Source organism: Dermacentor albipictus, chromosome 1 (genome assembly GCF_038994185.2).
Source record: "Dermacentor albipictus isolate Rhodes 1998 colony chromosome 1, USDA_Dalb.pri_finalv2, whole genome shotgun sequence".
NCBI lineage: Eukaryota > Metazoa > Arthropoda > Arachnida > Ixodida > Ixodidae > Dermacentor > Dermacentor albipictus.
This window is the reverse complement of record NC_091821.1, coordinates 457,457,390-457,529,478: the sequence shown is the minus strand read 5'-3', so window position 1 is coordinate 457,529,478 and position 72,089 is coordinate 457,457,390. Positions and strand designations below refer to the sequence as shown.

At 43.6% G+C, this 72,089-nt stretch overlaps 2 protein-coding genes and 1 long non-coding RNA gene across 4 annotated transcripts; 2 read left to right on the top strand and 1 right to left on the bottom strand.

Annotated features, from left to right (window-relative positions):
* Positions 1–51,630: 51,630 nt before the first annotated feature.
* Positions 51,631–60,879, top strand: LOC139054797 (uncharacterized). 2 transcript variants are annotated; one of them, XM_070532417.1, is made up of 5 exons: positions 51,631–52,026; positions 52,284–52,485; positions 53,568–53,701; positions 55,298–55,362; positions 59,677–60,879. In XM_070532417.1, exons 1-3 carry the CDS (start codon positions 51,814–51,816, stop codon positions 53,588–53,590), a joined length of 438 nt encoding a protein of 145 aa, XP_070388518.1. In that variant the 5' UTR covers positions 51,631–51,813; the 3' UTR covers positions 53,591–53,701; positions 55,298–55,362; positions 59,677–60,879. The 2 variants fall into 2 exon arrangements, with proteins under 2 accessions (XP_070388518.1, XP_070388519.1); XM_070532418.1 differs by lacking the exon at positions 55,298–55,362.
* A 16-nt stretch (positions 60,880–60,895) lies between these two features.
* Positions 60,896–64,512, bottom strand: LOC139054387 (uncharacterized). Its single transcript, XM_070531312.1, has 5 exons — positions 64,301–64,512; positions 64,044–64,220; positions 63,250–63,325; positions 63,023–63,109; positions 60,896–62,965 (listed from the first exon to the last, which is right to left on the bottom strand). Exons 1-5 carry the CDS (start codon positions 64,510–64,512, stop codon positions 61,925–61,927), a joined length of 1,593 nt encoding a protein of 530 aa, XP_070387413.1. The 3' UTR covers positions 60,896–61,924.
* Positions 64,513–64,635: 123 nt separating this feature from the next.
* Positions 64,636–70,045, top strand: LOC139054796 (uncharacterized). Its single transcript, XR_011511511.1, has 4 exons — positions 64,636–64,997; positions 65,908–66,013; positions 67,429–67,546; positions 69,933–70,045. It is a non-coding gene; the product is annotated as an uncharacterized lncRNA (long non-coding RNA).
* The last annotated feature ends 2,044 nt before the right edge of the window (positions 70,046–72,089 follow it).

The window sequence follows — 72,089 nt, the reverse complement described above, 5'->3', positions numbered from 1 at the left end:
GCGCGTTGACCACATCATTCGTTCGTGAGGAGAGTGGAGACCGCCGCGTGGCCATCGCATTGCTCCAAAGGGCGGCGCAGCTCTATTGACGCAAGTGCACGCGTCAGTCAGGGACTCTTTAACGCGATCCTCTCTTAAGGACGAAGCTTACGGGTCTCCCAAGTTTGACGTCATAGCCGCTAAACTCGACGTCTTTCGTCCGAGTGACGATATCATACCTTTATAAACTGTAATCTATCTGAAAGGGGCAAAGTTGTAAAAAAGCTTTACTGAAATATAGCACAAGTTTGTGTTAGGGACATGCGAAATTGTCCCAAACATAATCCCTTATTCTACCATCATTCTTCTCGTTTCTGTTTATTACATACGGGTCCTTGTGTCATTTCTCATGGTTATACGGCTAACGTCCGCGGTGAATATTGTGGATAGCATATTGGCATAACGATTCTAAATGCTGCTCTTGGAATGAAAGTGTGTTCAGCGTTACGTCGAGTTTTCGGGATTCATAAGCACCTCAATTTGATTTCAGCTGCAGAGATTCATTCAGGTGGTTTCGGCGTTTCTGAGAAGCATTTATTGGTATTTATATTTGGAATGAAAGTACATGCCATCTAAGCGGCGTGTCACCAGAGGTTGCTGATGTAGGTGTGTTAGTCTTTACAAATCCGAGATAACGATTATTGCATATGTTTTTTCCAATACAATCATTCATTTCGGAAAGAGTGCGTGTGGAGGGGGGAGGCGTTCACATCCCCTGCGCTTGGTTTGTTAAATTCACTCTATTAACTAAACTGGGTTCGCATATGATCATAAAAGTTTATTAGATTTGTGGGAAATGTATCATAGCATAATGTTACTGGGAGCGAGGGGCAATTTACCAAGGAGTCTCCTTGTATATCTTCTCATAAAACACAATCTTACTTGAGTGGCTCAAACGTTTTTCGTTCTAGGTAGTGGGTGACAAATGAACATTTTGCCTTACAGACCTTGTTCGTTGAAAACGTTTTGCGGGTTCATGATAACTACTGTACGTATCTAATTATGCTTTTCAGCGTGACAACCACCAGCAGATTGAAGCGTCTTCTTCGTTGCCTACAATAAATTTGAATATATCGAGGCCGGATATATTGGTGAGGTTATATTGGGCGTTGAATATGCAATACATATGGATTACTGGAACTTGATCGGATTCCAATGATTCCGAAGGTATTTAATTATCTCAGCTTGTTCATAAGTCGTGTTACATTTAGGCTGTTTGGCTGAAAGCTATAATGTTTTCTGTGTATGAAATGCGTTTTGACGTATTTGTGAGGTTGAGGCAACGTAGCGCTTGCTGGTAACACAAAAGTCGCTAAAAGCTCGTTTCACCGATCGCAAATATAGGAATGCCCAATTTTAATTTTAAAGCATTTTACTTATGCCTGCATATGTGGCAGTGTTCATTCCCAGATTCCAGAGCATGTATGTTGCCTACGTGTTTCAGAAACCTCAAAAGAATTTCATATATGTCAAAGCTTAAAGTAACTCAGGCTGACCTTTAGGCTTTTGACGTGCACCGAGTGCTCTGCGCAGACCTATTGAGGTCTTGAACGCACGTAGGTTCCCATTGCAGTACACAAATGTTGGACAGCCCATGGTTTGTTTTTTTTTCTTAAACAAGGTTTCAATTAGTTTTTCTTTTCAAATGCAGAGGCGAAACTGACTTAACCATTTTTAACCGTTTTAACCGTATACCGCTCTTTATGCAATATATCTACATTTGTAGAACTTGATCAGATTGTGATGATTTGGAAAGTGCCTAATTATATCTGCTCCTTCATAAATAATCTTACATTTAGGCCGTTGGGCTAACAGCTATAATTTTTATGGGTATGAAACGTGTTTTGAAGGATTTGTGAGGAATATGCAACGTCGCGCTTGCTCGTAAAGTATTCGTCGCTAAAGGCTCGTTTCAGGTATCGCGAATGTAGGAATGTCTAATTTTAAGGGATTGTACTTTCCTAGATATGTGACAGTGCTCATTTCCGGCTTCGAGAGCGTGTATGTAGTCTACGTACTTGAAAAACCTCAAAAGCATTTTATATCTGTCGAAGTTTAATGCGGCTCAGAGTTACTGACGTACGCAGAGTGCGCAGGGTAGACCTAATAAGACATTCAATGAACGAAGGTTTTCACTGCATTGCTTGAAGTTGGGCAGCACTTCGCTTGTTTTTTTCCTAAACAAGGTTTCAGTGAGCATTTCTTTTGAAGAGCAGGGGCGAAACTGGCTCAACCTTTCCCAGTATCGTTGAACCAGCACCACTGTACTTACTCTAAACAGCTACAATAAAGTAAAACCAGCCTTAGTGTAGTTAATATATTTCCGGATAATAAATATGAAGTACTTCAGTGATGTGGCTACGCAGTGTGAAAGGATGGAAAGGGAAAATAAAGGCCCCTCTCGCACTTGGCAGGCTTTGGATGAGCGCCCGTCTCTGTGCTTTGTCTGCCGGGAAAGTTAGGACTTCGTATTCAATGTCCATACGCGAACTATTAGGCCCGTGTGTGTTTATTTTGAGTCAGTGACGCACGCACTGACATACGTGTAGTCAGCAAGAATCTTGGAGCCACCGTGCGCTGCTTGCACCCCAAATGCCCGGCCTTGCTCCCAACAAAGACCGAAATGTACCAAATTTCCTTTCCAAAGTAATTAATATATTTTGTTTACAGGACCCTTCCTCAGGAATTTGACGGGAGTCCGAGTATTCTTTTGACGTGCTTTCACTATTTGTACCGTCGCCCATTTTTAGTACGATCGCTAGATCAAGCCGGGTTCTCTTTCTCATGGGAGATATAAGGCCTTAGCAATATTAGTCAGCTGACACTGCAGGCGAAATTGCCATGGCCATGTGCAGACTGAGGCGTGGCGAGCGTTCCCGGTGTGGAAGCCCGGGAGGGTGGAGATTATGGCCTTATCGGAAAATTCTTATCCAATGTGTTACAATGGGGCATGAGCCACTTTGCAGATGCGCGAATAGATAATCAGAAGAAATGGCAAAGAAGTCGTGTAGACGAGCCAATGAGGCGTCCGCGACGACCACAGTTTATTGAATAGGAGCAGCAAGGTTACTGATGGCTGCGGCACTGGCAGGTTGACGCAATCATGCGTGTCGGGAACGCTGGTGTATTTTCCGCCTAATGCTACATGCCCGTCAGCTGTCTTCTTGAATACAAACCCTCGAACAGATTGTCATTGCCACCACCACAAAGTGAACTTGTGCGCAAAAGACTAAGTCCGCTACGGAGAATGCACAGACTGAACACCGAAAGCAGCAGAAGTAAGTTACTCGAACAAAATGACGTTTGCGAAGCGCGTTTTGTTAAAAAACAATGAACAAACGTGCAACAAAAAATTCCAGATTTCGGCTAGAGAGGACTGCAGAAGACAACGGCATCGGAAATAAATCAATGGGGACAAAAAGGCAACTTTCACGCGGCAGGTAGCTCAATCACTGTGGCATTATTCTGCAGTGTTTCAGGTGACGTGATAGATCCTGCCTGCCGCAATTATATTATGATGGGGCGCAATTCAAAGACCGGTTGTGCGCTCAGATATAAATTCCCCGTAAATGCCCATCGTTGTTGTGAGCAGTTCCGTCACTACGGCGGTATCCGTCACTCCAGCGTTTTCCATGTCGACGTTGTGCTTTTGGCATAAAATATGAAAAAGAAAGCTTTTTGAAGTAACAAAAAAATTTTGAACGTCGAGCCAGGAGATCTGAGCTACGGAGAAGTGAAGTCGAGGAATGAACTTGCATGCAATTCGCCTTCAAACGTCAAAATTATTTTCCTTCAAACCCTGTATATATAGGCCGATGTTTCCCGTGCTTCAACATCGCAAACTTACAAAATGCTCAGTTTTAATTGAAATCTACTCATTAGAGCTTTGAAAGAAACCTAGTCGCAATCATCATTCGTTTTCTCCATTTAAATTTCTACTACGTTGCTGCATATAATACATTTGAAAATTTGTTCCCCAAGGACAAGAAAGCTGTAATTGGGGGCTAGGTCAATAATCAACTGATTCAAAACTTTGTAGAATGACTTTTTAAATCTCCTCCCCACTGCCATCTCCACTCAACATAGTCCTCACTGCCAGCTATTCTGACTGCGTTTCTAGCTTTGAATTTTACTGCTCAATCACTCTTCTAATGTGCTATGCATGTAGCAGTTTTACAACGGAGTTTCATCTTGCGGATATAAATAAGATATCCTTCTGAAGGCTACGATTTTTATAAGCGGCATAACGAGATAATATTCCAGGATATTGTGCTTTGAGCGACCATATATATATAGTGAATTGCCGGCATAGTTGACTATAACGGACTGTTCTTCAGAAATAAAAGCTTCTCGAGAACCTTTGCAGAGCGTATTCGTCTACTGTGTATTTATCTATAGATCACGAAAGACATTTACGCAGTAAAGATATTAACTTCAAGGTAATATAGTAGTACACATAAGTTTAAACAAAAGAAATTCGCGGCACCTCAACGTACTTTTACTATACTAAAGTTCGTATGGCTCACCGCGGACAGCATATCATGCTCGGAAGCAGAACATAAAATAAATATTAGGACATATATATGTCAAAGGTAAACGTGTGGTTGAGCCATAAAAAATTTACATATGTCTACTTAGTTGAACCCAGCAGAACGAAGGTATACTTAGGAAAAAGCATTTGAACGCGGGAAAAGGGTAAACCTAGAACGGTTTATTGACGTAGAGCCGTTCAGCGCGTCATTACGTTATTACGTCAGAAATACGTCATTAATTCGCAACTTATTCAAAATGGCATTGAAATCGTCTGTTAGAATGAGGGGCTTCCTGAGAGCTAACTTGATTCAATTTATCGTGTGCTTCCTAATTGTGAAAAACAGAAAGAGCACGCCAAATGACACCCCCCCGAGAGAATCTTCAGGGGACGAAAGTTAGCTAATTGAGAAAAAAACATATGGAGCTACAGGGTATAGGATGACGGGAAAATCGATTGTGCAAATGTACAATTGAATAGCACAAGAAGTCCCGCCCCCTATCCGGCTATCCTCACATATTTATTCCCCAGGAAGGACATTTGCGAGCTAAACATGTCTCTGAACCATACCATAGTTCAGTTGTGAGCCTATTAGATTAGGATAGGAGGCATTGGCGGCATTATTTACACTGATATATCACTGTTGTTCGCATATATTTTATTTCTGGGTGATAACGCGCGTTTTCGATTGCTTTGATTGTTCGTGTGTGCATGTTTCTGTGGGTGTTTATGATGCGTAAGCAGTCGACAGCGTCATCGATACGGGTAAGTGAATACACATCCTTTTCCGTCACACATTCGAAACGCTAGTAGTCGACGGAGTAGCAGCACGGTATGTCTTTCATTTTCACGAGGATGACGGGCGCAGCGCAAGGGCTACGGGAATCTCGGATGATGCCTTTGTCTGACATCTCGTCGAACTACGTTGAACGATGATCTTGCACTCCGCTGCGGACGCCGGGTTAGGTGTCTCTATTATGGGACGCATGGTCTCTGTCTCGATGCTGAGGCGAGCTCGCGTAGTTGGAATGTGAAATTGGTTAGTGGTCACAAAACATCAAACAATGACGCATGCTTGGTAAGACTGCTGAAAAGGGCTCCAGGCTTCTATGGAGAGAGGTCTTTATCATTTTTTATATATGGCTGCGAGTCGCCAGGGACACTGGGGTCAGCGCCGTGCACTCGGGCTTCTTGGGACGTGCCATCACTCATAGCTTCTATGTTGAGGCTAGAAATGAATTCAGTTTATTCCGCAACAACTTGCTTGCGAGGATGACCAGGCTCAAAGCTGTAAGCAGCAGCATAATGGGAAACTGTGCACGTCATGCACAGGGCAGCTTCAAAGCAGCAAAAGGAAATCAGAGTTATACAAATTGCATCACCCTTCAAAGAAATAACAACCACGGTTGAAGTTGTCAAAGTTATCGCGGAAACAATTCACAGCTCTTTAAGAGAAAAAAGGCATAGTGATGATACAAGGAAAGAGAAGAAAAATAACCTGAACCTATTACGACAGCAAAAACCGTCACACACTTTTATCGCGTAGGTTTTTTTAGAAGCAGAACAGACACATCGAGACCGTTTTCACTGCATATTCGATTTACTACCGGTGAACGAAACTGTAGCATTTGATCGCCGTACTTAGTTCTGCTCGTGTTACCATTCCAAACTTCTAGCTGACGTAATTTATAAAAAGAAATGTGTTGCTGTAAAGATGCCAGTCATGTTATTGTGTCATCATTCGTAATTTTGCAGATAAACTGTGTATGTTAACCTTTCCATACATTTTCAATGCCCGTGCGTCTGAACTCTTCCGTCCTCTATATGAGGAGGCAAAGCAAACCCCCTAAGGCGTGTGATGACACCTGGTGTAGCAAGAGGAAAGCTAGGAAACTACCCTATACATAGTTGCATACAATATTTACAAGGGGGAACTCTGGCGCTAGTGTCTACGGGAGCTGCAATCGGAGCTGTTCAAGAGCTTGGGAATTATGGCAGGTACATTGGTTTACCTAACCTTCGGCATTGTGTCTTTCAACGTCTCTCTGACTTCTTAAATTCATTTTCAACAAGGTACTGTGCAGTAAATAACTAAATAAACATTAATAAAATAATCCGCCGAAAGGAGTCGAACATAGGACCAATAAACAGAAGCCCGAGATTGCAAGTATTGCTTCCACGGATGCATTGTTTAAATGGGTAAGCATTCTTTGGCGACCTCCCCAGCCCTGTCACGCGAAAAGTTTATTGCTTGGTATCCGCAAGAAATGCTTGATTCGGAAAGTCAATACATGTAATCATTATGGTAATGTAACTGTAGCTTACAGGTAACTTTTGAGTGATCAGGAACAATTTAAAGCCAGAAAAATTAAATTAGAATACAGAAGGCCTCTTAGAAAATGCACGGGGAAGCTATAGTAGGGGTGGGCCGACTGAAAATTTTGGATGGGTGTATTTGAAATTTGAGAGTGGGCCAACAAAAATTTGGGGGTGGCCCAACTTGAGATTTGGAGTGGCCCAATGTCCATTTGTAATGTCCAATGTAATGCGGAGATTAGATAAACGTTGGACCATTAGGGTGAGATTCGGTACGAAGAGAAGGGAAGTGCAGTAGAGGACGGCACAAGACTAGGTAGTGCGACGAAGTTAGGAAATTTGCAGGGGCTAGTTGGAAGCGATTGGTGCAGGACAGAGGAAATAGGAGATCGCAGGAAGAGGCCTTCGTCCTGCAGTGGACATAAGGTAGGCTGATGATGATGACGATGAATGTCCATTTGAACGCTGCTTAACGTCCTTGGAGTTATAAACACCTCGCAGCCAAGCGTACGCTTTGATAAACTTGGTGCGTTTTCATAGGACTTTACAGAGAAAGAGTCAGAACGCAGGTAAGAGCTTTCATGGACAAGGAATGCGCGCATTACACAGGCATCTAAGAGAGAGTAATACATATTTATTATTAATATTTTAACGGAGATAGAAGCGTGGGAGAAACCGTTAGTCCAGGGTCGCTAGGACAATTCCGGCGATGTTTCGAGCCCGTTGTATCTTAGCTCGGAGGGCCTTGGGAAGTCCGTCGCGGAGGGCATCGTCTCATAGCTCTTTTTTGCGTAGGGGGTAAAGGAGAGTTGGCGAGGGAGCAAAGAAGTCTAGTGAGAGTGACAGCGAGGGTCGCATAGCGTCGCGCCGATGTACTCTCCCCTCACCGATGCACTCCCCTAACGATGCACTTTCCCCTCATGCAACGCCTCACGCGCTACTGCGGCAGCTGCGCCACAATTCTGTAGGAGACCACCTACTGGACTGCCCATTTCGGCCGCTGCTGATTGGATGCAGCGGTACGAGTAAGGAGGAGACGAGCGGCCGCAGCCAATCAGCAGCGGCCGAAATGGACAATCCACTAGGTGTACTCCTACAGAATACTTCCCCTGGGGTTCCCTGTCGATCGCTCTGCTTCGTCGAGGTGCGCTCGTGCCCGGCGTTCCGGCTGAATCACTTGACGCATACGTCACAGGCCCCGCCTTCATTTTCTTTTCCCCTCACTTTTTTTTTTCGCCGCTACGCATTTTCGTTGACGGCGTCGCGCGCGAGCTGTTGTCTCGTTCGCGCAGCGCACGCTTTTCGCGCTGCGCACAAGGAAATATGACTAGTGCTATAATTCAGTGCTACACGAATACTGAGACAGCACAAGCGGATTGGAGAGCTTGAACACCGCGCTAGAACGCGGTACAAGATTGCATAGTTTTGGTACCTGCGCTCGTCACAGCACGACACTGCGATCAAGCAGACGATGCGGAAGTACATCTCTATTGCTTCGGTGCGAAATAAAACAAAAACAAGCGAGATTCAGTTTTGTGTGTTTTATTATTTCTCTAAACTTCAATTCGTCACTTCAAGCAACTGATAACACAAATAAGAGACGTTGCCTTCACTATTTCTCGAAGTCACGTGTGACCACGAGCGACGTCACACTGCGGACAGGACTACGTAGGCGCAGGTACGCGAATACGTCACCGTCCAGCTTGGAGCGTGGCAGCCGCGAGGAGAAGGAAAATCGGCATTCGGTTTGAAATTTCGGACCTTTTCGCGGCACGTAGCGATGTAATACTTTGCAGACAGGATAGTTGGCGTGCATTGTATGCTCTGTGCTTGTCAACTCAAGATGGCCTGACCTGGTGAGGGGCCCTTTAAGGGCGGGAACAGATAACATGCAAAGATGCGTTACTGCTTGTCAGGCTTCCCGCAACCGCAGGCTTTCCTGTGGATACGCGGAGGCGAAGACCATCTGGATGGTGTCGCAGGGAACCGAGTGGGCCGCGTCACTATATGAATGGAAAAAAAAACTCTGGAAAATAGGTTTGTGTTTGAGTTTCCGCGTAACAGAAATATCTTTTCTGGTATATTCAAGTTACAATCCGACACTATCAAGTCTGTAGGTTGTGTTTAGGTCGTACTTTACGATATTTCTGACGCATTTTGGTTTGAGGAATTCAACTAGATCAGTAGCACCTCTACGCTTCACGGAGGGCATGAGTAGTTGTGGTTCGGAATAATTTTTCACAAAACGATGTCCGACGCCGACACCGGAGTTTGCGACGTCACAGCTGAGCCAATACATACGCATTAGTAGATAATGCTCAGAATTTACGTAGCTTTCTCCTTTATAGACGCGATGGACGCATGCACCTATATGTGGCATAGAACGCCGGTGTGAATTTCTTGCGGGCAAGCCAGCAACTTGAGACGCTTGGCACGTTTTAATTTGGACACTTCGTCGTCAGGTTAAGCCGCTATTAGTAGCGATTGTGCGGGTTCGCAGAGTATTCTACAGACGCGGAAGGGAAAAGCGCCTAAATAAGTAAACTATTTAACTGAGTGGTGTGCTCTCTTTTTTAGCGCTCGGCTGGTAGCCCGCATTTGCAAAGTGAATTGAGTGCGAATTTTTCTTCACCAGCTCCCCTCTTATGTCTAAATAAGCTAGTTCTCCACTAACCCGACAGCCCAGTGGCCGACTCATGCAGACGGCCTACAAGGTCACAGGTACCTGACTTAATACATTAAGTATGCTACACTGACGGTCTTTGACAGCCATGAAAAAGTGTTCTTTCCCTCTTTCGCGTGGATAATGCGCTGCAGATTCCAACATTAGGCAGTGGTAGAACTACGAGCGTTTCATGGCTTTAATAATGACCCACTTTTTTGGGTGCATACATTCGATGCATTCCATGAGCGCCATACCCGAGCTGACCGCAAGATGTGGCTGAGTGCACGAAAACAAGTTCGTGGTGCCGCAAAGGCATGAGATTACGACGATCGACGACGCCTACAGACCCTAGGCAGAATTTAGTGACGCTTTATTGGGAGGTTTAGAAAACCATCCATTTCAACAGTGTAACCTCCACACGCCCCGTCGTTTGAACATCAAGGGGCGCGAAAGGACATCAGACTATCACCACCAGACGCGGACACCCTTTCCCAACTAAAGCAGTCGGTGACGTGGCCTTCGCGTTCATTATCCCTTAGGGACATGGAGGCACCAGCATCTCTAGGACTTCACAATGCCCACCTGTCCACGGATCGCAACAAGAAAATGCTTCCTCATTTGTCTGACTCACATCGCCTGATTTCAGCACAGTCGTTGGCCAAATGCAGAGATTTTTAAGGAAGGCTTGGCGGCCGACGATGTTTTGTCATCATCTGCCGGTTCTAGAACCTTAGGCAGCCTTCGTCCGACAGCGCAACGCTGCAAAACCGACAGCTGTGTCGCACACAATCATGGAAGCTCGACCCCTCGTTTTTGCACACACCTAGTAGACAACTGTGAGACACTGCGTTTCACCGGCAGCAGCGTGTCCCAACATCTTTTGTGCCACACACGGTGGTTTGTTTTTTCGTGCATTGTTTGTTTCTTGTTTTGTATAAGCGACAAAGCCTATATCCGTACATAATTCAATTTTTATAGCTGTAAGCTGCGCAAAGGAGCGGTGCGGAACAGATATGATGTCTCGGAGACAAGGCCTATGGTGACTTTTGCAATACCGCCAGCTTAGGCATGTCCTCTGCTGAAGTCGTTCCCCAGACAGGAATTACCTACAGAACTAAAGGAAAAAGAAACAGAAATTTTATAAAAGCATAATAATGGATGTAGGAAGATGATTACAATCGCTTCGCATATTACCTATTGCTAGACAATTTCTCTAGACCTTCTCTGAGCCTATTGGAGAAACAGCAGCACTGATCATTTTAAATAACAATTATCTTATGAGATTATTCTTATTGATTTTTCGGAATATGGTTACGTTGTTGTGAGTAATATAAACTAGTCGCAGAACTGTGTATGACGATAACTTTTTTAATGGGGGAAGCTCTGCCCACAAAAGCAATTTATACTCACAGCACGGCAATCGCGGGGAATATAGTCGGCGATCGTCGAAATCTGATCTTCGGGGCACGCGCTTTGGCTTTTATGCATAAATAATCAAGAGTTCCAGAATAATCGCTGGTGCCTGCGCGTCTTCGAGAAAGTACTACAGAATTCGCGTCGCGCCTACAAGCACATTAACTAGGTTCCGTGACAACAGACAACATGCAACTTCCGCTACATGCAGGCGCGTCCAGCACTGAGAAATAACATTTAATCTTCGCTAGCCGGTGAAAACGGGATCACCCTAGAAAGATCAACAAGTACACGTGTCAATATTACTGTGATCTCAGCAGTTTGAATACTAAGTTGGAAAGCACCGGAGGATAAGCACCGCTAAAAGTGCACTCTAGATGAGGTGAAATTGCACCAGCGACGAATTTTACCGGCATTATTTGAATATCGAGCGCGTCAGTAGATGTGCTGTAAATTAAGGAGAAGAAAAAAAAATAACTTCTTGCTTTGTAATCCCCCTTATTAATATTGACTGATTATTACGTGGATTATTATTAGGTGGGTCGATATTATCCGATACCTCAAGAAGGGACAGAAAAAATTCGGTAAAGGCGTTTGCATGATCATTCCATTTAAATTCAATCCAGTCTTTTTATATTGTAGTCGTTTTTTCTAGAGTAGCCCCAGTTACGGAAGCGATTGTCATCTAAACATTTCAGGCCGTCGATGGGTTGAAGAGATTAAACTTACAATGTTTTTTTAGAGTGATTAAGTATACCATGACGTAGTTTCTGCCTTCCGTATAATCTTTCAAAGCTAAAGGCGATTTACTTTGAATGAAATCTACAAACTTCCGCTTTTATTTAGAAGCTTCAGCAGTTGCTTATCTATCGATGGCTCGCGAGAATTTTTCGTGGGATTGAAAGTTTACACCGGGAAGATGCATAGTATATTTCCACATTTGTTTGCATGAACTTGCCCATAGTCGCATATGCCGTTTTTTATGCACATTATCCCAAGAAACACTGGCGAGACAATCTCGGCATACAGACAACGTAGTAGTATTTGTGCCCCGATAGGAAAACACATCATGCCGTTCTTCTTGTTTTTCAACTGCAGTGGCAATGAATATTTACACAGCTAAGTGATCACTAATTGCATATAAATAAATAGCAGGTTTACAAAAGACTTGTCAAGTTAGATAACGACAAGTCCAATGAAGTTCTACAGGTTACACTGACTCGCGTACGCTATATTGTAACGTTTTGACAGAGTTGGATATCTAACCCAGATTCCACTTCGAATATCATCTTATTCTGAGCAATCATATTCATGATTAAGTAACCTACAAAACTATTTGGAAATTGTGAGACTTAACAAATTTAACTTCGAATCTAAATACGATGAAAGCAACAACTAATTTGCTCATGGTGGCCGGTTGCAAACGCAGAATATCAGATTGCTGGATTTATCAGCAACAGTTTCATAGACCTTATGAGTGCAACAGAATCCGGAGAAAAGCTTATTGTTAAAAAATTCGAAACAAGCATTGAGGCACCTCAGCTATGATTATCACGTTAATTCATGTAAAAGGATTAGCAACAAGCAAAATTGTACACACCGTCTTCCGGAACAAACCATGTTTGCAAAAACATGACATAAATCAATCGGCATTCTATTCTGCCATATAAAATCAATTTGTTCTTCTCTCTTCTTGCTGTCTGATGTAATGCTAACATGCATAAAAATGCGGAAATTCAAACGATGCATTCGAATGACAGTATCTAAGTCAGATAAACTTATTTAGTCAATGAAAACGTTATAGATCAACACATAAATTTTCTGTACAATTCAACTACTTCACAGTTTACGTGATCAGCCGTGCTGCGAATGGCAACCACAAATTTATTCTCTTTTCAAGAAGAATCTTTTGCATTCGCAGTCACCATTTGCATATGTCGATGCGCTCACGCTGCGCAGCAGCTGTCGCTACTGTGTGGTCATGTTTTCACGGATTTGAATGTTTGAGCTCATCTTTCTTAAAACGTGGTGCTTTTCCATCCTATTGCTGTGACAGCTGTGAAAATCTCACGACAATTCCGGGCGTTTTCCCATGTCTCGAAGGCAACCTCGACGTCACTCGCAGTCAGCTATGATATGCTCATCGATTTTTCTACTTTATTTAGGTTCGTTAGGAAGCTTTATATATTAGTTACCGGTAATCCATGCACATCAACATTACACTTCCTGCTGCTTCATTCAGGGTCGTTAGTCGAGTTCTGAGTAGCTGAATGTCAGTTACGATTGCACTGTCCTCTAGTATAACGACTTATTTCCTCAAGCTGATTATTTTCCTTTCCTGGGAAACTTGATTCAATTTTTCATCGTATTTGCGAGATACTCAGCAAATTGAAGCGTTCCCTTCTACCTAATGCGGTAAGCTCTAAGGTATGTGTAGTATGCGACTTATCCCTCCGCCCCCCCCCCCCAAAAAAAAATAAAGAAACCTAAGAGCGGGCTCCGTCGCCGAATATTTAGGTGTTACTCGATCTCACTTCAAGCTTTTCGTTATCAGACGTAATTTCCGACAGTTGTGCACCTGAATATACGAGGTTGCTTTACTTAAGGTAAAATTGTCGAAAAGCTCCAAGCAAGCTCAGGGAACAGGCGTATAGTAATGCATGCGCACACCCATATGAGTTTCCTTGGTAGCTTCTTGCTACATAAGGGTGCATGATAATTTCTCCATTCATGAACCTTCCTCCAGCTTGCGGTATCCTGCAGAATTGATTTGTCATTATATATATACATACCGCATGACCAGTTTCTCACACATCGCACACAGTGTTTCCACTATGACCCTTCTTACACGAAAGCTTCACAAAAATAGCAATTTAACAAAGAGGTAAATAAGTAAATAAATATTCAAATGAATAAATTAAGTTGAGTGCTTTTCTCGCCAAGAGGTACAGTAGCAAGCTGTCCTATATGTTTTTTTTTTGCAGGGGTCTTGGAGGGACCCAGTCATTTAACATACCAACTGATCTCTAAGCCCCAGCACGATCATTTTTTTTTTGCATTACTGAAAGCCCATGGCAATGCCATAGCAGACGATATGTTGTAGCTGGCTCACCGGTATCGCAAATGCCACAGCTTAGATCCAGCGACTTGTAAAAAATTGACAGTCACTTAAGCATCCTTCATTACGTGATTTCAATACGAATGCACACTGACTTGTTTGAGTTATCACCATTAAATACTTCTTAAGCACTACAACGTGCTTGTGTTTGGTTCTTTGCTTTTCTTTTATGCGTTCACAAAACACCAGACCACAACCATTCAAAACTCATGGCCAAGTATGTACAAGTTCATATTGTTATTGCTTCATTATATTCTTCGTGATGTGACAGGTGGTGTGACATCACACATGAGCACTTCGGAAACAATTTCACTTTCGATTACCACATGACCATGATACGTGACGTCATACATTGTCACGTGTCCTTAGCAACTCAAGCTTAATGTACCTTAATTCATCTTGGCTATCTTGCACCAAAGATAATGCACGTTAAGCTCCATTAAAAAAACTTGATCCACTTTGTTTCACCTTCGTTCACTTTACTTCATATTAATTCACTTTACTCCACCTTAAAAGGCCCCTCACCGAGCCCCATAGCAAATGCTGGTTATACGCTGGAAGTTGTTACGTGTCCTCCAGGGAGCGTTCGGTCGCAATTCTTTTTTTCAAGTCGGCTCATTAATAGCCGAGATTCAGTGCCATGAACCCATAATTTCAGCAGGCGAGCTCCAGTGCCAAGCAAGACGCTCTCTCCCCAAGCCTCCCCAAGTGAAATTCCTTCCTCGCGTTCTCCCATGCCAGGCCTCGAGGATCGCGTGACGCATACGTCACAGGCCTCGCCTTCATATTTTTCTCCTTGCTTTTTTTTTTCGGCGCTACGCCCTTCCACTGACAGCTTGGCGAGTGAGCTCTCGTTCGTGCAGCGAAAGATTTTGCGCGCTGTGCACAAGGACACGTGACTAGCGCTATACTTGAGTGCTACAAAAATACTGAAGCAGAACAAGCGGATGGCCGAGCATATCACAGGCTGCAACAGGGTAGAAAATTGCATAGTTTCGGTACCTCCGCACGTGACGGCACGACCAAGGGAACAAGCAGACGAAACGGAAGTAGATCTCTCTTGCTTCGGTGCGAAATAAAACAAAAAACAAGCAAACATTCCGTTTGTATGTTTTATTATTTCTCTAAACTTCAATCCGTCAATTCAAACAACAGATCGCACAGATAACAAATGTTCACTTGAATAAATCTCGAAGTCATGTGTCACCACGATCGACGTCACACTGCGGACACCTGAATCGTGTGCCTGCACGTATGTGCAGGCACACGAGCACTTCATCCTCCGGCTTAGGGCGCGGCCGCAGCGAGAAGGACACACGGCCTTCGGTCTGAAATTTCAAACTTTTTCGCAGTGCGTAGCGATGTATTACTTTGCAGACACGGTCGTTATCGCGCAATGTATGATCTGCGCTTCTCAACTCAATATGGTCAGACCACGTGAGGGTCCCCTGCCCCGTGCTCAAGTAACCGTGCTTTCCCCTAAGGGACCCTACTGTAACGTCGCAGCCAGATGTCTGCGACTTTCCCTGTGCAATAACGGAAGCACTGACATGCCTTTTGTGAGCCAGAATGGTGGAATCGCCGTGCTCGTCTTGCACCCCGAAATCTCGGATTCGGTTCCCGCCCAGAGTTAACTCTACCAAATTTTCTTTTCAAAGTGATTATTTACTTTGTTTACAGGACCCTCCGTGAGAAAATTCACGTCAGTCCGAGTATTTTCAGGTGTGTTTTTACTCTTTGTACCGTCGGCGATTTTTGGTACGATCGCTTGACCACGCCGGGTTTTCTGCCTCATGGGCGATATAATGCCTTCCCATTGATAGTGATTGAGAATGCAGGAGGGATTGCCGGGGCTGTCTGCAGAAGTAGGAACGGCCAGCGTTTCGTGCGTGGAAGCACAGGAGGGAGGGTATTATGGCCCTATAGGAAAATTTAGATCCGATGTCTTAGAATGGGGCGTGAGCCAGTTTGCAGATGCTGGAATAGACAAGCAGTATAAGCGGCAAAAAAAAAAGAAAGGTGTATCGATGACCCAAAGAAGCATCCGCTACAACCATCTTTTATTGAAGCTGGCCAGCAATGTTGCGGATGGCCCCATCAGTGGGAAGTTAACGTGGCCATGCGGGTCGGGAACGCTAGCGTTTCTTTAGCCTCATGCTAGATGCCCGTCAGCCGTCTTCTTGAACAGGGACCCCCGAAGTGATATTTCCAACGCCACAACGCGAAGAAGTAGGCCGCACCAAGTGAAGTCGGCTACAAAGAATACAAAAATTGGACACCGAAAGCAGCAGAAGGATGTAAAGTCAAATAACCGACGTTTGCGAAGAGCGTTTTGCTAAAGAAAAGTGAAATAGTTAGCAACGAAAAATTGAAGATTTCGGCTAGAGAGAACTACAGAAGAGAACAACAACGGAAACAAATCAATGGGGAGAAAAATGTTATTTCCACGTGCCGCGCATCTCAATCACTGCGGCATAATGCAGCAATGTTTCAGGTCACGTAATAGATCCTGGCTGCCGCCTCTATATTCTGATGGGGGCGCAATGTAAAGACGGTTGAGCACTTAGATGTAAATTTCCGGTATATGCCCACGATTGTTCCAAACAGTCCCGTGACTACCGCGACATTCCTCACTCCAGCGTTTCCCGTATTGACATTGTGGTTTTGGCATGCACAGCCTCAAAAGAAAGTTTTTCGAAGAAAACAAAAACTTGCAATGACAGCGTGCGTCGAGCCAGAAGATCTGAGCTGCGGAGAAGCAATGTCAAGCAATGAACTTGCATGGAATTCGCCTTCAAACATCAAGATTATTTGCCTTCAAACGCTGTATATATAAGCTGAGGTTGCCTATGCTTAAATTTCGCAAGCTTGCGAAAATGCATAGTTATCATTGAAGTCTAACCATAGGAGCCTTGACAAAAACCTAATGATTCGTCGAAATCATCTATCGCTTTCTCCAGTTAAGTTTCCTCTTAACTGCTGCACAACATACTTTTGAAAATTTGGTCCCCGAGGACATGAAAGCCCCAATTCGGGGCTACATGAATATTCAACTGGTTCCAAACTTTTCAGAACCACTTCTGTCATCTCTTCACCACTGCCATTTCGACTCAACACTGTCATCGCTGCCAGGTATTCTGATTGCTCTTTTAGCTTTCAATTTGACTGCTTAGTAACTCTTCCAATCTTCTATACACGTAGAATTTGGACTAAAGGGTTTCACCTTGCGTAGATCAACTAAATGACCTTCTTGATGCTACAATTTTATAAGTGACATCAAAGGGTAATGTTCTATAATATTGTGCTTCAAACGACCGTAAGTATAACGTGAATTACCGGTATAGTTGACTATAACGGAATGTTCTGAAAGAAAAGCCTTTCGAGGCTGTTTGCAGCGCCAATTCGTCTACTGTGTAATTACCTACAGGTGACAATGGACATTTCCGAAGTTAATATATTACCCTCACGGTGATATAGTTGTATCCATATGTTTACCTGGAAGAATCTCGCGGAAATTTACCGTACTTCTACTATGATAAAGTTCGGACTGCTCACCGCGGAAAGCATAGCATGCCCAAAAGAAAAACAGAAAGAAATACCTGCAGACATACCCATTGAAACTTAAACTACAGTCGAGCCACTAGAAATTCACATATATCTACTACGTTGAACCAAGCAGAACGAAGGTATCTTTAGCAAAAGTCATTTCAATGCGGGAAAAGAGAGATTCTTGAGCCGTTTACTGACGTGAAACCATTCAGTACGTCATTACGTTATTACGTCAGCAGTACATCACAACTTAGTACGTTATTCAAAATCGCATTGAATTCCCCTCTCAGGATGAAGAGCCTCCTCAGAGGCCACTCTGTTCAATTTATGGCATGTTTCTTAATTGAGCAAATCAGAAAAAGTACGCCACATAACAACACCGAAACAATGTTCAAGGGGAGAGAGTTAGCTAATTTGAGAAAAAAAAAGCATATGGAGCTACATGATATAGCATGACATGAACATCGATTCCGGAAACGTACAATTACTTAGCAGAAGAACTCCCCCCCCAACCCGCATTCTCGTATACTTATTCACCAGGAAGGACATTTACACGCTAAGCACATCATAAGCTATACCATGGTTCAGCTGGAAGCCTATTGGATTAGGATGGGAGGGAGTGCCAGCGTTTGTTCCACGATTATATCCCTGTTTATCGCAGGAATTTTTATTTTAGGATGATAACCTGTCTTTTCGATAGATTTGATTGTTTGTTTGAGCACGTGATGCCAGTGGGGAGTTGGGCATTTTCATTGTGCAAGCACAATGAATCGTCACCACATGGTGTATTGTTGAAACGCCATGGTTTCAATATACTAGACCGTTGTCTTCGTTTGAACTTTCCTTGTGTGCCTTAAATTGCGTTATGCTTTTCCAGTCTAGCGTATTATCAAATAAACGTAGCCCTGTGTAGAAATGTCCCATTTGAAGTGTCACTGTGACTCTGGTACTTCAGGGCATTCTGAAGAAAGGTTTGTGCCGTCGCCTTGCGGAGCTGTCACAGTAGCTTGCGTAGCAGCATAGCTGGCAAATACGCTCGTGCCGGCCAACGCTATGTATAGCTGCGTCGTGAAAGTTCGGCAATGCTTCGGTAAGGAAACCTTTCTCAACGCAGAAATTCCGCGACAAGGAAAATCGTATCATTCGTCCTTTCGCACTTTGCCGCTGTCTTTTTAGTGCCATCAAATGCGAACGGTACCGCTGCGTCACAACCTCCGTTGAGAGAGCCGCCGCTCTGAACTGAAAACAAGATTGCCCTTCAGGGTGCTGCTGGCAGTGCTTAAATTGTATTACATTTCGTTGAGCAACTAAAACAAATATGTGTTGAGACGTTGTATGAAAAGAATGCAATGTAGAGTGCGGCAAAATGTTTCGCACTTGAATAAAGCTTCATAAATGTCCTTGCCATGGGCTTAAGATATCTTAGCTGATTGTGTAAAGTCCTACCTACTCCAAATCAAATGTACTTTCCGAAAAGACCACATTTCGTGCGAATGCAAGCCTTGAGTCCCTTCGAAAATGCATCGAGGGCAGCAAGAATGTAGCCTTCGTGTTTCTATGGCGATATCCATCACTCCAGCGTTTCCCATATTGACGTTCTGGTTTTGCCATACACAGCCTAAAAAGAAAGCTTTTTCAAGTAAAGAACGTGGGATAATAGCGCGCGTCGAGCCAGGGGATCTGAGCTATGAAGAAGCGAAGTCAAATAGTGAACTTCCATGGAATTCAGCTTCAAACTTAAAAATTATTTTCCTTCAAACCCTGTATATAGTGGCTGAGGTTGCGTATGCCTAAATATCGAAAACTTGCGAAAATGCTAGTTATAATTGAAGTCAAACCATTATAACTCTTATAACTACTGCGTATAATTCTTTTGAAAATTTTGTGTACAAGACCAAGGAAGACGTAATTAGGGGCTAGGTCAATAATGAACTGATTCAAAACTTTGTAGAATCACTATAGTCATCTTCCCACCATTGCTATCGCCACTCAACACTGTCATCCCTGCCACCTATTCAGACTGCGTTTTTAGCTTTCAATTTGACTGTTTAATTGCTCTTCCAATGTGCTATGCATGTTGTGCTACGGGGGTTGCTCTTGCGTATATCAACAAAATAACCCCTTGGAGGCTACCATTTTTATAAGCAACATCACATGATAATATTGCACGATATTATTCTTCGAACGACCCTAAATATAGCTTGAATTGCCGGCATAATTGACTTTAACGGACTGTTCTTCAGAAATATAGGCTTTTCGAGACCGTTTGCTCCGCGCATTCATCTACTGTGTGCTTATCTATAGACGTCGAAAGACATTTACGGAGTTCATATATAATTATCAAGGCAATATAGCAGCATCCATAAGCTTAGGGGAAAGAAATTCACGGCACTTTAGTGTACTTCTACTATAGTAAATTCCGAATGCTCACCGCGGAAAGCATAACGTGCTCAAAAGCGGAACAGAAAAAAAGAATGTTAAGACACATACTCATTCAAGTTGAAACTGCGGTCGAGCCATCAAACATTTAGCTATGGGAACTGAGTTCGATTGAGCGGAAGGAAGGTATCCTTAGCTAAAGGCCGTTGAAAGCGGGAAAAGGGTAAATCTCGAATGGTTTGCAGACATAACGCCGTTCAGCACGTGGTTACGCTACTAGGTCAGCAATACGTCATTCTTTCGTGATTTATTCAAAATGGCATTGAACTCGCCAATTATGATGAAGAGCTTCTTGAGTGCCCACTTGATTCAATTTATCGGATGTTTCCTAATTGAGCAAAGCAGAAAGAGGGCGCCACATAACACTTCACCGAAAGAATGTTCTATGGAAGAAAGCGAACTAATTGATAAAAAACATAAGGAGCTACAGTGTATAGAAGGACGTGAAAATCAATTGCGAAGATATACCATTGCATAGCACATGAATCCCCGCCCCCCCGCGTCCACCTATCCTCGCACATATATTCTCCAGGGAGGACATTTCCGCGCTTAACATGTCGCTAAACCATACCATGCTTCAGTTGGAAGCCTATTAGATTAGCATAAGAGGCAGTGGTGGCGTTTTTTCCACGATTATATCTCTGTTTTTTTGCGGAAATTTTATTTCCGGATGAAAACGTGCCTTTTCAATAGATTTGATTGTTTGTGTGTGCATGTGGCGCCGGTGGAGAGATGCTGCGCATTAATATTGTGCTTGCACAATGAATCTTCACCGCATTGTATATCGTTGTAACGCCATAGGTTTCAATATATAAGGGCGTAGTCTGCTCTTCAACTTTCCTTGCGTGCCCTCATTTGTGTCCTGCATTTACGATCTAGCGTATCTGGACACGTACGTAGACATGTGTAAAATTGTCGCCACTGACATGATACTATGCGCCTTGGGTTTAAGGGAACACCGAACAAAGGTTTGGGCCATCGTCTTGCGCAGCTGTCGCAGAAGCTTGCGCGCCAGCATTGTCGGCAAATACACTCGCTCGTGCAAACTGGCCTCATGAATAGCTGCGCCGTGAAAGCTTGGCAGTGCTCTGCTAAGGAAACCGTTCTCAACGTGGGAATGCAGCGACAAAGTAAATTGCATGCTTCGTCTCTTGCGCAGCTTCCTGCTGTCTGTTTTGCCGCCGCCGATCTTGAACTTTACCGCTGCGTCACCGCATTACTTGAAGGAGCCACCACTCTGATTTGAAAACAATATTGCTCTAGAGGCTGCCACTGGCTCTGCTTAAGTTGTATTACACATCGTCGAGCAGCTAACAAGGATATGTAGTAATATGTTGCATAAAAAGAATGCAATGCCGGATGGGGCAAAATGATTTTCGCTCGAATAAATCATCATATCTATTGCTGCGATGTGCTTAACATATGTTAGCTTATTGTGCAATGAGCTATGTAAAAAATGAAATTTAATTTTCGCGCGAACGCAAACCTTGAGTCGCTTGGAAAGTGCATCGATAGGAGCACTAATGTTGTCTTCGTGTAAATCACTCCATGACCTTTTTAATGCACAAAGAAGAGCAGGCAAATTAAGGTGAGGAGTAGTATAGACTGTGCTTTGTAACGTATATCACACTGAATAATCAAGAGGGTTTATAATTTAGCCCTCTGTGGGCCATTCAAAAGGGTAATGCTGGAAGTTTTTCGTGCGCCATTGTGCACCAACTTCGCCTTGTGAGCCGGAGAGGAATACTGCTGATTCGTCTGCTGATGAATTTCGAGGTGTTATTCGGCTCAATGCAGGACCTTCTTCATGAAATATACCATGTGATATGCGCTGTTTGCTTTGACTCTATTTCCCAGAAAAACCTACGGCATCTTTCTATGAGAAGTGATTGCCACAAGAGTCATCACAAATTCAGGGTTAGAAACACTTCATGCAATCCTTCTACCCACTTTGGCTTCTTCTGAGGCTTCTTGCCTACACCTATTCGTTTGGTGGCCTGAAAACTGCTTGCTGTTCAAAAGTCTATTATTTCTGAAGAGAATACTGCGTTGGTGGGCGATGCTTTGTCGGGTTGAATATTAAAAAATTTTTTTGGTTTGGGCGATTTGTTGTTTTTGCTACTTATTCCTAAAGAGCGCGGGAGCTTCTGCAGCAGGTTGTAATCAGGCACAATCTTGCCCTGGAGTAAAGGCGCTGCTATATACTGAGCATTGCGACGTATAAAAATCGATTGCTATAACTGCCAATTTACGCTGAAAATCCGGTGTCGTCGGCGTTGTTCGCGCGTTGACATTGCGTTGACATTGCGTTGACATTGCGTTGACCATGCGTTGCACGTGATCCAAAACTCCTGACGGAAATAAAGAATAAATAAAATCCGTTGGCTGGAAAATATACGTTTGCATTGACGCGGAATTTCTTTAGAGGGTCCTCTAACCACAGGAAAGTATTTCTGCTGAAACGTAATCAAGGGTTTAGGTGGAGATTAAACCCAGGATGGGAAACGGCCACGAAGGCTCATTATTGTTTCAAGCGTGTTATAGGGGGCCCAGGGAATAATTTGTTCTCTTTGACTTAGTAAATTGTCTTAGAGAAGTGTACTGTTCCTCGGAATGTAATTATGGGCACGCTAATTAATATTAGTGAAATATAAATAATAATAATTCACTTTAGACCATTAGCAACGGTCTGAAGTGAATGCGAGTGTTGGGTCGGGTGATTGTACTTAAAGAAATGAGTCTGTATGCGTGTGTGTGTTTGTGTGTGTGACGTATCCATAACACTATTGAAAATTCCAGCATTGCCCATCATAAATTTTATGCTGGATATGTTGGAAAATGTGCTGGACATGATGGAGAACATGGTGGATTTGGTTGAATATATCGTGGGTATGCTGGGTGGATGGTGGGTGCTGTGGCAGATGGTGGGATGTATGTGTGGGATACATACTGGACGACTTGTCTCAATGGCGGGTGTAGGTGAGTGAATGATAGCTGCGCTGGGTGGATGTTGGATTACATTATGGGTGACCTGTGTAAATGGTGGGTCAATTATGGATGTGCTGGGTGAACAGTGGGTGTGCTAGGTGGGTTGTGGAGCACCTACTAAGTGACCAGTGCAAATTGTGGGTGAATGATGGATGTGCTCGGTGAGTGGTGGCTGGGCGGGGTGGAGAGTAGGGTACATTCTGGGCGACTTGTATAAGTAGTGGGTTAATGGTGTGCATGCTGGGAATATTTAGTGAATGGTGGAATACATAGTGCGAGGACAATGGGTAAATGTATCTGACGTGAATAACATAACAGGTGGCTTATGGCAATAGTAGGGACACAGACATTATTGCGGGTTCATGATGTGCACGTAGGCTTATGCCTGATTTTCCAAATGCTATCATAGTAGTTCCATTTTTTTACTTATATAAGCCTACGTGTATATGTACTTTTCCAACATTTATTCAAGTATTTCTTCATATAATTTTTTGACGTTAAATTATTGACTATTTTGCTCTCATAAATTTGTGTCTATCAATGTTTTTTTAACATTGTAATGATTTGAGATTTTCATATTGGTTGGGTCTGAATAAGATCTCAGTGCTTTGCCATCCTAGCCAAGCTAGACAAGCTGCTTCAGTGCAACTTTTACTGCCACAGTTTTTCATGTACAGCACATAAACTAAATGACGAGTTAACTTGATATTGGGAACACTGATGATGGTAGAGCATGTAAAACATGTACGCGCTACTTCACTGATTTGGCAATGGTAAAATGGACGCCCATAAATATTGTGAAAAGCACCACAGTTTTCTCAGTGGTTGTCAAGAGATAAATAGCAGGAAGGGAATTGTCATAGCAAGCAAAGTTCATTCTGATGTATTTTTTTACAAATGAAAATGTGACATGTGGCTTATGAAGAGAAAACATAATACAAATAAAGTTTCTAGCATTAAATGCCAAACTATATTCTAATATAACTGAAAGATAATGTTCTTCATGGCACAGACACCATTGTAACAGTGCGCTGTTGCAAAATTATTTTGCAGGCTGTAACAATCAGGAAATATTGCATGAATGTGGTTGTTGACAATTATTTTTTTCGGTGCGCAGTTCCGGGCTCAAAATCTGTTTAGTTTCAAGACACTTAGCATATAGATGCCAACATTAAAGTGTTAGCAAGGATGTTCATCTTGGACCCTACTGCTGAATATTTTCTCTTATTGATTTGCTTATTTTATACAGTAACTATAGAAAGTTAACGTGCGCAGCATCCTAAATCAAATAGTTGCTCTTTTTCATTGTAATAAATGATGGCCTGGATCTGGCAGCAGCTTTTCTTGTGTAGTATGGCTGTAACTGTTGGTCAACAAGCTATATGATGCACATTATCGAAGACAAAAGCAACTTAGGCTTTATTGATAATGAAGGCATTGTTTCAGGTATGCTACATAGGAAATTAAAGCTATGTTGTGTCATGCTGCCAAGCACAAGGTCAAGAGATTGAATCTCGAACACGGCGCCCGCATTTCGATGGGAGTGAGAAGCGACGCACCCGTATACTTATACTTAGGTGTCCGTTAGAGAACCCTTCGCGGTCTAAACTATTCCAAAGTCCCCCTCTACGACATGCCACGTACTGAAATCATGCTCTTGGCACATAAAACCCCATCGTTTTAAGCGAGTTAAAATTGCAGCTACATGGCAGGCTTGCAGTGCATAATCATGCAGGCATGTTGGCCTACCTATGTGTCTAAGTTTTATTCCTGTGGTTTTTGCACAGAATTAGTGGCCACGGCCACTATATGTTTCAATTAATTTTGCCATCGATTGAAGTGGAGGCCACTGCATCAACAAGCGCTGCATCACTAAGTGCAATTTTGCCTAGGGTGGTATACCCACGGCCATCTCGTGCAGACGAGCTGTTTTCTCTTGTTGATGGACAAGTGAGGCCGGATTCTTTAACTTTGCCTGTATCGATGTGCTTTCTAAGAAAATTTCAGGGACAAAAGTCATCTTTGTATTATCAACAATTATGCCACGTGTAAGGGAGTTGAGTGCCAATGTAAAAACGCATGAGCGTCAAGAAAAGTCAGCCTTCCTAAACAACTGCAGACATATATTTTAGATAGCACTACCATAGAAAAGATAAAAGGGTCAATATCCTGCGGTGAGGCCGAGTTTTATGCGAATGTCACGCAGACCAGCATGGCGTCTCAGCCGCGGTGATCGTTGGAGACGTGCATCAACAGCATCTCTGTGAGTCTTCGGTTGAGACGTTCTGTAAGACAGTTTGTGGGGGGTAGGCGTTGAACAGCTTTCGCTCAGTGGCACAGAGGGGAAGGGGTCATCCACAACTCGAGGCAAGAACGAGCGGTCGCGGTCTGTGTGTAACTGTCGAGGTGCACCGTGGTGGGGAGTGACGTCGTGGAAGAGAAAAGCAGTGACATCAATTGCGCAAGTACTAGGCCACGCCTTTGTTATCGAGTAGCGTGTTGCGTAATCAGTAGCGATGATCATACACTTGTTCCCCCTAGTCGTCATTAGAAAAGGACCAAGCAGGTCAAGGCCTACGCGAAAGAAAATATTCAAAGGGAACTTCGATTGGATCGAGTCATCCCACAGGAGGTAGCGGAGGTTTCTTCCGGCGCTGACATAATTCGCAAGTTGCGACATAAGGACGCACAGATCGGTAGAGACCCGGCCAGAACTGGCGTCGTACGCGGTCGTATGTATGCGAAACTCCAAGGCTTGCAATTTTGGAAGCCCCACCGATGGAGCTCATTCTTTCACAGTTCTTTGCGCAGCACTGCGCCTACTGGAAAAAATTTGTTTGCTTTCTTCATCGATGTCTTCATTGCAGGGTTTGAACGATAAAATATGACTGCTTGCTCACACAAGGTGAGCAAATTTTGTTAATTTAGTAACTTGCATGTATTAGTACCCGTTAGAGAAAGGTCAATTTCACGGTGAGAATTGGTTTAACACCATTTTTTACAAATCATTTTCGATACGCAGAAGAGAAATTGTTGCATTTTATAAGAAATTGAAGGTGCTCAGCAATGCCATATTGTTTTATGCAACCGCGCTTTAGTGTTATGAGTACTGGTAAAAATATACTTCAGGTCTATTGCAGGTACTGATTGGTGACGAGCTGCGTATGCCACTAAATAAATGGCACTTCATCGCGAAGTGCCAATCTGATGCAAAATGCGTATTGGACGTCACCAGACATTTGTGGACACCAGCAGAAGCTGGTGAAAGAAACTTGACAGGTCAAGCCTGCCGGAAAATTTCAGAAGTATCCTGCAAGCTCGCACAACACCAGCAAAAGTGGCTGCTGGGAAGAGTAAGTAAGCAGTCATCGGATTTATGAAACACTGCTTTACATCAGAAAGTTATCTGTAAGGGTAGTGTTGGTGCACACACAGCAAAAAGAAATGCCAAAAGGAGAATGTCGGAGTACCTACTGTTTATTATCTTACACAGAAATGAGATTTCAAGCACCTCATCGTGTTCGAAAAAGTGTAATGTAGACTTGAATTGCGTGATTCCTGTGATCGTAGTTTCCGATGCTGGAGCATTCATAGTTTTCGATGCCAGAGCATTCATTTCAGCGTTTTGATGAAATGTTTCTGAAGAAAATTATTTGGGTTCTCAGATAACTTGTCAAACTGTTCGGCCTGAAAAGAAGCTTAAACCACTGCCTTTCCTATATGTTGAATGTTCAGCTTTCACAGCCTTGCAACTTGTGCAGGTTGTTGCCTCTCCGCACTTTTGTCTTACTTGCAGTGACCTCATGGTATTTGAGATTACAAATGAAGAAAGAATTAATACACAAAGAAGCTCGCACATTAGTGGCATGTACACTACGACATTGATATTTGAGCTTAATTGTTAGCAAAATCCTCCTATGAACTTTCATGCCTTTCGTCGGTGCCAAAAATGAAGGCGCTGCGCATCATGCAAAGTTCCAGCACTTGGTGCCAGCCTGGATTAGAGTGGAATACTCTATTGTGTGGCATTACTGGCCTTTTTGTGCTCCGCAGCCTGTACTACTTTATGAATTTAAGAGCCGGCAAGTACTTTTACTGGCACCAGCAAACAGTGTGCCGCTAATTTCGTTTGCTGAAAAAATATCCTTATTATAAACAAACCAGCATAACACATGACTTTTTTTGTTTTAAGATGCTAGTCCCATGCAGATAGTCTCTTGCAGCTCTCATCCGTGCATTAGGGACAGTATAGCGGAGTCATTGCTCTCCAAATCAGACAGGAATTCTGGTGGTTGAAGAGCAGTGAAATTATGTGAATTTGGAAGATAAAAATTCGCCCCATGAGGCTTCTAGTGCAGATGCCATGCGACTACGCTTTGCAGTCATGCCAACCTCTCGATCAAAAGAGAGACGGCTTTGGCAAACCCTAGAATCCCAAATTGCTGATGAAAACAATGTAATGTATGTGTTCTTACTGTGCAACTAAAGCTACTTTGGCATGCAGAGCAGGTAGCAGGTTCATGCGAAATAAATCGTGCAGCATTTGAATATCTGAAGCTACTCATTGAACCTTGCTTGAAGTTATTGCAGAATATTTCCTACATTCACTTATTGGTACAAATTGCAACAAAAATAGCTTAATTCTACAATTATGGTACTCTTCTTTTAGATTGCCTGGAGAAGTACATCAGTGCACATACATTGGGGCGAGCAGCACCCTCTGCACAACACCGTCTCGCGGCCTTCCGCAAGCACTTGCGAAGCTTCTTCACTGATGCTGGCCGGCAAGGCAAGGGAATCATGCATCAAAAAAGGCCAGAGGCCCAGCCAGACACAGATTAAACACATTTATAACATATTCTGGTGGTATACATATTGCTTCCATACAGCATATGAACCCGTAGCTGCATATTTGGCCACATGTAGATACAGACTGGACACTTTGCAAGACTAAAGACCGCATGAATATAGCCTCTCATGAGTTTTCAGTGCAATTGCTGCTCATTCAATCCATTGCAAACCTTGCTCTTGACCTGCTGTACCCACCAATAACCCAGCACACCACCCGTCGCCCAGCACGCCACACGTCACCCAGCATGCCCAACACCCAGCAAGTCCATTACCATAATCCACCTTGATGATGGATGATGGATTCCGTTATGCCCAGTATCGGGCAAATTTTTAATAAGGAGGTGGAGTTCTCACTTGGTGAAATGTGTTACAGAAACCTACTGACGTATGCATGATGATTGTGAGTATTCGAAAAAGGAATAAGGTAATTAGACTGAAGTAAAAACTCATGGCGGCTCTTTCAAGTTTAGATGACTGGATTCGCATGTATTTTAAAAGTACCAATGAGATTGCTGTAGCTGGAGTCTCTGGAATGAAGGAGTGCGCATGGTAATTAGTAAGGTTATTACAAGTGTTATGTTAGTGTATTCTTCAACTTTGAATGGATGTTATGATGAATGTCGAAAAGCGCATCACATGATTTGGTATACATCACTATAGCAGATGTCATTGATTAGCGTCTATTTTCAAATGCTGATTAGAGACTGGTTATCAATAGCGAATGGTAATCATGAATAGAAATGGCCAACTTCATAGTCTGAGCCTACACCGTCTAGTAGACTATAGGATTGTCCTGTAGTACTTTGGTTTTACTTTCTGGTGTGCCATTCACGTGATGTCTTTGATACTTGAACAAGTGGGGTTCATGAGAGTGTCAACACCTTCGGTGAGCGGAGCTGATGGCAAGCACAGAGTCATGGAGGGGACGCCGAAGAGTCCACCACGTGCTGCAATTAAGCCTCGCGCAGCTGGAGGAGCGAAAGGTTTAGAATTCTCGCGGAGGCTGCCAGGTGCGCTGACCACATCATTCGTCTTTGAACAAAGCGGAGCCCGCCGCGTGGCCATCGCTTTGATGCAAAGGGCATCGCAGCTGTACTGACGCATGTGCACGCGTCAGGCAGCGACAGGAATGTTTCTGCCACTGCGACTGTTTCGAGGAACCCGTATAGGCTTCCTATGAAGCACTTAGCTGCGTTTGGGTGGATGTCTCATTTTCCCTTTATAAGTTACTCCTTTCTACATCGCGTGTTTCCGCCGAACTACTACGTCAAACTCTTGCCTTTGCTTCTGAGTAGTTGATAAATTCGACTTTGCCTGCCATCTGCTATCCACCTGCTTAGCTCAGATGGTAGGGCGGCTGCCCCGGAAATGCGGTGGTCCCGGGTTTGAGTCCCGTTCAAGGACGAATTTTTCTTCAACTGGGATGCTTTTCTTTCGAGGAAGCCGTATGGGTTTCCTTAGTGCCACTTAGCTACTTTTGGGTGGATGTCTCATTTTTCCTTTATTAATTACTCCTTTCCGACTTGCGGGTCTGCGCAGAACTATTACGTAACATATTAAGGATTGCATGTCCGCAAAACGCTCCCTAAATGCTCCTCTAGGAACGAAAGCGTGTTCGGCGTTACGCCGATCCTTCGGGACGCATAAGCAGCTTCAATTTAAGACGAGTTGCATTATTTCATTTAGGTGGCTCCGGCGTTTCTAACAAGGATTTATTGGCATTTATATGCGGAAAAATAATTCACTCCATCTCAGTGGCGTGTCACCTGAGGTTACTGATGTAGGTGTTTTGTTCTTTACATAAGGGAGATAACGATTCTTGCATATGTTATTTCGAATATAGCCATTCACTATGGAAAGAGTGCGTGTGGACAGGGGGAGGAGTTTACATTCCCTACGCTTCGTTTATTACATTCCCCGTATTAAATAAGATATATTCGCATATGTTCAAAAAGTTCTTTAGATTTGTGGCACATGTATCAAAGTATATCTTTATTGGGAGGGGGAGAATTTACTGACGCGTCTCCTGTAACACTTCTTATAAAATATAATCTTGCTTGATTTGCTTAAACCTTTGTCATTCTATATAGTAGGACTGGAAAAGGAACATAATGCCTTGCAAACCTTGTTCGTTGAAAAGGTTTTGCGGATTCCTGACTACTACTTCACGTATCTAATTATCCTTTTTTTTGTGTGTGAGAACTACCAGCAGAATGATGTTACTTCTTCGTTGCCCACAAAAAGGTTGAATATATCGATGCCGGATAGGTTGGTGAGGGTATATTGGGCGTTCGTTATGAAATATATCTGTATTACTAGAACTTCAACAGATTGCAATCAATTGGAAAGTATTTAATTAGCTCAGCTTGTACTTATATATTGTTACATTGTGGCGATTTGGGCAACAGCTATAATCCTTTCTGAGTATCAAGTCTTCTGAAAGGATCTGTGATGCTGATCCAACGTAGCGCTTGCTCGAAAATAAATCTTCGCTAAAATCTAGTTTCAGGTATTGCAAATGTTCAATGTCCAATTTAAAGATTTTACTGATGCCTGCGTATGTTGCAGTGCTCATTCCCGGATTCCTAAGCATGTATGTTATATGCGCATTTCAAAAACCTGCAACACATTTCATGTACGTGAAAGATTCAAATAACTCGGGGTGACCTTTAGACGTTTGACGCACACAGAGTGCGCGGGTAGTTTTAATGACGCCTCCTATGAAGATAGGGTTCTGCAGCAATACTGAAAGGTTGGACATTCCTGCATGTGTGATTTCTTAAACAAGGTTTCATTGAGTATTTCTTTTGAAAACAGGGGCGGAATGCCTCACCCCGTTGCAGGACCCTTCAATGAGCACTTCTCTAGTTACTCTAATCAGCTGCAATACAGTAAAACCAGCATTACTGCAGGTAATAAATTTGCAGAAAATAAAGATGAAGTACTTTATTGTCATTACCCGCTCCCTTCCCTCGCCCTGAACAAAGCACTGTTATGGGCACTTATAGTACATGTACTCTAAAAAGTAGTCTTATATCTGAAAAGGAGCCTATTAACAGTTAGAGGCTTGTTCACAACTTTAATACCGACTTCGTCTTTCTTGCGCCCCCAAGGCGCAGCATTGCATGTTCAGAAATGGTGCGGCCGTGCAAATGCAGAGGAGTCCACCTTCCCAGTTGCGATCTGTTTTACTTGCTGGACCACCTGCAGAGGCTTTCATAGCAATCCATCACAGGGAAAAACGGTAAACACACACACAAAAATGCGCATCGCTCCAAAGTGATGAGGAAATGCGCCAGAAAAAGAAATGCGACTGATGTGTGGGCAGTTTGCAACAGAATTACGACCTATCCCTTCCATGATATACGCACACAAGAGTTTAATATGGGAGGATGTGGGTACTGCCTAACATTGTCCTTGCATTTCCGCATTGGCATTGCAGGATATCTTCCGGCATCTCAAACTGTAATAGTGTGATATGTATTTTTTGATCAAACTACACATTGAGTAAGCCTCAGAAGATGACAACATCAGTTTAAATGCCGTAAGTGCCTACTGCAGCTTCGTTAATAATCATAGCGTTCACTTTTGAAGCCATTTGCGGAATGTTTAAACGAAACACAACGCCTTTTTACGGGTCACGAGCCATAAAACTTAACCTGAGATATATTTAGGCAAAGTAAGACACGCGGGCCAAAAGGCGGCTCGTCATCTTCCGCCCTCTTCTGCTATCCGGCGCTACATTGACGCGGTGATTCCTACCAAAGGTCCACGTGGAAATGCGCTGCAGCAGCGAAGCTCTCCTTGTTGCATTCACGGTGCCACTGAGGCCAGAGGAAAGGTTTCTCCGCATTAATGTGCGGAAGACTCTGGAGCTACGAGTCCTAACACAGTGGACAAGGTTTCACGCACTGCCGGAGGGTGAAACGGTCGGGAGTCAAGAGAACGTTCGTTCCAGCGCCTTCAGGGCGCGCTTTAGGAAAGAAGACAAACAAACAATTCGCCAGTTCTACCCAGCTATCTACCCAATGCGCGACTACGCTTTGCAAATGGAGGAAAAGGGAAGACAAAGACACGTCCCGCACTTGGCACGTTTGGAATGAGGAGACGTGTTGCTGGGTCTCTGTGATGTGTCCACTGGGGAAGTTACGACTTCGTCTTCTGTGTCGATACGCCCGCTGTCGTAGGCTGATTAGTGCTAAAGTCGAATAAAATGTTCTGGCTTCCATGGCGCACCCCGCCATCGATGCCACAGCTCCTGACAAATGAAACTCAACTTCCCTGTAGTTTTGAGGGCGTCCACACCTGTTTGTTTCATTGTCACAACAATGTTCCCGTCACAGTGGAGGGAAGACGGAAGCCATTAAAGAAGGCGCCGGAAACAGAGATTGTCGGCATTGACATCACCGGCCGTCACGACAGATACAGTAGCATTGTTCCCACTTTGTTGGATATTAGCGGCCAGTCTACGCAGATGTGCGTCTCTGCGTAGTCTGACATAAACTCTTACTTGTAACGCTTCCCATGTTTCGCGCCATTTGAATGCCGACATGATAATGTGTGCAATTAACGCGCAAAAAAACGCGAGGAATTTTAGTATGTTGCACACACTGACACTTTCTGTCAGGACCAGCTTTGTGATATATCACAATATAGCCAGGAAAGTAAGCCATGGGGTAATTGTGAATTTATCTATGGATGTTTCCTAGAGTGAGCAGAACTGATTTATTTTCACCCAGAAAAAAATTGGGCATTCCACGCGCTGTAAGAATTGTGGAAGCTTTATTTGGTGTTTCCGAAGAGCTCGTCTTGCTTATTGAACCGGCAATAGCAAGTACAGAGCACAGGACCAAGTTGGATGCATTCTCACAAGGAAACATTTAGCTCAGCATAGAGCGCACATCCACGTCGTCACATTGTACGCAGGGCGACGATAAAACCACAATGACGATTCGAAGACAACAATGTGGTGACGCGGAATGCCGGCACTGTAATTTCTACGACCGTGATACGTAGACGGCATGACTACACCGACGTGACTGCAAAAAAATGAGGACCAATAATTGACATTGACTGAATCGTTGTAAATGCGCAACTCTGAAATAAATCACGAATTTGTGCTAAACATAAAAACAATACTACGTGAGCTTTCCGTTCGCAAATAAAACGTGTCTGATTCAGAATATCTAAAACTTGCATTCTTACAGTAGTGCAAAAAAAAAAAAAATTGGTGCATTTTTATTGATTTCTATACTTCGCGCATGTGGTATTTCTAAACATACGAAACTCAAACAATTCTGAAGAGACACCTTAGTCCCTGAGTCATAAATTCGCTTCATACAGTCAATAGGAGTAAAAATTTTCTGCTATCCAAAAATAGGTTGATTTATGTCGGTCCGGGCTTGTGTCATGAAATAATTTCTGTATTTAAATATTTATTTATTTACATTACCCCAAACGGCCCTCATGCGAGGGTATTACATAGGGGGGAGGCGCAAACATGAAATATACAAAAGATATTTAACTACATGAAATAAACACCACATACAAGGAACATAAAATAACTAGATATGAACAAGGGGTATATGCACTTAGTCATGAAAACACAACAGCGTTTTACACAACATGTTAATATGTGCATATAACAATAACTAATACCTAATATGCTACTACTAACCGTTTTCTTGGTAAGATGGTAAGTTAACTTCAGTAGCTACGCGTGATGGTAGGTTATTCCCTTCTATTATTAAACGATTTGGGTAGAGCGATGAGCGGCACATTATGCGATATGCTTTGTTAGCGTGGTCATGGCGCGGGAAAACTGCAGGGGTTGGTGAAAAGAAGTCGTCGTGAAAGTTTCAGTACGATGCATTGCAGTCGGTGCCTAGCCACGATTAAACTCATGCTTATGCTGATGCTCACCCACACTCCTGCCTGCTCCCTCCATACATTTACGTACCTCCCCATCGCATCACTCACGTCAATATTGACACGTTAACTAGTTAATCTTTCTCGCGTGATCGCTTCTCAGCGGCTAACAGGTGCTAAACCTGATCGCACGGCGCAGGAGGCGCTTGCATGTACCAGTAGTTTCTCGAACGCTATCGATGGTTCTATCCTTGTCTCTTGTTACGAAACCTTGCGTAACCTCATTTTATGCGCGATGCTAAATGTGTAGCAATTTTTGAAGGCACACGAGCACCAGCGATTAATCTGGAACTTTCGATGAGTCATGTATAAAAGCCGCCGCGCTTGATGCACTGATCAGATCTTCGTCTGTCGCCGACTCTGCTCCGCTATCGTTGCGCAGTGAGTGTGACTTGTTTTTCTGGGCACAAGTTCGCGCAAGAAACTTTTAGTTCTCATTGCTCAAAGGTTTCACTAACGTGTGCTTCTTCATTGTATCAGAACGTGACAATTTTTATGTCCAGTACCATGCACAGGCCCTTCCTCGTGTTCACGCCATTGTGCGCAAGTGTGAGAAAGGGCTGATGGGGCAACGAAACGTTTTTTTCACCAAATAGTCTTTGCTAGAGCAATTAAAAACTGCGTGGTACATCACTACTTGCTCTTGCAGATCTTCGATGCGATGTAACTGAAGTGTTTAACAGACCTCGAGCCTGTAAAACTTAAGTTGAGCGCCTCGACTTCTAAATAACAGAGCAATAGCTTTATTGCTCATCGTTCATACAATCATAGCCAGCGCATGCATTACCATAAAACGATAATCGCCAGTAGCACTCACTTCATCCGTGGCTGTTGGCAAATTCACGCAACATGCTAGTCGCCAGTATTACTACCTTGTGTTATTGAACTTCTATAACATATAGTCGGCCAACCACCTTTGCTTGCTTTTTTCACACACTTCACTGGTGATACCATGAAAATGGAAGCGGCATTCAATGGTCCTAGGGAGGAAATGGGACAGTAGCACAGCCTTGGAAGTGTGGCCGCCGATCTAGTTATGCAGGACCAGTTTCGAGCCGCTTGACGGGGATCAGGATCTGAGCAGCTATTTCGTAAAGAGTATGAAGCTATCTGCTATGCATCACCCTTCATATATATATATATATATATATATATATATATATATATATATATATATATATATATATATATATATATATATATAATATATATGATCACCTTATACGTGAGAAATTCTTGTAGTGTACCCACAGCACCCAATCTTCAACACGACACATTAGTGATGGCACAAGCTTAAAGGGACACTAAAGCGACAGAGTAAATCAGTTTAGACTAATGCAGCATTGTTTGAGAACCCTGCAGGCTGTCATTTCAAAACACATATTTTGTTTATAACGTGAAAAATGGAGGTCCAAGTATCAGTATTTGAATTTCGCGCCGAAACCCCAGCGCCGGTACGTCAGCGTGACGTCAGGGATTCCAAAGTATGTTTTCGCATTTGGGCTGCGTTGGCTGAAGAAAGGTTCCCGAAACTTGCCACGTTTAATATTTGGTTCGTTTAGAACTCAATGTAGTCAATCTGTACCGCTATATGTAATGAGTAGGCCCTCGAAGATGCCATCAAAATTCAAGACGTCACAGCCCCCAGGTGCGGGAACTTAAGTAGGCGTCGCCACCCGTATTTCGTTCTTGCGCTTTTTCTGGCTTACTAAACGTCTTATGGTTGTAAAAGTGGTGTTTTTGGTGTTGTAGAACGGTAATTTACCGATGCAGAAGAAATCATTTTTCACTTTAGTGTCCCTTTAAGCCCTATTCAATTGAGAACGAGAATTCGAGACATAAGGTGTTTCGCAGCTTTTACTGATGTTTCTCCATGTAATAATATTGCTACCCTGCATATATTATTGCAAGTTTTTTTTTTTACCGCCAGCTTCTTTCCCTTCTGTTCTGCTTAGCTGCTATTTCAAGCATTGCCCCTGTGCTTCAGCTACGTCAATGAGGTGTAAGGTGAAGTTTTACCAAACTTACAGCCATATATGTAGCATAAAACTTATTAAACATTGCGGTGGTGGTGACACACTATGGTTAGTCGAAACAAGTTTGAGATCAATTCCTTAGCTAGAAGCCGAGCAGCGGTGGAAAACTCGAGTGAAATGTCAATATTGAAAGGTCAAGTGTAGCCTTCATTCTGGAGGCTTAGCTGTTTTTGTGGTCGCATGGACGTAGCCTTTCACGTGAGTCATATGTTGATGTAGCAAGGGCTTAGCAAGTACATTTAGATAATAGAACAATAAAGTTAATATGATTCAGGGGTAGAATCTAAATGTCAAAAAACGTCATCTACATTTTGAATGTTTTGAACAACGTATGAGTTCCGGAAATTTTCTTAGTCGGAATGACTTTTGAAAGCATCAGTATAAAAGTCCAGGCACTTGGCAGTTTCTTGCTTAAGAATGATGGCTTTCCTAAGAGTCGAAACCTTTTTCCTCCTATTCGCTTGTCTTTACATGGTGACTGGTGAAACCCCTTACGACATTTCCAAGGTGAGTTCTACGAGTTTCGCAAAGCAGAGTGTGCTGTAACCGTGATCGCTAACAGATACCTTCATTTAGTTGCCTAGACATTTATGATAATCTAACAACAGTGGTGCTCTGAGTGAAGAGCATAAATTTGCGGATGCTTAGCAGCAGATACGTATTCTTGTGCAAAATTCTTAGCAGTCATTTTCATTGTGCTTGCCTTATACAAAGATTCCTTTGTTATATAAAAGCTTGAGGTCATGGAAGAAATATTGTGAGCGCCTACGCCACCATCAAAACTGATCGCAAGCTTATTACTTTTGTGCGTTTAGTACGCATTCTTATATTGAAAAGCGTGGCTTCGCGAACCAAGTTGCATTTACTGGTTCCCGCCTTTCCCATTTCTTGCGCTCATTTATTTATCGTACATTACCAACTCGCCGAGCAGTGTATCCTTCTTATGAATACAAACTTAAATTGCCCAGTCTCTAATGCCACATATTGTGTGATCATCTACCACACATCGTAACAAGACTTTCAAGCTGTCAGCTGACACTTTGGCCAAGATTTGCTGGTCCACATTGAAGAGAAATTAGGCCAATTTCTATCCGCGTTGTTCAGCTTAACGTCATTATTGTAATTTTCTGTCGGTATACATTGTTGCAGGTGCACATTCTAGTTTTCATGGGTCATGATACTGACCACCATCAGAATCCTTACTTTATTCCAAGTTCATTTTTTATGGTGCAAGGCATGAAGTAATAAAACTGGAAGCAGTAATGAAGATAAAATGCTGCGAAAAAACATTAAAATTTAAGGGCAGGGCCTACGCAATGCGGCAACATGCTTTATGTTGAAACTTTGCGCACATCAACACAAAAATACAAATAATCATTACGGGGTTTACATTTAGTGGATCCATAGAGCTGATGTACTTTCACTCCACGACTACAACCAATATCGCCTTATGAAATAACGTTGTGGTTGTAGGAAAATAATACGTTATGTGTTACAGCCTGAATTTTATTTTGCGATACCTATTTCACACAAAAGGTTTTCTGACTCACAGTACGACAACGGAGACCCTGGACACTGTACTTGTTCTTAGAGCAGATTCGATGCTTTAGCACAATTAGCAACAGGGAATAAAAACAAGTGCCCACTTGTCACCTTGCAGAATCACGACCCAATTTCCAAAGGATGTGGGCCAGTATTCATAAAGACTTCCTATGCTAGAACTGTTCGTATCGAACGCGTCCAGCCAACCATGACCTTCTTGATAATATTAGCGAAGGAGGCGGATGAATGGCAAAAAACTCTTACCAACCAAAAATCTCCACAGCATGTTACACTCCTCTAACATTTGAAGGCAAAAGCCTGCTGCATATTTGGTAATTGAACGTTTTGCGCCATCACGTTGCTGCTTTCACATTTCTGATTCTTCGGCTAGCTTTGAAAGCTTAACTTCGGCTTCGCGCGCTCGTATAGTGGGTTCAGATTCGCCCCAACGACGCTTCTCTTCGACTTTGCATTCTCTCAGCAGGGATGGAAGCGTATGCTTTCTAACTGCGGTATTCGTGATTTCAATGAATGTATGCCATGTTCGTTTCGCTTTGGTGGGCGTTTGTAGCCTGACCTTTATGGGCGTATGAGCCATTGCATTTTCGCTTGCTTGTCGGGGTGTATGAGTCATTTCCAATGGAGCTATGAGCTACTGAGAAGGTCACGTGGCCTTTTTTTGTACCACTAGGAATTCAATGCGACAGGGGTGCCCCAACTGACAAGAAAGACATTCCGTTGGACGTGCGTAAACGTTTCCGAATCGCCCCCCTACCTAAAAATATGCATCCTATCTACAACAAAGAGAGGAGAGCTCACAGGGCTAAGGCTCTAGTAAATAAACTTAAAAACACGCCGGCGCATAACGTAGCGTACGTGCACGCCGCTTGCGGCGGAGACGGGGATGCGGTATCGACAGTGGTTGATGGTGACGAGGGACGCCTGTACAGCCGAGGAGGTTGCAGTAGCGCTCGCTTGTGCGGGTACAAAAGCGGGAGTAATATTAGGCGATAACAAATTAGCTATCCGAAATTTTAACAAAGGGAGGATCTCGGAAGATGCCCTCAACGTTCTACTCAAAAACCTTCCCAGGAGGGACATAACTTTTATTTGGGTACCGGCCCATAAAGAAGTCCCAGGCAACGAAGCCGCTCACGAACTTGCCCGACCACTCTACCACCGGGCAACTCTAGAGCAGCCACTTCCAGGGATAAAAGATAGCATGATCACGTACAGCGAAATTGTCGATGACTAAAAAGCCGAAAGAATAATCTTTCCGCCTCCGCATCGGTCTCTCTCTCCGGAGGACGCGCGCATTTGGCGACGCCTCCAGGGAAGCAATTATACGCAACCACATTGGATCTACTTAACACAGACGAGAGACTATAACGACGCCCTCTCCAAAATTTCTAAGCAAAAAGGTACGCTAGACCATATAATAAGGGAATGTGCTGGCTCTCCAAGGGCCAAGGAAAACATTGACAGTAGAGAAGCCTGGGAGGCTTTGCCCCAGAGCGAGGCTGAAGACGACCAGCGTGGAGCAATCCGCCTGGCCGTTGAGGCCGTGAAGACTCACCGTCCTCAACGCGGGGGGACTGCTTCGTCCTCCCCCCCTACCCACGTGTAGGTTAAGAGGCGGGCACCCCAGCTCGGTGGAACAATAAAGTTTTCAATCAATCAATCAATTGATTAGACACCGCGTTTCTGTTGGTTGTATGTGTGATGCCAATTAATGTATGCACTGTACGCTTCACATTGTTTATTGTTTGTAATTTCTGCATTATTAGATGAATGAATCGCTGCATTATTTGCTTGCTTAGGGTAGTGTAAGCCATTGCTGAAACATGCTGGAACATTGTTGAAAGCCATGCTAAAGAACCCTTGCATCAAAAAGTAAACAATTGCCTGTAACTAAGTTCTGAAATGCTCATATAGTTCACACTTTACAGCGGTCCGCTTGAAACCTTGCCCGCATATAATGCTTTCGGGCTCCTGTTAAAAGAAAATTGACATTTCTTATGATTCATCCAAACACAGTGCGAGAATATTGACCATAATGTTCGCCCGCGTTTTTCTAGATGTGACCACTTTGGAGTTGGAGCATGCTAACTTCCGCATTGCTCCTAAAACGCAGTTATAACGGTCTGAATAGGCTGCACAAGCAATCTTCTGCTAAAGTCTGCAGTCTGGACACACTTACAACTCTGTTTACACATTACCTATCAGCCCCTTCGAATTTCACACAAACATAAACAAGGTGCCCAAACAAAAACGCGGACAAAGTGAAACCTGTTATAAACCTACAGCAGAACAATGAGCAAAAAAAGGAGTTCAGAAATTATTCGCTGTGCTTTTAACATGGCTAAAGATGGTAAATTTTCGTCTCACATTACCCTGAACGTCAACCCCGTTACCAGTAAACATAAACTTTGTGTAAAATAGTCATCTCTGGTGATGGGGAAGCATAGCTGATAACACGCATTATGACACTTTCGAGCAAATGCTTATATTTTTTTGCAAAGGCAATCTTTGTTTTACAAGCATTTAATATGTGCCACATCCTTCCCTTTTTACCGCTTAAGTTATTTTCGGTAGCGTTTGCTGTTCCATCATGGAAGCGGGCTAGATTCTGTGTGCCTGTAAAACAATAACACCCCAGAGAGCTTAAATACCTACTCCACCCAATTTGATTTTTCCAAACACAATATTTATTACCTCGACCTTACTTTCACCAAACCGAAATAATGTATCTCCTTTACCTCAACAAGGACAGAAGGCGAACGTCGTATCACGTGTGGAAGTGCCGTAAAACGAACGATCATGAATGTTTTGAAACGCTCCTAGTTAAGCCAGTGACGATGAAAGATCCAGGAATATTGCAGCTTAGATGTGTCTAATGTTTGGTTAATGTGAAGATTGTGTCAGACAAAATTCTTTCCGGGCATTGAGAAGCCTAGCTATGAACGGCAGCGTCACATTTGGAAACGCTTCCGCCAGATATTTCTTTGCAAAAGCTGTATTTAATCCATACGCCCTCATATTCAAACAAAAATTTCTCATAGCATTCCTCACATTTTGGCTAAATCTGATCTCGGTGGTGTATGTAGTCATGTAATGGCAGCAGGCTGAATTTTACGCCGCTTATAGAATTTTTTATTATACGCTCTCAAGTGCTTTATCACACAGTTTATCGCTGTGAACGCAACCAAGAAGAAGCGTATCATATTAGCTTCCATTACCCATAAATTGCCCCATTTTTCTGCCAGATGTAAACTTTTTGTATTATATAGTTCTCCGCAGACACTGGAATATATGTGTCAAAAGTTCTCAAACGCTTTCTAGCCCATAGATAACATTTTTTTATAAACATACGTGTTTACACCGCCGAAAGCTGACGTCACACTCCTTTTGGGCAGACCTTTTCCTATATTCGTCCTAAATTTGACCTTGGTCGGACTTGAAGTTAAATCCACGTGGCGGGCTATATTTTGGACCACTTGTAAAATACAGTGATAGCTCTCGAGAATGCTTCCATTAGTAATTTACTGTGAATTTCGCAATAAACCATCCCACTTTGAACTTTGTGTAGAGACCAACATATCAAGTGACCCTTTGTTTCACGAAACAGTAAGAAGGTGCCCTCCTTAGTTCAACAAGGATACCGTGTCAACGACGTATAACGATTAATAAAACTGAAAAAATGAGGGTTGAATAATTATTTGTAAAGCTCATAGTTGCGCAAGTAACGTTAATGTTTCAGTACGCATCGCATTTATGGTACCCCCCATTTCTGTAAGATTTAAAGATTGCGTAACGCCGAGCACTTTGCTCGCATTAGGAAACGTAGCAAATAAAGGCAGCGTGACATTTTGCAGCCCTTATTTCTTAACTTTTGAAATCTAGCTACTGTATTAGATCTACGCGCAATTAGATCAGTACAGTTTCCAAAGTGGTCCGCTTGGGTTTTGTTGAGATTGATGTTCGTGACATAGCTCGGCATGTATTGGAAGCCAGCTAGATTTGTCGCCGCTTGTAAAACACATTCTAAATGTTTCAGATATCTTGCGCACGAAATTTATTGGAAGCGCTCCAATTTACCCGCATATTTGAGACTTACCGCTCACATTAGCCAGAACATCCTTCCTGTTTGCTCGAAATATAAACAGGTTGCCTGTTTTAGTTTAACAAGGACGTTGTAGAAACCTGGAAACCTGGTATTTGACACACGAAATTACGAATTAAACGAAGCTTCTACAATAATTTTGACGCTTGTATTTCAACTAAAGAGAGAACACATTGGAATAAACGCGCAAAATATTTTAGTGAATTTCTGCAGCTGACTCATTACATATGAAAATGTAGTGCATAGCGACAGTATTAGCACACTAGAACGCATGAATCCCTGACTTCAAACGGTGTAATCGAGCTACAGAGATAACATATTTATGGTTAGTGGCGTACAACGTGCTTCCTACTTCAACGATATTTAGGCGCCGTGCTTCTCGCAGTTCACTACCATGAGCGGGGAACAGGAGCTACTGGCCGAATATAGCGTGCGAAAAAATTGCGGGGCGTCAAGTATTCAGTAATTATTATTAAAGCACATATGTGCAGTACCAGTAGAGCGGGGCATATTTATTTCTTATAGGCACCATGGAAAGACACAATATAGCGGAGGCCCTGACGGGACGTGACGTTTTTGAAGCCGACAGTGCTGCAATATTGGTGTGCTATCTCCCTTTGCGCCTCCAAATACCTCGCCGGAGTAGATAGGCGCGAGCTTTGAACTTGCATTTCTACGAGCTGCAGCAAGTGTGTGCTGCCGACGCGAGCCAGAACGAAGCGTACGAAGCTTGCGTAACAGTTTTAGTGAAGCAGACACGCTCCTGTTTTTTTTGTGTGTGACAGGTGGAAAACGACCAAGATGCGTGCCATGAGTGGTTAATTTGTTTGACTGTCTCTGTTGCTGGATGGCACCCGCACTCACAGACTCAAAATGGAACTTTCAAGCTTACACCCCACTCTCCAAAGTCAGCTTGCTTAGCGAACAGAACTTGCAGCGAGAAAGATACGGAGCCAAAAAATCATATCTGATTTTTCAGAGGCTGAGAGCAGCAGCGTGAGCTTCAGGAGCGCGGCTGCTATGGAAACGTTAACGTTTCGGGTACCACTACCAGTGCTTCGCGAAAAAGAGCACGTGACTTCCACCGGGCTTTCTCGGCCGCGTCCTTGCTGCCCCCGCGCCTCTCGTACTCTTTGCTCCCTCGATGTTGATGTCAAATTGCCGCCGTTTATGGTTCGCTTGCGCAAGAAAGAAAACTTTTTTTTTTCTATTGAACGTTTATACATAAGCAGGACACCAGGGTTGAAAAACTTTCATTTCGCCATTCATTAGCACGCAGAGTTAAAATTTTTGCTGCGTTTTTCCCTGAACATTCAACACAATTTATGTAAACATTGTGAGTGGTCATTTTTTGTTTCTTTAAACCGCAAAAACCGAAATATAACGTTTTTTGAGTGTTGTCAGTTGCAATAACAGCTTCGCGTTCTTCTGCAATCAGTAGAGCTGTGTTAAGGTAGGAATACCATAATGACTGCTCATTCGGCGAGCACAAAACATTCTCGCCATTGACCACATGCAATATTGACTTGAACAAGGGAGCTATACTCTCAGCTGCCTGGAATGGCCTACAACCCTTCTCTGCTCAGCAAAAGACCCGTTTATTGCTTCTGTAAAATTCAAGGTTATGTTAGTGCAACAATGCGCCCAGATACACTAGGTTGCCTAGTTACACCTGACTCAATGCCCTTCAGAGGTCGACTGGGTGCCTTTAGGACCAGCATACCTGTGTTAACAGCATCTGGTACCAGGTCTCGCTACAGTGCTTTGATACGGACTCCATAGCTCTCGAAACGCCTTACACGGACGCTGTACAATAAAAGCAACCAGTTATTTGAAATTTCCGCAAAAGCTAAACTCAATAAACTTGTTCCACAGTAAGTTTTTTTTGTTCAGGAGCTCCAGCGTGGAGATGCCACGTATGCAGACTCAGTCATTGCATTGCGTCTGAACGTTGGTTGATGGGAACACTTTTGACTAAATCAGCAAGAATGTCTGGCAAAAGTTGCCGTTAGGGTGGTTCAACCTCAGGAAAATTTTAATAAAAATGGTCTTCTACGCCAGTCTTCTCATCATTAGTGTCCGCGGTTGGCGATGTCTTGCTGAAAAGCTCATATACAGCAGACATAATTCGACAATTGTGTTACCCCCTGTCTCCTACCCCTAAATATACGCTAGTGGTCTACTCTGTTCTCTGCCGGAATTGCTCAACGAAGGAGCAAATGTACCTACATCAAGAAACATACGCATTCAAGTATGTAATGATTTTCCTAATGTGAAGCATTCTATGGCTTCCCACCCGCAATTTAGCGTGTCTACTCGACCGATTTCTTGCCGAGTAAAGTAGGCTCACAATATAGTTCAGTATATGAATGTTTAATTATAGTGTTGTTCGCCTTTTTTTCTATATATTCAGCATTTCTAGTACGCAGCCGGGTAAGTTCTGCCTTAGTTTAGTTAGTCTTATCGTCATCTCACCTTTACCGGTTTATTTTGATGTCCATGTACGACGGCGGCATCTTAGCGATCTCCAAGTACCCCTGTTTTGCCGTAGCTGGTACTAACTGACGTATGTGAATTTCCGAATTTCATAACCCCACCTAGCCTGCTGCCGTTCTCAAGTGCCCTTACTTTCATTTAACACCCATTCTGTGACCCTAGTGCTCCACTGGTTATCTATCCAGCGAATTGTATGGCAGGCCCAGCCCAATATCAACGCGAAAGCGTTAAGGGCCCCTTGTCGCTGCAAATCCGGTATCGACGTCCGGCGTCTCAGTAATAAAAATCTGTATATATATATATATGCCACGCCCTACTTTATGACATGTGCTTTATGCGGGTTATATTTCCACATTATTTTATCCAGCATGTTGCTCATTCCTTGTTTTGCAATCTTGGCACTGTTATTCCTCGGAAATTGGAAAAGGGCAGCCCACATAAAATGTTATGAAAGAAGCACAGCACATGCATTTTATGGTAAATCCTCTCAGTCCGAAATATTGAAAGGGCTAAATAATAACGGAAACCGGACAATGATGTCTTTTTTTTGCTGCATGACTGTGCACGACCTCAGGGATCGGCCAGCGCAAGAGGCCGCGTTCCTACCAGAAAGCTCGCCTTCGTGCATACTGTTCACTGGCAACGTTTCCCGGCAAAACAAAACGGTTACAAAAGCTGCATTACACAAACATGACGAGCAGCCGGGGATCATTGAGTGCTATCGCCTTCCCCCTTTAAAGGTGAAGGTTAAGCGCACTCAAATTATTTTCTCCTAATATCAACTAACATATGAACGATCTCCGTATGCTTTCTCTTCCGACTCGCTCTCTTCTTGTATCTTGACGTCACGCCTAGCTTTTATCGCTACTTACGGGGTCATTTATTGGTTGTCGAGCTTCTTTGCTAACCGATAGAAACGATAGCACCAGTAGGAGGCAATGAAGCACATTTACATTTCAACAACAGCGGCAAGGTCCCAGTCAGGATTTGGTAATGCCTGCAGTACGCGATCCAAACGCATATTTATGCTTTGGTACACTTTCTTCTCATAATCAGGGTCCTCTGTGAGAAATTAACACTTATAAACGCAGTGCTTCACAGAGTGTAAAGGAGCACTGGCGATTCTGAATTTTTGTTACCTTAGCCAGGATACACGTTTTCTTTTGTCTGAAAAAGTAAAACGGCTGTATATTTCACTTTTCCTTTCAGAACTGTGCTATTGGTACCTTGTATAGGGAAGCACCATAATTTTCAACATTCTGACGCTTCCTAGATTACAGAAAATTTCACAGCTGTCCGTTCTATTGTCAATGCTCCGTATAAAGCACACACGGGGCCCATCTGTAAAAACATAAACGTAATACCTGTCGTGGGCTTGTAAGATTCTTTACTAGTGACACGCTGCAAAAAGGCATAAAAAAACAATCTGTGCTTAAAAGAACTTGCTAATTTGACTGAAAGAGGGCATGTTTATGACACGCGCGGAATGACTATTTGGTTTAGGCCAAGAACACGTACTAACTATGGGCAACCAATTATCGCGTATACATTGCCTACTCTTTTAAACAACCAGCATTGCTTGCTGTAATGCTGCTGCTGTTAAGTTTTGATATTGAACTGCAAAGTTTCTCAAAGTTTTCATAAATTTTGATGTCGTGCATAAAAGTAAAGTATATCCATTTTAATGTTCATTTCAACACTTTTAGTTTTATTTTTCAGATGTATAGTTTTGGCATTGTTAGTTTGTAACATACGAACGTTTCCTGTTGCCCCTGTCAAAGTGCAATTATCGGGCACATACCCCGTCAAGCTTTTGGCTCTTAGTCTGTGCCCCCAGAATTTTGTACATGCTATAAGGTACCATAATGTCGAAATAAACTGCCTGTTTAAGTAGGCCTCTTAATGCTTGACAAAGATTTTTTCGCGGTTCGGATTACGGCTTCTGCAACTTTGTTAGTTATGTCCTCCTTTTCCTCCCGGTAAATTTGCTCTTCAATTTTAAATTATATTTTATTGATTGCCTGACTTTTTTCTTATTATGGCTACCAGGTTGTCCTGCCGCGCTCTCGCATTTCAGATTATTTTTAATTCAGATGTTTCCACAATACACAAATTATGCTATGTAACAAATCTTCGTTTCGCAGACTGCCTGGGTTTGATGAGAGCGGGAACCTTGATTTCTTGTTTTCCTCTTTGCACCTGCTTTCCCTATCCGCATGTAAATGACACTTTTAAAAGCAATATTTATTTGTCCCAAATAAAGTCCTATGCTTGAACTATACAGAAAGGTTTTTACAAAAGCAATTGGGTAGGTTTATCAGGACTACAGCCTCATTGGTGTATGTGAAACTTCCTGTGGGCGCGCTGCTTAGGGCTGTGGGCACTAGGGTACCGAAATGACGTAACCGAATGCAGAAGTTACATTTATTCATACATTTGAAAATTTACATGCTTAACATTTGATACAGCTAGGCCAGGTCCTAAGGTCTGTTGCCCCAATAGTGTTCGCCTATTACTCGTAGGGGGCCGCTTTGTTTAGCAGAGGTTGTTTAAGCGCTATTGTATGGAACGACCCACCTACAACTGGGAGTGCGCTGCGTCGCTTCAACCCGCCATCTTCGTGCATGATTCAAGCTCGCGCGATCCACTCAGTCGACTGCTCTTGTGCTCCATGGAGACCAGCACGTGCTATTTATGTAAAATGAGTTGCGTGCCCATCTGTCTGGCTGTCACAGTCCCTTCATGCCATTTCTAAGCTTTGCGTGTTGAACAAAGATGTGCGATAGCCAAAGAATTGCGATATTTCTGCACTAAATTACAAACTCGTACGCCTTGCAACTCATTATGGGCGTCGGTTTGACTTGGACGAATTGTATCTACTATGAGCATAGTTAGCACTATTAAATGCGACCACTCCTGCTCGGATGGAAAAAATTGGAGGACGCTTAAGCTTCGCCTTCAAGAGTGGGACGCGACAGCGTTCCCGTCGATCCGCCAAGGGGCATAAGACAATGCGCTACGGCACAGCAATCACTTACGATGCGCCCCGCATCGGACTTAGCGCCCACCTATCACGCGGTGAGCGTCGAGCAACGCAGCGTTCGGCGCGGCAACGAAACGTGCGCCTGAGCGAACGAAACGAACCAAAGAACTCGGTGTCTCGGAGGGGAAACGATCTACGCCAGCCAAACGTCGTGATCGGCACGGGCAGAGAGATAGTAATCTAAACCGGGAGCACGGCGAAGTGTCGTCAGGGGAGAGGGAGTCCCGCGACGCGCCTGGCAGCGGTCCCAATGCGCGCGCGGCGCGCCTCCTGTCGGGGCAGCGCCGTACATTGAGAGGAGGGGGTCTTCTGTGTTTGCCGCAAGATGGCTCTGCGTGTACGGAAAGCGCAGAAGAAATGCAGCGGAAACGCACTTCGCAACTCGTGTAATTGTGACTTCTGTACGTTACATGTTCATAATTACCGATATACACCGCAGTATAACTTTCCACGGCTCGTTTCGAAGGCAACACCGCATTCACTAGAGGCGCGTTTGCACCGCTTGGAAGCATCGAACTCGTGGCTGAGTGGTAGCGTCTCCGTCTCACACTCCGGAGACCCGGGTTCGATTCCCACCGGGCCAATCTTGGAAGTTGCTTTTTATTTATGAAGCGCCTGCCGTGATTTATCGCTCACGGTCAACGCCGCCGACGCCGACACCAACGCCGACGACACCGGCTTTTCTGCGACACGAGCTCCTTAACGCTATCGCGTTAAAATTTACTGCTGAGCTGCACCGTTCTGAACTCCTTGCGCGTCGCTAAATTTAGTTGCCTTGGGAATGGGGCGTTGGGTTGCGCAACTAAGTTGTTTTTATTATATTACCTATTGCACTACCTAAGTTCATCGACGTGGGACTCCTCGCCACCTCAGGTTTTATCATTCTAACGCAAGAATTTCATACCACAATTCATAATATCCTATTCTCTAGGTTCGAAGCAATCGGCATTTGCGGCGCTGCCCTTTTCTTACTAAACAACTACTTATATATCCATGTTCAAGTTTTTCTGTTTCCAGTGCTTATTCCCGACAGCGAAATACTAACATCGGTGTGTCTCAGGGTTCCATCCTGGGGCCACTTCTGTTTTTCGTCTATATTTATAATAATTTACCTAATTGTCTTCGACAAGATGCATTCTGTACACTGATGGTAGCACAATATTCACCTTGGTAAAGATATCTCGTCTCTTGTTAATAAGCTAAGTGCTGACTTAGAAGACATTCTAAGGTGGTGTAATGTTAACATGTTATCTGTTAATGCAACTAGGACTAAATTTGTTGTATTCTGTTCAACCTGGGAAACATAGTTTCCATTCCACGTATTAGTTTTGGTCCCCACTGCCTTCATGAAAGTTCATGTTCATCTATCCTTGGCATTCTACTTGATAATAATCTTAAGTATCACAATCATATTGCTCACATAAAAAAGGAAATAGCTTACGGTATAGGCATCTAAATTAAAGCACGCCCTTACTTCGTACGTACCACGTTGCTCTCACTTAATCACTTTTTTGTCCACTTGCATATCACTTATGGTTTAATATGATGCGGCAGCACCTATAATAGTCATATTGCGTCTCTTCCCTATTGAAAAATTTGTGTGAGAAATAGAACGAGATGTATGCATGTCGCACAGATTTGACGAGAAATAGAACGAGATGGATGCATGTCGCACAGATTTGACGAGAAAAGAACGATATGAAATGCATATTGAACGAACTCGCAGAGAAAACGGGCGAGGTCTGTGTGATGTGCTACGCAGACATTTACGAAGTGCACGAGATTTATGCGATGTGCGATATGAATGCATAGAGCTTGAGTGACATGTGTGCGATGAGTTGTGTAGACCTGACGAGATTATGTATGACGTGTGTGAGGTGGCATGTGATGTGTACGCACTGTAGTCATATGAGCAACTTGATCTTTGAAGATGACTGAATTGTATAAAAAGTGTGTGCACTTAAGTCGTAGTGCATACAAAAGCTCATTAATGACAGTCAGATTTATGAGCTGTTCGTAGTAAATGCAAGAGTGTGATCAATGTGCTGTATGATCACATTGAATCATTATGACACATATATACCAGCATAAACTACAGAGCAAATAAGACGTTCAGAGCTCAACTTCTGGAATTTCATCCCCATCAAAGCTGGTGTCGGTACTTTTGATGCAATGATTTTCACTTGGGGACATATTCTCGGATGAACACTTATGGCGATACTACTGCCTTTGCATGACGCATTCCTCGACCAGCCAGTAAGCACTGGATAGCACAATGATATTGTCAAAAGCTATCAGCAGAGTTTGAATACCTAGTACAGAGAGTAGATCTGCCTAAGATTTTATTGCAATATAGGAGTCAGGTACCATAAAAGTTTCATAATAAAATGTTACATGTTTGTTTGTGCACGCAATAAAATATTCTGGCAATGTGATTATAGCACTTTGGAGATGCTTCAAACAAGGACGAGTTGGCAAAGTTTATTGCAAGCAGTTTGATCAGTGATAAATTATGTATGCACTTTGTCACATCCTAATAATATTGCTTGCATCAGATATATCAGTCAGAGGTAGTATAAGGGCGAACTTGAACCTGCATATTTTCCAAATAGCCAAGTGCGTCAATCACAATACTGTCAAATACAAATCTGCTAAGAGCATGTTAGTGCCTGTTTATGTCCAATTGTAGAAGGCAAGCGTGCGATTGGCCATGCATGCCCACATATAAAAATAAAAAGCAGAACCACAAGACAGTATAAATAGGTTGGTGAACAGATAGCCAAAATAGCAGTCAAAATCCATCGCACTTTGTCACAAATAAATTAAAAATATTGTAATTAAATAACAATCCCTAAAAATGTCATGTGATCAATTGTGGTAATGATCACAGTTACTGCTGTGAAAAATTATTTGCACTAAGTGTTTCACAACTTGCTGAGAGGGCTTGACCTAGTAAAAAATCCTCATATGTGCACAGCAGTGGCAAAAAACGAGATGAGCGTCGCATCTTGGTGACCATTATCTCCCTACATACTACACAAAACTGAATTTGAAATTAAAGGAGAAATAACAAAGCAGTTCGTGTGCCAATGATGGTTAAGCGCACTGCAATGCCTTGCCATGCGTTGAAAGCTGACCTCCAAGCAACCAAAATGTAAATGACCCTACATTGAAGCAGCGTCTCTAAATGACGAACGTGTATCACATCCTGGCATTCGCAGACGCAGTCACCAAATGAAAAACACCTTTGCAAATCGCAATAACGACGAATGTCACACGCGTGCGCACACAGACAGAATGCGAGCAGTTTCCGAAAGCACTCGCGAAAGACTGTACGGACGTTCCTACGCGTTCCACGCATATCAGAAGCGCGCGCGCGCGCGCACACATACACACATACACACACACACGCACGCACAAAAGGCGAGCAGTTTCCGGAAGCACTCGACAAAGACGGCACGGATGTTTTTACAAAAAAGCAAATCCCACCGGCGTGGCAGTATTTCCCGATGCACAAACAGCACCACTCATTAATAGTACACATCCGTAGAACGGCGCACAAGCCGGAACAAAGCGCACACCACTCGACGCCAAATCCGTCGTCGATTACGCCGCTGAGAAACGAACACCTTCTAACATTCACAAACCAAACGACGATGTGCTGCCAACTTCAAACAGATTTTACGGCCCTGTCCGGTTGATAGGGCTGCTCCACAGGCTGTCCTCACTGTTGAAAGCAATGTCAGCAAAGTTGTTGAAAAAGGCCGCCTAAAACACGCAAAAACATGGAAATAATACGCCTCTACTACCCACGCTACTCATGCGATCACAGTTACCGGAACCACAGACGGCGAAGTAAACAAACGACGTCATTTCCCTTCATTTCGGACCGAAGTAGTTTCTCAGTTGCGCGAGTCTTCCTTTCGAGCAGGGCGCGACTTGTTCCGGGGACTGTGAGGGCGCTGCGGTCGAGCTCTGCACCAAGTGAGCGGCGCTGCTCTGCTGACATGTGCACGTTACTTGCGGGTGTTTGCGCTTCTTGTGCTGTAGCCGATTTTATTTTCTCATTGCGTGTGCCTTGAAACTGTCCTCGGGCACGTGGCTGGCGGTCGAGGTCTTTTGCGTCCGGTCCAAGTTTTGCGCTCATGGAGACGCCAGTACCGGCGACGTGTGGGTCACCAAGCGTTAACATTGCGTGTGCACTTTGGTTTGTAGGCCCACCTTTTTTTCCATCTCACTTTCTTCGGACGTGCACTCTCAGGTATGGTGTCTGTAGAATATTATACTTCAGCTTAAACAACAACAGAAAGATATAACGGCTGCTTTATTCAGCGAGCACCATGTAAATGCCGAGTGCCGCGACTAACAACCATAACTGTGCCAGGCTATAGCAGACGACGCTCGGATGCTTGGCGCGGAGGTCGATGGCAGTGCTGCGGTGGCGGGAACGGCAGCGGGCTGCATGGTGCGCATAGCCGAGGAATGGAGAACCAGCTCTCGATAGATGGCGCTCCAAAAATAACGGGATAGCGCCGTCTGTAGTGACGGAAATGCATTTTTCAGTAACACACACTGTGCGAGCAATGCTGTCATATCCGCTGCCCGCCGCGGCGACGTGAGTGTTGTGGGCCTCACCGCGAGCACGTTTTTGACGCTTGTTTCTGTTGTTGTGTCGTGGTGCGTTCCAACATTTTCACAGGTTTCAAAAACTGCGACGCCACCTCCGCGGCTGCAGCATGGCACCCGTAGTGCTGCGCTACGGTTTTAGGAAAGTGGCCGGGATCGACGAATATTTCCGTGCTAGTGCGCTTGAGAAGGGCCGAAAGTTGTGCGCTGCGAAGTACGCTTACGACGTCGAGGAGACCCTGGAACGCTTTGATGGCGATTCACAAGTGGTGGCGAAATGCCACTCGCAAGTGCGTCAAGCTACGTACGACGTCAACATTCAGGTAAGCGCGCATATTCGTTAAGCTTTTTCTTATTTCACCATGACCGCGAAGATTGGTGTCTTGCGTAGTTTGACCAGCGTTTACGGACTTCATATGCTTATTAATTTTAAGTTTTACGCGGCGTAGCGAAGCCTCACAAACTAAACAATTTCGAGCGCTGCTTATCTCGTGTATGCCTAACGCAAATTTCGCTACGTCCGTGCGCGGTAAGAATCACGTTTTCAGTTGTTTGACTAAATATATTTTTGCGTTGGCAGCTGTCATCGCAGCGGCGAATACTGGGTGCGCAGTGCACGTGCAAGGCCGGCCTTGGTGGCGGTTGCAAACATGTAGCTGCCGTCGTCCTGTTCGTCAACGAGGCCGACGCGCCGTCTTCGACTGATCGCCCTCAAGGGTGGGGTCGGCCGTCCTCTAAGCCGGACACTTCTCGAAGGGAGTCCATCGAAGAGCTTTTTGGAGGTACACTGTACATTTTGTCTTGCAAAAATGTGGCGTGGAGAACTACTGGTTCTCGGTACAGCGGAAATCGAAAGCCTTTTCGAAACACGATTTCATTTTCTTATTTACATGCCTGTTTGACAAGTCGACATTAACGTGGTCAAAGTGGTGTCTAGCTGGTTTTGGGCATGCTGATGTTAAGCATATGTGGAAGGAAGCTATGTGCATGTGGAAGCTTGTGTATGTGTGTGGGTATGCAGGAAGGGGGGGGGGGGGTCAGCAGCACTAAGCTGCTGGTCCTGTCGCTTGCGTAGGGACGCCACTGCATTGACAATGCAACAGTGCCATATCTAATTAGCCTGCATTTTCTGAGCATGGAGTCGGTATGTGTGTATGCCTAGCACAAGTTTGGCTATGTCTGTACTCAATCACAATCATGTTTTATATTGTTGCACTAAATACTGATCATACTTTTGCATCTGCAGCTGTCGCCACTGCAATTTCTGTGCTTTTAGTTTATTAAACATGTAGTTCACAGCTGTTATCTCTTGCAGAGTACAAGCCCCTGTATGTTGGTGGCAAGTGCCCAAAAGAAGAACCGCCATCCTATGTTCTGCACCATTTCCCCGACATAAACTGTGTAATGAATTCAGCTTTGATAAGTGAGGAGCAAGGGCGAGTTGAACGAGACGTGCAAGACGTCCTAGAAGACCTTATTTCAAAGGCAGCACTCCATGCTGACGTATTATCTGTAGAAGAGGTGTTGATCTGGGACTGTAGTCTACCTCACTATACAGCAGGACAGTGTGCCTCACTCACTGCAATTGAGCAGCAATTTATTGCCACAAAAGTGGCATGTACAGGCTCCCAGGCAACCGTGACAGCTGCTGAAACTATAATGCAGGGAAAATGCCCCCGGTTTGTAACAAAGCACTGCACATTTCTGAAATTTCGCATGTTTTCGTTTTCTTACCTTTTCTGCTGCATGAGAACATGTAGTGCACTATACTCTTTCTTGGTGCATGCATGGATGCATGCTTTCAGAATGTGCTCTACGTTTTATTACTGGCCATGAAATTTAACTGATCCTTTTTGTGTTGCAGTTGGCACAAAGAAAGGTCGGTGAGGATATCAAGCTCCATCGCACACCGCATCCTGACTAGGCAAAAGGCCTTCGAGTCCCTGGCCGAGCAGCTGCAGAACTCCAAAACACCACTTGTTCCGGCGCTGATGTATGGTAGGCACCCAATTTTTTTTTATAAATGACTTGATGGACTTGACATGTAATAGAAATTAATAAATTTTGGTTTAAAGCAGCAGCCCTGAGCCAGTGATGGCACTAAGCACTGTAATCCACTGTAATATACCACTTTACATCACTTAGGAACACCTCAATCATGCAACTGAACAAATGTTTACATATGCACTACTAAAGATTGGTCTTTGCTTGAATACTACTGCAGCGTGGATCAGGTTATCAGTGAAAGTAAAATTTGTAGCTCTGTATTCCGTTAAGTGCATGAGTGAGGAACAGTTCCTCTAGAAATGCACATTTTAACAAGGGAACATACAGCAAGGATTATGACAGCCGTAGATTCTTGTGCAGGCATTTGAACTTGAATGCCATGTGCCTATACATACACCCTGTGAGCCTGTAAGCATCTAGGCAACCAACATATTGGTGTCTGTTGTATTCACACAGGGAGACGTAGGCTTCAAGAAATTGTTTTATTTTTCGTGGTGCATACTGGCAGCATGAAAGCAACAATTGATGATAGTGCAGTACACAAACAACAATATATATACACCAAGATACAGTCATACATAGAACATCATGGTGACATTCATTAGCCAGGTCATTGTCCTGAATACCAGCTAAGGAGGCATGCAATGTCACATTTCTCTGCTGGTGGGGCCGATTTGCCAGTGCACCACAAGGCATGTGGCTGCTGTAGTGAATTAAAAGAAATGTTCATTACTCGGTGTGCTAAGGAAAAGAAGCAACTAGAGGTTGAAGTGGCAGCAATGCTTGGGTTGGGGCTTGGATGTCCGTGTTAGCATGGCATCGTTTCACTGACAGAAAAATAAAGTCTTGAGAAGCAGATATGGCCCTTGGGCATGCGCAATACACAGTTTTTGCTAATTATTTTTCTTGTATATCTGACGCTGGCTTTGCATGTAATGTTTGATTACCATGTTCGCAAGAGTGATTATGGCTGGCCTTGTGCGTGCACTGTACTCCACTGGGTTTTCATCAAATGTTGAGTTGTAAGCCAATGCTTGTGTATCATGTAGTATTCCTTCAGTCCTGTCTGTATAATTGTATTTCACCTGGAATGAAAAGTAGCTGTGGTGTACTGGTAGGGCACTTGTTTCAGAGTTTTGCTAGTGTGTAGATGTGCTCAGTAGACGACAAAAGAAAGAATGAGATGCGCACAGCTGGCATGTTACCCGTGTCTCGTCATCTCTTCTGTAATGTCTGGTAAGCACATGAACATGCACGATTGCAATTCTCAACTCGCCCAACTAGCTGTGTTGACCTGCTTGGCAGTCATGAGGTTCTTTGTTCGAGGCAACGAAAATTCATGAACCTTTTCTTCCTTTTCACTTCTGACACTTCCAAGTTTGATGTTACCAGGGGCCATGATTTAAAAGGGATACACTCATAACTGCTTAGCACACTAAAAATGTTCAACACTGCTACTGACAAGTGATTTATGGAAGGATTTCAGAGCAAAATCCATGATATCATTAATGAGCATGAGGCTCTCTAAGTATTGCTACATTGAACTCGTGCACATAGCATCTGCATTTTTTTTCTACTTTTTTGAAGGTACTGCTATGGAACCAACAGCAAGGGCAACATTCGAGAAAAAAATTGGTGCCAAAGTAACCCAGGTTTGTAACTACGTTCATCATCATCATCAGCCTACTTTATGTCCACAGCAGGCCGAAAGCCTCTCCCTGCGATCTCCAATTACCTCTGTCCTGCGCCAACAGATTCCAACTAGCACCCGCAAATTTCCAAATTTCGTCGCACCACCTAGTCTTCTGCCGTCCTCTACTGCGCTTCCCTTCTCTTGGGACCTATTCTGTCACCCTAATGGTCCAACGGTTATCTAATCTGCGCATTACATGACCTGCGCAGCGCCATTTTTTTCTCTTAATGTCTATTAGAATATTGTCTATACCTATTTCCTCTCTGATCTAAACCAATCTCTTTCTGTCTCTTAAAGTTATGCCTAGCATTCTTCATTGCATTGCTCTTTGCGCGGTGCTTAACTTGTTCTCAAGCTTCTTTGTCAGTCTCCATGTCTCTGCCCCATATGTCAGCACCGGTAAAATGTGCTGATTGTACACTTTTCTTTTCAGTGATAACAGTAAGCTCCCAGTCAGGAGCTCATGATGTCTGCTGTATGTGATCCAACCCATTTTTATTCTGTGTATTTCCTTCTCATGGTTAGGGTTCCCTGTCAGGAGCTCATGATGTCTGCTGTATGCGATCCAACCCATTTTTATTTTGTGTATTTCCTTCTCATGGTTAGGGTTCCCTGTGATTAGTTGACCTAGGTAAACGTACTCCTTCACAGACTGTAGAGGCTGACTGGCGAACCTGAACTCTTGTTCCCTTGCTCGGCTGCGTATCTACAATTGCTCGTAGGTATAGCGGGGCGTGGCACTTGCGCAGATGACGGATGTTTGCGCGCATGTGCGAGTAAGAGCAGTTGCAAGAGAGGAAATGTGAGGACTTTTGCTCCTTGAAAATGCGACTCTGCCTAGGCACTGCGGGGGAGTTTCTTAGCGCGTGTTCTATGTTTGTCCCTAGGCATGCCGGCAGAAGCTGCGGGGTGTGGTAGTGCTGAACTTAGTGTCGCAAATTGGTGGCTGGATGTAATTATTTATTCAATCGTCTTTTGTACTAATTGAAACAACGTGCCATTATTTCGCATTATTGGCTGCACCTCCAGGACACCAAAGCGGCAACGAGGACATCAAAGCTGGAACCCAGACTGGTCTGTGGGTTGGGGCTCGCCGAGTTATCCATGAGCCACCCTGCTTCCAGCTTTGATCCCCCCGCTACCCCTTGGGTGCCCTGGAGACCTGCGCCTCCTGCTTTATTGGAACCTCAGGTGCTCTCCTGAGGCCTCCGTTTGCCAGTTACATGTGCCCTCCTGGAGCAGTGCTTGTAAAAAAATGCAATCTATCGTCCCGACGAAAAAACACCATGACTTATACAACACCAGTCAGAACCTTTCCCCTTCAGACACAGCGATCACCAAATGGGGCGTCCGTGTTCACTGCCTCACCGTGCCAGCAGCCAGCAGCGGAGCGTAAACAAACTGGACCGCACTTCTTAATGCCGGCATGCCTACGGGACAAACGCATACAACACACGCTAAGAAACCTCCTCCGTAGTGCCTAGGCAGACTCACATATTCAAGAAGCAAAGGCCCCCAGATTTTCTCTCGCACCTGCTCATACTCGCGCCTGCGCAGAAACGTCCAGCACCACTGCAACCACTAGCAATTCTAATAACGCTGTCCAGCTATTCATCATTATCGTTGTCTTCTACGTATTAACGTTAAACCCCACTCTTACACTCTCTTTTACGGTCCTTCCAGTTTTCTGGGCCCCTTGCAGTCGATAGACACTTCATATTGAGAGCCGCCATTTTTCCAAGCATTATGTCTCCTCCATCTTTGATTAAATAGACTGTTATTTCATCTCCTGCCACTTTTCCCCATTTCATGTCTTGCAAGGCCCTTCTGACCTCATCTCTAGATATAGGAGGAGTTTCTGTATACTGTTCAGTATTGTTTCGAATAGAGTACTCCCGAGGCTTTTGGGTACTGTACAGGTCAGTACAGAATTCATACGCTGCTATTATTATACCTTCAAGATTGCTGATGTTACCCTGCTTATTTTTCAGTGCATACATCTTGGTCTGTGCTATGCCAAGTTTCTTCGTCACTGATTTCAGGCTGCGTCCATTTTTTACGGCTTCTTCACTCTTTCTCAAGTAATAATTTCAAATATCACTTATTTTCGTTGTGTTGATCAGTTTTGACAGTTCCCCGAATTCTATCTGATCTTTTGAGTTGGACACTTTCATTCTTTGTCGTTTCTTTATTCGGTCCTTTGTTACTTGGGAGAACTTGCCTATTGGTTACCTTGGTGCCTTGCCTCCCACTACAATTCCTGCCTCTGACGCCAGCTTCGTTACGGTTTCATTCATTGCCTCTATGTCATCATCATCATCTCTGTTCTAAGGCAGCATATTTGTTTGCAAGTACCAGCCTAAATTTGTCTGCTTTTACCCTTCCTGCCTCTAAGTTGACCTGTTTTTTTTTCTTGAGCGATTGTACTCTTTTTCTGTTCAAACTGAGGTGAATCCTAGCCCTCACTAACCTATGATTATTGCACTTTACCCTACCTATCACATCTACAATCTGCAGTATGCTGGGATCGGCAGAAAGTATGAAATCAATTTCATTTCTTGTTTCACCATTAGGGCTTTTCCAGGTCCACTTTATGTTGCTACGTTTCCTGAAAAAGGTGTTCATTATTCTCAGCTTATTGCTTTCGGCGAAGTCTACCAGCATCTCTCCTCTAGCATTTCTAGAATCGACGCCGTAGTCGCCAATTGCCTGCTCACCTGCCTGCTTTCCCCCCAGTTTTGCATTGAAGTCACCCATTACTACTGTATACCGAATCTGCACTTTTCTCATCGCTAATTCAACATCTTCATAAAACTGATCTACTTCCTCATCGTCGTCGCTGGATGCTGGAGTGTAGGCTTGTGCTGCCTTTAATCTATACCTCTACTGCTACGACTACTGCTACCCTCTTCATTAAAACTTCTTTCTGGATGAGTTGGTGCATACTTGACGTAAAAATTGACCCGCCGTGGTTGCTCAGTGGCTATGGTGTTGGGCTGCTGAGCACGAGGTCGCGGTATCGAATCCCGGCCACGGCGGCCGCATTTCGATGGGGGCGAAATGCGAAAACACCCGTGTGCTTAGATTTAGGTGCACGTTAAAGAACCCCAGGTGGTCAAAATTTCCGGAGTCCTCCACTACGGCGTGCCTCATAATCAGAAAGTGGTTTTGGCACGTAAAACCCCAAATATTATTATTATTATTGACGTAAAAATTGTAACAGCGCCAATGCATGCATCCACTAAGTAACAAGCGCTTGTGTCTCGTCCATTGTGGATGCATGTGTTGGCACTGTTACAATTTTTATGTCAAGTGTGCTACCCTCTCGTTAATGCTGTAGAATTCGTCAGTGTTGCCCGCTATGTCCTTGTGGATTAGGAATCCTACCCCGTATTGCTTCTTATCAGGGAGACCTTTATAGCAGAGGACATGGCCGGTATTTAGCAATGTATAAGCCTCAACAGTTCTTGTAATTTTGCTAAGGCCAATAATATCCCAAATAACGTCTGATAGTACCTCAAAGAGTTTTGCTAAGCTAGCCTCACTCGACAGAGTTCGGCTGTTAAAGGTTGACAGGGTCAGTTTCCATTGGCGGCCTGTTCGGACCCAGAGATTCTTAGCACCCTCTGCTGCAATACAGGTCTGACCGCCTCCTTGGTCAGTAGCTCCGCAGCTGTTGGGGACTGAGGTCTATCAATTGTAGATATCATCAGGGAGGTTGTGGCCGAATACTGCACCAGGGAGGCAAATTGCTGTTCTGGTGGTAACTACGTTGTCACATAATGCATTTTAATATTGTACAACTAACTAATCTATCAGTTTACTAATACAGACATCAAGTTGTTTTTTGTAGTGCTTTTATAGGAACTGCTAAGCGAGTTCATAATGGATAAGGGCAAGTTTGAATTTCATCCACAAGTGCACGTTACTCAGCACAGCTGAAAGAATATACACTGCAAGAGTGGGTAATTAGTAGAGCTTGGCAGTGTTGCCCTTGTCTCTCTATCCCCCTCTCCACTATGCATTACTGGAATAAAAGTAAAACCGATCATTTTTCCCCTTAGCACATTTATAGATCAGCGTAATGCATTTTCATCGAAGTGCTTGTACACTGAGGCTGGCTCACACATACTGAAACTGTCACAGCCACTGCTGCACACACGGTGGTTGCTAATGATATTTGAAAGCATGACTGTTGCACAAAACATATTGAATATGGTGTTCGTGCATGTTGTACATATTATTTGCTAACTTTACAAAATATGCTTTGCAGGTTGGCGTTGTGATTCACCCCTGTCAGCCATGGCTTTGTGCAAGTCCCGATGGCCTTTTCCAAACAACCAGCGGTGTTGTTTTGCTTGAAATCAAGTGCCCCTACAGTCGTAAAGATGACATAATCATAGATCATGCTCTGTGCGAAAGCTACGTTAGCTATGTGACATATCATGATGGAATGCTTCAGTTGCCTCGCAGCCACCCATATTATTCACAGGTTCAGGTTGCCATGTATGTCACTAACACTACAGAATGTTTCTTTTTTGTTTATACAAGCAAGCAAGATATTACTATAGTTGTTGACAGAGATGAAGACTTCCTTGCTCGAAACATTCCTCGGTTGGAGGCGTTTTATTATTCATACTACATTAAGCAGCTCCTGCGTTAGACCAGATTCCTGCTTGCAGAAAGTAAGTTTGCTCTTAAAGGTACATACAGCTGCTCAGCACATGAAATCAGATAACCCTGCTTATGGAATGATTCCCTATCATAGTGGCTTAAACAAGCCATGTTTCTCTCATTAAATTTGGAAATTTACTTTTTTAACCTATCACTAAAAGTCGCGAAAAATGACCTTTCGCGCACCACATGGCACACACATGAAGCTGCATAAGAGCTCTGCCACGTGACCTTCTACTAGTGTACGCGGTTACTGGTCTTTTTATTAGTACTGAAATGCAGTATACTTCCTATTACGTGTTTTTCCTGACTTACAGTGTGCAGATTTACTGATTACAGTGTGCAGAGTTGGCCCACTTGTGGCATAGTTGATGTCATATTGTATCTCATAGGGGGGACCACAGAACTTGGGTTACTTGCATGCAAATTCGCGTGTGTACAAAAGCATCTATGTGTACCATTATGCATGCCTTTTTTACCTTGTAATACTCACAGATTAAAGTGCCTGTGGTTTTCAGGCAGGTAAAGCACAAATAAAAAACAGACAGCGGAAAGAATGACAATACATTGTGATTGCCATACATGCCTTACCAAAACGTGTTACTGTCTCGACCTTCCACTGTGCCAGCTAGCTTGGATACAGACCCTAGGTCTGTGTAATATAAAGGCTGATGTGTAAATTATGCTGCACTTATTAACAGCTCAATTACCTACAGTGTGTTAGTATCAAGGTTTCACCTCCAGTGAGTGACAAAGTGTTTTTCGATTTCTGTGCCAATTTAAAATTATAATAGCTACTTAAAACATGTAAAGCATCCTTGTTTCTATCAATATAAATCATCGTCTTTTCCTTTGCACCATTTCATGACACATTTTTTGCACTTGTTGGCCCTTTAAGGAAGTTGCTAGTGTTAAACACTGTTGAGCTACCTGATGGCAAAAGCTGGTTTTAGTCTGAAATCTTCCTCTGAAATTGCCTGGCTTTCAGGAACTTGCAAGTGAACAGCAATGCTTTATTACCACCAATTTCTTTGCTTATTGTCGCTTTATAACTGCAACATGAAAGACTGCATCAAAAAGATCCCGAACGTCTGCCATGGCTTTTACATGTCCATTCTGTCACTGAAGGAGTTGCAGTGATTCTTTCAGTTGTATCTGTAAGCTTGCACTGTATTTCCTTATTGAGAGCCTCTGCTGTTGCACAGTTGAGGCTAGTTCACAGTTGCAGTGTTTAAGCCATTTTTGATGCCTGTAGTGAATGTAGCCTTGAGGCACTGTCGACCTGATCACGTCTCCTTTAGTTTGAATTGATGTCTCCCATGTTTTTGTGTGTGTTTGTATGGTGGTTGAGAGCCACACCATAGCTTCTTAGATATGTTTGCAAATTTGTTCAGCCTAGTGCTGTCCCCTTGCTTTACAATTTCTCATCCAAGTTTATAATTTCAGAGTCGCAGATAAAGCTGCTAGCTTTCCTGGTGACCTGGGCACTACTATGTTAGCTGGCTAAAATATCACTGCTATGAGCAGTTTCTTCAGTGTCATACTGCACTTAATGTTCTAAAAATAAAGCATAGTAATTTATTTCTGTATGGTGCTTGCCTGCAAAACAGCCGTATTGTGTTTGCAAGCTAGGCACATAAGTCTACACATGTTTACACGAATGGATTGGTCCGCTTTTTATTATTGCCAAAAATGATTAAAAACATACATGACCGGAATATTTTTCAAAATCTCTGTGGGGAAGTTGGCCTTTAAATATTACAATTTTGTAAAAGGTGGTAGCAGTGCTTATGCCAAAAATATGTTTGATACTCTGTGCTTGTGTATCACAGTGAAAATAAAGCACCTTACTTTGTGTTGCTTTGAATTATTGGACTTTGCAGATTTGCCAAAATGCAGCACATATGAAAAATTTCACTCATGGCAGGAATCAAACTGACAGGAATACGGTGCTCCAAAATTCCATGAGTTTTTATGCGCTGTATCACTCTCTCTACATGCACGCGCACTTGAGCAACATTGTATGTTTCTTGCAGTTCTGCAGGTGAGAAAGGCTGGTTGCCAGTTGAGAATGGTGGCATAATCAGTACGGCACTTTTACCTGCTACACCTGCTAGTATTCCAGGAAAACCCTTATCAGCAAGAATAACATCATGCTGACCAATTATTTCAAGGAATCCTGATTCCAGCACGATTTGTGTGTCTGAGCAACGCCCACCATAGGATTTGGACTTGAATACAATGAGGCCAGAGGGGGCAATCGCAACTAAAAATTTCAATGTAAAGCCACTTTTGTACGTGGAGTAGAGGACATGTTGTTGCCTCACCTCTGATGGTGTTTCTGTGCGCACTTCAGTGCAATCGACAATGAGTGTGCAGTCAGGATAGTTGACCTTAAAACACTCTGGACGTGTATCCCGTATCACTTGCATATGTGGCTTATATATCCACTTTCTTGTAGCACCCGCAAGCGTGCCCAGAACTGCATGAAACGTTCGTGCTGCTGTTGTTTCATGAATGCCAAAAATTACTGCAATTGCACTAAAAGGCACTCCGTGCTTCATTTTGAATAGAAATATTAAAAGTTTGTTCGGAAGGCTGACATCAGTACCCTTATCTCTCGTGTGAGGCAGGAGACTTAACAGGAGCGAGAAAACATTGTCTGAAACGCCACAGAGATCTCTCACTGCACCGGGTGTTAAGGAAACTGTGTCGAATCCCCCAAAAAAGCAAACCCTAGAGTCTGGTCCTGCAGCACGGTGCGATAGGCATGGCAAATTTCCTGCTGGTGTTATGAAGCATGGTGTGGCTGATTCTTCTTTCTGGCACACCTTTTGCACTGTAAGGTCTAATGCCTCAATGTGCTCCTCTTCAAGATTGTATTCAACCTGAAAGTCGCAAATGAGAGAGAATATGAATCGAGCTCCAGCAAACGGTGAACATACCAGCTCCAGGCTATTGTGTCCATTTGGCGGTTCAAGGCATGACTGCTGCTGATACAAGCCTCCAGCCAAACTGTGAATGTCGTTGTCCTGTATAAATGGAAAAAGTCAATTAACTGCTGCTGATTGGAGCCTCCAACCAAACTGTGAGTGTCCTTGTCCTGTGTAAACGGAAAAAATAAATTTTTCTATGATTTCTGAACCAAAATGCAACATTGTTTTCCACTTGCCCTCCTTTCACTTTGTTGTGATGGCTCCTGGCAATTCGTAGGTGATTTCGCACGTGCTCGAGCTCGCTTTGCCCATCTGGTAAGAAAAAAAAAAACAGAATCGGTGCACTTGTATGTACGGTTTTAAAGACATCCCCCACTACATGAACGCGACATTAATGTGATAGGTTGATGAAGAAGATATTTAAGATTAGTCGAAAGGCGACTCTTGGACTTTGAAAGCTAACTAACAGCTCGTCAGCCGCTACAGTCTTTGTATCGTTGAAACCAATAAACTATAAAATGGAGTTAGGTGTCGCGATAGCCCGGAAACAAAACCGTCGGCTGCGTACAATTAAGCGACAGGGGTATGCGAACGTACCAAGCAGCGGTGGTGTATTGAGATGTCGAAGCGTACATGGAGGCTTTTACTATAAATCAACAGTTTGCATCGTTTCTACTGCAATGCAGAAATAGCCCAAGAAATAATGAAGGCGGCCGCGATCGTTCGTGGCCAGGGCGACGTCCGATCGTCCGCGTTATCAACGGGATCAGCCGGCCTTGAACGGTGGATGACGAGTGGCATAAAACGAACAGTTTGGCCTTTATGGTTGTCAAACACCTACTCACTGGCACAGTAGCCGAACACAGCGCAAATTTCCAACCGCCTGACGGGCCCTTACGCGCGCGTCGTGCAAGTTCCGCTCCTCTCGGCAACAAGTTGACGGTGCGGCTTTCTCGAGGCGCGATCGCTCGATGCCTAATTTAACACAACCCACAACGATGACACGTAGTTTTGCTTTAAAAAACCTCACCGGTGGTAACGCTCTGTTGGTGCCGAAGGGTCGCATGGAACCGTGCAGCGGTATGCTGAAGGAAAAATTGTTGGCACGTAGGCGGGATGGTGCATGCAATTACTCTTTGCATTGCCGAAGAAGTGCCGGCTGCATATTCTGGTGTTCGCATTCGGCTGCCATGGCTTGCCGTCAGGCCTGTTGAACAAATTAAGCATATAAGTTCAAGCGTAGTCCCACCTGTTTAAGTGTCACGCTTTAAAATTCAACACACTCACCCAGCACGTCGAACAGCTTGTATCCAACGTTGCCGCCGCTCTAACTCGTACGGCTTTGAAGGGAATGTGTAAAAAGACACGCTGCTATCATAGCCTTCTTGGTTGTGGCACTTAAAAACACAGCAATACCGCCGGCCTCGAAGTTTCTTTTTCCGCGTTTCACCTATGGTTTCACTTTCACGCACCGCGGTGTCGTTGACGTTTGCTGCCATTTCTATTTGTTTGTGTTACTGAAAACTTCCGGCCGCGTCCAAGAGGGCGGCGCTGCATGTTCGTCGAAACTCCAGCGCTGGTTCCCCATTGGGGTACTTAAAGAGGACTATAGGCCATCGCTCTATAGGCGTTGTTGCGGCGGGCGGCCGATGTGGTGCTGATCGTTTGATCATATTTACGCGGTGCTTAGAGAACATGTGCTCCTTTTTTTGTGTGAATTAACGATCACTAAGCCCTGGGGCCTGTGCAACGCTATTAGCTCGCTGTATGTTTCTTGCGGTGCGCCGTTGTTGATTATCGTAGTGCGGTCAATTCGCGCTTCTTTGTCTCGCCGCTCCCGCATCGGGTCACAGTGCACGGAAGAATGTGTTGATAGTTGTGCTATCGCGTGCTGTAGTTCACCGCAATTCAACACTACGCTGGACGGACTGTTGGTGCAGTCGATGCGGCGTGAACGGACACGAAGGAGCGCTCGCCTCAGACGGTAAGTCGGGCGCCTTGCGCATTCTTATGGTTCATGTAGTGTACAGTGCTCACGGAATGAAACGCGTCAATTTAGGGCTTAGTAATGCGCATATATTCGTTTTCACCGGCTGTAGTTCGTGTCACATCGACGTAATTTTGGTGCGTACACGTACATCGGAGTCCTCGTCACCTTTGGTCACCAAATTCCTTGCGACATGACATGGTTCTCTCGCGTACTTTGCACGTTTGCAGGGCTTTACTAAATGCTCCGTGTCGCGTTTCATTCCGTGAGCACTGTACCTTGTCATGCGCAGCAGAAGATGATTAGTGCAGCTACAAGAACAATAACAGTGATTTCCTAATGTTCGTTCGATATCGGAGTGCACATTTAGCAAAAAGTTTCACGAAAATTACCCCGAGGTTAATGTTCTAAGTGCTTCATCTATTGTTTATTTTCTTTTTGTTATGAAGTATGCTAGCGCCGGGTCATCGCTTCGTCTGAACGGGCAAAAAAATTCAAGCAGGAAATGTCACTGCTTCCATACGTAATTTCTCAGCAAGAAATCGTATAGACAATTCTAGAAGTACGTTGATGTGTTGCGCAGATGTTTTCACAGCTAACGTTAACGCGCGACGGCATCCAAATGATCTGACTCGTGAGAAGATTTTAGCTTGGATGCAAACTTTGATGCTTATAGGTTGTCGCCAAGGCAACCTGTATTTCTTGTGTTTAGTGTTGTTTGTTTTCGTGCCTTTGACACGTTGAATAACCGCCTGTGATGTAAGAATGAAATATTTAATTTCTCTAAGCGGATGCAGCTTCATGTAGCTGGCTGTACGAGAGCTTTCCCCAATTTGACGCGATGTTGTCAAATCACAAGTTTGCAGTTTCAGCAGTGATTACAATAAACTGAACATTTATTGTTTAGGGATGTCACAATTTCCTGAGACGGAGTAATCTCTGCACCACATAGGCTGCGGCACTATGCAGCTTGAACAGCACGACAAAGCATCTGATCTGCCTGCTTTGACAAGGTACGTACTAAACGGTCACAGCCATTTATGTGTTCTAGGGTCTGTTCGTGTATTTGGCACCTGTCAACTTTTCTGAGTCTCTCATGCAATTTATAAATTCTTGCTATTCTACAATTTTACTAATGTTCCATTAAGTAATGAGAACGAAGTTTTATTAGTGAAGATGTTCTAAAGCTGCTGAGAAATGGGGTGGCATAGGATTGCGAAAATGCACGTAAAAAATAGTCCTGGCGCTTTGCTTTCTTAATTGCTAGCAATGAAAAATCCCTAATAAAATTAGCAAAGGGACACTTGCTTTAGGTAAGTTCATTAAGATACGTTCCAGAAGCAGGCTAAGTTTGCAGCAACAAAAGCACTGAGAAAAACTCACTGATCTAAAAACATGTTAGTTTCTGCTTTTCCAAGTGTGCTGCTTGTGTACAGTGTGTCAAGGTAAATAATGGTTAATAATGTATGCATAGAAAAGTGTGGATGCTGAGAGAAAGCTTTAGGAAAGTGCGTGCTGTCTTTCCAACACAGGATTTCTGTCTAGAATTTTTGTAAAATATGAAGTGCACAGGCTGGCAAACAATGTTCAACACTTTTGCTTTAGATTTTAATGTAGCCAGTTCATTATGTGTCCCTAGTATAGCTTAGCGTCAAGCTTGAAGCTGATCTCTGATGTCACATCAGTTGCAGGATGCAATAACGTGGTATCACATACTGCTTGTTACGCATGTCAGTAAACCTGGTGCAGTTGTCACAGGTGAGAGTATAACTGAAAGCTGCGCATTCCTTGCCCTTCTGCACATGATGTGGGATAGAGTTTGAACTATGCTATAGTGGCACCATCTCCCTCACCTTCTCTTCCTCATTATTCTGTCAACTTGCAATAATATGCACAACTTCTAGAGGCTTGATTATGGTGTTGTCTGCTGAACTTGGCTGATGTGAATTTCAGTAGTTTGGGGTACCCTCAAAGCTATGCTGTACTTTTCATGCATTTTAAAATGGTCAGTTTGACATATGTGATTGGCTGTGGCATTCTGAGAGAAACAAGGCCTCTTGTGAATAATGCATATATGCATTATTAGCATTTTCTAATACTCTTTCAAGAAGCAGCCTACAGGCTGCTCCCCGAAGAAGTGACCACCTTTGCTTACGATACGTGGCAGTCTGGTCCAGTTTACTTAACCTGTCTGCCATCTATGCACGAAAACGAGGAGAGAAGCGAAAAAAGGGACCTTCGATTTATGTTTTTGCACAGATGGCTCATACATTGCACTTTTCTTATCTCGCATGCTTTGTTAACTCAAAGCTTTCTATGGGCGAATATCATTTCATTCCTATTTATACCTAATAAGAATTACTTAGTTCACAGTGTCACTTTTTATATTATACTTTTGTGAGACTAAGCTCACTTGTTTTAATGCAAGTGTGGCTGGGCCTGCAGAAAGAGTAAGCAGACTACTGTGTTGCTGATCAGTGCTGATCTCCACGTCCGAGCTGGTCCCACAACATCCAGGCACCACTGTGCTTTGCTTCATTGACAAGGTAATATGATATAGACACCTTGCACCTCAGTATCAGTTTTGAGAAATATGCTAAGACACAAGGGTTGGCCTTGGTGATAAATACACTCGTGTTCTTTTTTTAAGCGTTCTTCTTGCAGTGTTCCTCATGTACATGTTTTCAGAGGATGCTTAAATGCAAACTGCCATGGAACTTGTTTATGCCTTAAAGTAGCACTCTTTCACCAAGAAAAAAGCCTTATTTAATGCACAATTCATAAGAAAGGTGAGGAGGTGACAGGACATAACAGTCTAACAGCCATCCAATTTTACTGCTTGCAGAGCAATATAAAGTGAGAGGTGAAAGGGCAAGAACAGATGAATCGACAATGTATGTTGCTCACACAACTGCGAAAAGAAGCATGGCTACTATGACACTTGTTTTACAATGATAAATAAGCAGTCTTGCTATCTGATAATCCACTGGAGGGCGAACCAACTCGCAGATTCTCTGTAACACATGTAAGGAAAGGCTCACAAATCTTGCCAGCCCTATGCTCGTAACACATTGCCACAGTTGCATAGTTTTCAAACAAAATAATGCAAGTGAGCTTTGCACCACCAAATGACCTGAGCATTCAGTTGACATGGTTGCAGATCCAGTCATTTATACATTGGCCTGTTTTGTTGACATGGTGTCTACTGCACGACAGTGGTATTTAATATCCATCAACACCCCTGTGCTCGACGTACTCTTTCTTGCATGCTTTTTTTTCACAGGTAGTGGAAGATTACTTGATTCCAGAACAATTTGGCTTGTTCTGCACATGATAGTGAACTTTCCAGTCTTATATTAAACATGGAATTGGGTAGGAAGATGTGGTATTTTTTATAGTGCCCTGGTGCATTCAGATTGTGCAGAGGCTTCAAGCTTGTATTGACAAAAATTGGGATGAAGCCATAAGAGGAGAATTGTAAAAGTGTAACGAAAGCCTCCTGATAGATATGCTGAGTTGTGCTGCTGTGAACACTTATTGGTTATCCCTACTGGGTAACGCTGTTAAAGTTATGGATGCTTTGACACTGTAGGGCCTACAAGGTGGCTAGCATTACGGAACACATTAAAACAACTGTAGGGATGCATGTTGTGCTATTGCATCATAATTGGCCCACAAAGTGACCACCTTTGCTTACACTATGTGGCAATCTGGTCCAGTTTACTTAACCTGACTGCCATCTATGCATGAGGAGGAGAAGGGACTAAAAAATGAAGGGACCTTTGATTAATGTTCTTGTACAGATGGCCCATACATTGCATTTTTCTTATCTTGCAGGCTTTGTTACTTAAAGCTTTCTACGGGCGAATATCAGCATTTCATACCTAATAAGTATTGCTTTGTTCACAGTGTCACTTTCTATATTTACCGTATTTACTCTCATAATGATCGCACTCACGTAATGATCGCAGCCCTGAATTTTGTCATCCAAATTCGATTTTTTTTATTTCCTGTGTAATGATTGCACCCCTAACTTGCTGCAGCGATATGTCATGTGCCAAGTCTAGCTATTAATGATCGCGCTTACCATCTGTCGAATGCTACGCGAACAACTCTTCAAGATAAACCAAGTGGTCTGCACGCACCAAACATTTTTAAGCAGATGCTCGTTTTCATTCCTTTCATTACTTTCCGCACTTCCATGACAAAAAAGCTACAACCAAAATTGCCTTTATTATGTGTAGGCTTTGTAATGGTTGTGGTCAACAGCAACAAAAAAGATGCCTTTCGATTCTTCTCATCTGCACTCGTGGGCACGCAACAAATCACGAGCGGCAACAATAGCAGCCACATTTACACTGATACGTTAGAAGTGTACCCTATCCATACGCCGACACTTGTAACACAGCTAAGATATTTGCCCACCCTTAGCACAAACGTGCTGTATTAGGATAGTAGTGAAGACAAATGCCGCAGTTTCTGCAGCATGCCCGCCGTGTCTTTCTATGTCACTGGCAGCTAAGCGTGCCCATCTGTTTCTGCCCCCTCATAGTGGACATGGCGACGTTATTGCCACAAACTTACCGATATTAACGATATTATTCATTACTGATATGGAAGAAACTTTCAATGCAAGTAATGTACTCGAGAGAAAAAAAAATCGCGTTCGGCGCATTTGGTGTTTTCAGCTTGCTATGCTGGCCGCCACTTTTGTTTCGGTGTCCCGCACTACGTACAGTGGCAGCCACTTATTTCTTGACCTATTGCCATCCCGCAGCAAACGCGGGATGAAAAAAATTCTTTTTGCGGGAAATTTAACCGGCATAATGATCACACACCTGAATTTGTGACCATTTTTTTTACAAGAAAATGCGATCATTATGCGAGTAAATACAGTACTTTGTGGCACCAAGCTCACTTGTTTTATTGCAGGTGTGGCTGGGCCTGCAGAAAAGCTGTAAGGAGACTGCAGTGTTGCTGATCAGTGCTGATCTCCACGTCCGAGCTGGTCCCACAACATCCAGGCACCACTGTGCTTTCACAAGGTAATATGTTGTGGACACTTTGCACCTCAGTACCAATTTTGAGTTTGACTTGATAAATATTTAAGAAGACACAAGGTTTGGCCTTGGGGATAAATACACTCGTGTTCTTTTTTTGAAGTGCTCTTTCTGCAGTGTTCCTCATGTACATGTTTTCAGAGGATGGTTACACTCCTTAAATGCAAACTCCCTTGGAGCTTGTTTAGGCCTCAAACTAGAACTGTTTCACCAAGAAAAAATCCTCATTTAATGCACAATTCATAAGGAAGGTAAGGAGGTGACAGGCAGTGTCTAACTATCCAGTTTGACTGCTTGCCCAGCAATATCAAGCGAGAAGCGAAAGGGCAATGCTAACAGATAAATCGGCAATGCATGTTGCTTGCACAACTGCGAATGCGACACATGGCATGGCTACTATGAATGCTGATATGACGATAAAAATATTGTAGTTTTTACATTAGCCGGTAAGCTTATTAATATTTTGCACCAGCAAACAACCAGTTTGGTAGCTGTAGTTGTTGCACTGCTTCAGGAGTAAGATATTCTTTTTAATGAAAATTGAGTAGTGCTGCGGTTAGCGAAGCTATTTCTGCCTGTACAATAAATTAGGCATTTTTAAAGAGGCGGCATATAACAATTGTGTTGCTGTGCCACATAATTAGTAAAGTGAGGGGAGGTTTAAGTAAGCAAAAGAGGAAGATTAACCTTGTCGTACAAACAGATCCTTGTCTCAGCTGTCGTCACTGCGATGCAACGGCTCCCAGATAACTGGGGGGGGGGCTAAAATTAGCCTTAAAAAGCTGACGCAATAATACAAAAAGCCATTGAAGAGTGTGGTTGCACCTATGTTTGACCAGTGCAGTATCGGGAGCAGGGCCAGACAGCAGCTGAAATGTTATGTAATAGAAGCTGGTCATATTGAGTGCTCTAACATGCTAACAAAAACTGTCATTTAGTTTCTATAGTGGTATTAAAGGTGCATTAATCTTTCCTATAAACAATTCTGCACTGGCATCTATGCAGTGTTTTCCATCTGCATATTCCGCAGTGCGGTAGCAAAAAGCTGTGAGATCTGTGTATTCACTTGCATGAGCTGGTTATGCTTCATGAATACTTTGTTTAGCGCAAAACGACACACACAAGACGACAGGACAAGGCGCTACTCTCAACTGACATCATTTTATTGCGTCACTCCTTTATAGACCGCTCAAACCAGAGGAACATGCGCAGTGAGCACAATGCGGTGAAGCCACCACCAACATCCGATCCAAAGAGCGCACTCATGTGACAGAATCCAAAAAACCAAATTCAGTGCTTTACTAGGTTAAGGAAGGCACACTAATGCACTGTGACTCCAGTGACTTAATGAAAAATGCTTCCGATAACTCTCGGGCGGTGGTGTCACGGCTCTTTTTCAAAATCGTGGTATCACGAAACATGGGTTTGCATTTGCATGTTTTACAATGCTGAGCCAAATGGGAACCTGTGCCTGTAGGTATGGATCGCTCATGTTCTCTAAGGCGCTCGTTAACACAGCGGCCTGGCTGCCCTACATACACTTTGCCACATGACAAGGGAATCTTATAAACGACACTGACGCTGCATTCTACAAACTTCACGTGGTTCTTTTCACAATCAGGTTTTTTACTTGTTTTAGAAATACGGCTGCACGACATTGACAGTTTCTGAGGAGCGGAAAACACTACCGGAATTTGGTATTTAGTGGCGACATTCTTTAGATTGTGAGCCACTCTGTGGCAACACGGCACAACTTCAGGCCTCTTCTTTTGTGTGATGCAGTTACTTTTGTGCCGCTTCCCTTTCAGTTTCTGAAGCAATACCTCCGAGACTGACGTCACCACCACACTTGGGTAACCAGCAGCCTGCAGCCTATTTAACTGTGCAATGAAACTCATGTTCGCAGAGTGATGACAAGATTGCATAAAGGAAGATTCTAAACACATCAAAGCAATGGCGCGTTTCACAGTCTTTGAGTGCGCAGACGCGTAAGGTAAAAGTTCCTTACGTGCGCGTGGCGAGTACATCT

Coding starts and splice junctions, on each gene's coding strand:
- LOC139054797 (XM_070532418.1), top strand. CDS start 51,814: ATGGCACCCGTAGTGCTGCGCTACGGTTTTAGGAAAGTGGCCGGGATC. Junction 52,027..52,283: donor CGTACGACGTCAACATTCAG/GTAAGCGCGCAT, acceptor TTGCGTTGGCAG/CTGTCATCGCAGCGGCGAAT. Junction 52,486..53,567: donor CATCGAAGAGCTTTTTGGAG/GTACACTGTACA, acceptor TTTGTGTTGCAG/TTGGCACAAAGAAAGGTCGG.
- LOC139054387 (XM_070531312.1), bottom strand. CDS start 64,512: ATGGCAGCAAACGTCAACGACACCGCGGTGCGTGAAAGTGAAACCATA. Junction 64,221..64,300: donor CAAGCTGTTCGACGTGCTGG/GTGAGTGTGTTG, acceptor TTTGTTCAACAG/GCCTGACGGCAAGCCATGGC. Junction 63,326..64,043: donor CCAACAGAGCGTTACCACCG/GTGAGGTTTTTT, acceptor TTTTCTTACCAG/ATGGGCAAAGCGAGCTCGAG.